A 71,216-nucleotide genomic window follows, 5' to 3' on the forward strand; every position below is an offset into this window, starting at 1 on the left:
TTGTGCAGCTCTAATGAAATTAGTAATTAATATTAGAGACAGTGCATTGCATTTGACTCTGCAAGGCACTATATCTTGCTTTCTCACGTCTGAGCTTGGGTTTATTCTGTCTTTTGCTTTGCCACAGGATGCAGAGAGCTGGTGTGGCTGCCAGTCTTCAGTCATGGCTATGTTTGGCACTGTCACTGGGTTTTGTTTTTCTCAAAAGGATAAATATATGTGATTGCTACTTCCATTGCTTCTACACCAAACCAGGGCCAGGCAGCTGAGTTTCTCCTAGCGGTGGGTGGTAATCTGGTGAAGGTGGAGCAGCATCTTCAGCAGGGGACTATGCTACATGCAGCTGCCGCTGAGAAACTACTGGCATGGTCTGGAAGTGAAATTAGGGTTGCGAGGCCAATACCAGAGTGTTGCCAAGTACACTCAGGATGTGGAGCGACCCCATGAAATAGCTCATTTCCCACACATTGTGTGTTAAGAATCTGCCCTTTCACTTCCATGGCTTTTTTATTGCACTTTTCTAAAATTCAGGAACTTTTCCCCTCACTGTGAAAAGTCCTGTCCAGTGTTCTTTAGAAATGGAAACTAAAATAATCTGAAAACCAGCTGCTTGCAAGCCATGTATGTCCTCCAGAGAAAGTTACATGTCTGATACCTCCAGAACTTTACTCCTTCCTGGCTGGGGAAGAATTAATCTCATCTCATCTTGTCTTATCTCATCTCATCTCATCTCATCTCATCTCATCTCTCCTCTCACCACTGATAAAACGTTGTTAACGCAGGCTGTCCTCACCTCCACGTCCTCGCTTTCTCCCAGTTCTACAGACTTTGGGCCTGAAGTTGATCAAATGTGTGGGTTCCCTTTTCTGTTGAAGTTGAACAAGGACTGCACATGAGTTTGTGTATTTGCTTCACAGCCTTCAGCATGAATGGAGTGGCTGATACTCACTTCAGGTAGAGCTGCAAGCATTTTGGAGTCAGCCAGTGCTAGGGCACCCATGGGGAAACTTCTGATTTTTCAGAGAGGTGGAGAAAGGCCTCCCCTGCCTGTAGACTAGGTAAAAATCCATGTTGAGCAGTGTTATGTTAGTGATGGTTGAGGAAAGCTTTGGAAAGCCAAAGTGGTGGAGCTCTCAGGTCTGTCCTAGTTGTTTTGAGCTGAAAAGGCTTGGCTCCTTAATATAGTCAAATTACTGTAAGCAATATGAGACTAAGACACTGGGAGCTGGGAGTCTAAGGACTGCCAAAGAGAGCACTTTGCCGGGATGCTGGCAATAAAAAAAAACCTGGGAGTGTGACCTGGGAGTTACACTTTGCAAATGAAATAATACCTTCAAATAAGGGGCAGTGCTTGAATCTGCATGAACTCAAGAAGGCTGTTCTGCGGATAGGACATCTCTCTGTCTCTGTCTCTCTGTTGCCCTCTCTTCCTCGCCTTCTCACTTTTTCTTTATTTTTTATTCAGCTAAAAGGCTAACGCATTACCTGTATGCAACATATAGGGACAATATTAATTGTGTGGTTAATCAGAAAACAATCCAAAGGTGCTGTGGAAGGCCTCCTGCTATGTCATAGCAGAGATCAAGGGACATCATCCTTTGTGCAGGAAGAACCCAGGGTAACCAAGGCAGTAGATATGGTCTGTCCTTCAGTGTGAAGTGTGAGAAGTATCCAGGCACGTGTGTTGTACAGGTTTTGCTGAACCAGAAATGTGCAGGTATAGGGGACATGAGGTGTTCATCCTCTGTGGAACATGTGAACTTTCACTGCTGTTCTCCCTTTATGTATTTTGGACAGGTTTTTAAGTCTCAATTATGTTTGATTTTAACTTATTTTAAGGGAGATTCCTGATATATACCCATGAGAGAGGAAAAGGAGGCATTTCATAAAAGCAGATATTTGAAGATGTTCAGGTAAGCTGTCAGAATTTTTCCATGTGATCCTCTAATGAAAGAACATTTTGTCCCCTAAGGGTGCTGCTCATTTTAGCTTCATCTTTTCCTTAAGCTGTGAGTGAGGGAGAGCGCGGGAGGCAATGCAGCGCCGAAGCCTACCTTGGCTGCTCTGCCGTCCCTTCTGAATGAACCCATTTCCTTCCCCTGGCTCACTGAGCCAAAGTTGCCCTTGTGAATACCCTGCTAATGAGGCAAAGAGCTTCTGGAGGCAGCGTTATACTGCCCGCAGCCGTGACGTAATTGCTGGCAGCATAGTCTTGGGTCAGAAGTCAAACAGGAGTGGGCTTGTAACTAGGAGATCAAAATATTTTCTCTGCCTTTTGCAATGGGATGCGTCCATATTGTTCCCTCTCATGTCTCTCTGTGTTCACTATGATATGTTTTATCATCTCAGTTCATGTTTGTGGTACTTTGGGTCTTACTTTACAATACGACAGAATTGTTTAAAACCTGTCAGACCATGGTTGCAGAGAGCGTGCAGTGCGAAGGAGGGGAGAGCATGGCTGCGCGGCCGGCTCGCTCGCTTTGCTCCGTTGGCCAAATTGCGAGCTACATAGAACTGAGATTTGTAGGGCATCAACAATCAGATCTAGTTTAGGTCATGCTAGAATTATGTTCCTTGAGCTTGCGACTTTGAATTAGCTATTTTTCTTTTAGCTTCTAAATCTGCCAGCCTGGCCATTGATTAAACTTCCAGCAACACAGAGGATTTGTGAAAACCAGGGCTGTAGCTACTTCCACAGGCTCAAGAAATCAAAGCTTTTTCGTACCAGTTTCTGTATTTTTGTGCTCCACAGGTACAACGCATGTCAGGTAGCCAACCTCGGAGCAGCTCACCTGAGAAATGTGCTTGAGCAACTGATGGACATTCCCTTTTCTAGCCACTCACATCTTTGAATCAACAGCACACTCAGCGACCTTGGCTTCATGAGAACATGTCCTCCCTTATTAATATGAAACTTTAGTAGCTTTCGGTGTAGAAAATGCTCAGAAAGCATTAAATAATGTGTTAATTACCATGAAGAAGGAAAAATGTGTGTGACAGAGACCTTGCAGTCTGCTTCTGAAAAGGACGGTGTTGTCCCACACATTATCACAGAGATGTAAGTTTTGCAGATGCATGATTTGCACTGGAGCACAATGCAGTGAAAGTATTAAAAGGTTCTGCTAGCCATCAAAACTATTGATTTTAGTTATTAATGATGGCTTTTTTATTATGCCCAGCTCCTGTATTTACTGCCTGCTTTCATAATGAAAAAAAATTATTAAAACAATGGAGAGAAAGCAAAAGACAAACAAGTGGTGGTTGTAGGAGGTCACCCAGCAGCTTGAGCACGGATATACGTGCGTGCATGTGCGTGTCCCAGCTAGAGGACTCGAGAAGAGCCTGCTGTATCTGTGCCACCCCTTTCTGGCTCCTACAGGAACGCAAGAGCCTTCAGTGCCAAGGAACTGGCTTTGCGGAGTACGGTTGAAGCTGACAGCATTGTAACTGCTGGTATTTTATTGAGTGTGTTCCCTGAAAAACATGCTGGCTGTGATCTTCCTTTTTTCAGGAGGTTGGCTGGCTGGAGCAGGATGTGTCTGTGGTGATACACAGCGCTAGCACGCACTGGCTTGCAGAAGCAGGGCAGAAAACTCCACGAGCCATCCTGCCATAGGTCAGAGGCTGTGAAGAAGCTGCAGTTCGTGCTCGGTCAGTGTGGATGGCAACAGAAGTAATTCCTCCCCAGAAGTGTCCCAGCAGCTACTGGGAAAAGACCTCTGTTGCCATCCACGCTGAACATGGCACATGTACTGGTTTCTCCAGTTTTGTAGCCAAGTTGCTCGTGCATTTATGCACCTCCTGTACTACAGTAGGGTAGTTTTATTCAGCGTTGCATATGTAATGATTACATCTTAAACCTTGTCTTACTTATTGCCCATATGAAAAGGCACTGGTAAAAAATAGCCTTTGGGCTGTTAGGGATTTCTTCATTTCATTTGACTGCCAGTCTCGGTTTCAGACAGTGCAGTTTGAGGCTAGTGCTAGTGCAGAGAGACTCATCTCCCCATCCCTCTGTTGTCAGTGGGGAGAGAGGCATCTCCATGATTCATGCAATCTGTGTTAGATGAATCACACTGGAGCTGCCTGGTTAACCCTGTCTGCTGTCCTCAGGGAACCAAGGCAAGTAGTTTAAATGAGGTGAAGTGAATCCTACCTGCAGGGCCTGGCTCTTACTTGTCCTGTCATGAACACAGTACAACAGAGATGAAGAATTAGATCTTCAAAAAGAGAGTCAACAATGTACCTTCACTTATATGTTCATTTTCACATCTTCCATTTTGGAAAAGTGGAAAGCACACGCTGAAAGACATGGGACTAAAGCCGTGTAAATAAAAAAAGTGCTGTTGTTCAATTAAATAGACATTAATTATGCCTGACCATGTAGAGCATCTCACTCAAATGCATTTCGTATGGCTCCAATCCGCTTACAGCCTGACGCTGGAAAGCGTGTGTGTTTTGCTGATAAACATGAGCCTGGGAGCCAGAAAATCCAAACAAGGTGGTGAATCACTGAGCAATCGCATGAAGCATCACTTTACTAGCTGCTGGTGTGGCGAGCGGGCAGTCGAGAGCTGAACCAGGGGCACCGGATGGACGATACTGTAAACGGGGAAAGACAAGAGCCGTTGGCTCCCTCCAAGCAGACCATATTTAGCTGTGGTTTTGTTACTGCTAGTCGTCCGTGCAGTAAAGAGAGAGCTGGGGAGGGATGAGATGCCCAGACGCTATACTCCAGCTGTGGCAAAAGTGTAGCTGCTTTAGCCACCGTCATGTGCCGTGTGTTTTAACAGCCCTGGCATGACTGCTACTGACACCGTCCCAACTGAACTCAGGTCTGCCTCAGCCGAACCTCAACCCCATGCCACCACCTTTCCTCAAGGAGTGCACCAAGTGGGTGCCGGGGCCCTGAGGACACCCACAGACCTGCCCACCCTCTCAGAGCTCCCCCACCCTGCCCAGGGCCCCATGTCAGTCCCAGCCCCAGCGATGGGATTCCTCCACCCAGACAGCAAGCCCAAAACATCCTTTAATGATGTGAAACCACAAGGAGTTTTGCAAGCCGAGGTGGGTTGGAGAGCTCAGCGGTGCCCCCTTCCCATCCCAGGCAGGCTCGTCATGTAGATAAATGCAATCAGAACCTGAAAGTCAAGCTCTGGACACCACATGGAATATTTTTGAAGTAAATTTGCTTTCGTTGGTGGGATTGTGAGGGCTTCCTCTGTGTTTTTGTGTGAGTTGAAACAGTATAACCCAGCCCCCCTGAGTATTGGTAGTTATAGTTGGTTGCACTTGGTGTAAGAGTCTTGGGCACCACGGTGAAGAAGAAATTGCATTCAGAGCAAAAGATCTTTTTCTGGATCTCCCTTCAACAGTTATGAAGATCGGAGGTCCAGATTACCCTGCTGAAGTTTCTAACCTAGGGTTTGCTGATGCAGAAGTTGCCTATTGTTAAATTACCACCATGACTTAGTGCTATAAAATCAAGTTATTGAAATCTGTGAATCCTGCAGCTGCAAAGGAGACCGTGGCTCCCAAACCTGATTGCACTGAGGACTGCAACATACTACAAAGATCCCAACTGCAAAAAATGGTCTGTGCTGGTGCCATTTGTCTGAAGGTTTTTTTAGCTCAGTATTCGAAGAACATTTATGGCTAGCTCACATCCTACTATTATTAGTATATTATAATTTTTTTTTATTTGCATTGATTCAGTTTGAAAAGCACATTTATTTACGTCATACACGACTTAATTCTGTTCCCTGGACAATTAATGTCATTCAGTGCAAGGGTGGGAAATAGGCAGTCCTTTTTCTAAGTAACTCTTACTGAAATAATCTGGTGTTGCCATTTGCTTTTTATCATTGTTCTTTTTTTTCCCACAACTGATAGTTGTTTTAGTTGTTCTTCTTTTCAGTTAACTAGGCTAAAAAGCAACTTGTATTTTATTATGAACTGAACTGCATTACTTCCTCTGGCTGCTCATTTCTCAATCTTTGCTGAGTATTCGACTGTGCCAGCTTAATGTGTTAATGTGGAAAATGTCTTTTGGACACCCATTACAGTCACCAAGGCTCTTCAGTGCGTGGATATGGAGAGCACCTTCCTTTTGGTAAATCAGAATCCATATTATCTGCAAGTAATACACTAATGAGGGGTTCTCTAATGAAGCAGCTGATTAAAGGCAATCCTATTCCCCAAGAGCTCTAATGCCAGCTTTTACTGCTGTCTTGTACGCAAGGAGTGCAGATCAGTGCTTCTTCCCTATCCTTGTGCTCCATCACCAAAGGATCATGTTCTGCTTTTAGTCCTCAGTTAAAGAATTGTAAAAATGCTGCTGTGGTGTGAGAGAAAAGAAGATGTTGGAACAAGTTCAGTACCCTCTGAAAGCAATTGCTGGAACAGTATACCAAATCTGCTCCTCTGAGGGGAGCAGTGGCCTTTTTTAGATAGGGGGCCACTTTCAGGTGCTCCTGCCTCTGTTTCCTTTAAAATAAATAAAAATTTTATTATTCCTTAATTTCTATGTGTCTTTCTCTGCCCTGTCCCCTACTTAAGACCCTCATTAGTTCTCCTCAGGCACATAATCCTTCATTTCCCTACCTCATACCTCCCAATTTCAGAGTGTTTTGTCCCTGTTACCTTTCTCACCCAGCATGAAACTTCTTACCCGGTCATTGGATGTGAAGCAGGAAAGGCAAAGGCAAAGGCAAAGCCGTGGGCATGAGTTGGTGTAAATAAGCTAATGGTCCCATTGCTATGGGCCTAATGCAGCTTCATCCCACATATATTTTTGCTTTTTGTTCCATGCTTGCTCACCGAGCTGCCTGTGCCCGCTGTGCTGCAGGAATGAATGGCGACACTGGAGCAGCTCCCCTAAGGCGTACAGTAACAGTGGGTGCGCCCGGAGTGCCCGACACTACCCGGCCCAGCATCGTGCCTAGACCCAAACCCATTTCTGTCCATAGCTGATGCTGTTGGGGGGGCTAAGACCTGCCAAAGGCCAGGGAGCACTGGCGGATGTGAGAAACAGAGCAAAATGTGAAATGCCGCAACGGTGTGGAGCAAAGGAAGGCGGTGGGCTTCACGCATTGCTGTTACAGGCAGCCAACTGTTGGGAACGCAGCCTACTGAGTGAGGTCCTCTGAGGGGAAAAATAAAGACGTACTCTTCTACTAAATGTATATAGAGAAAGTGCTCTTTCAGACACTCTGCATTCAATTTCTGTTAAAATAAATCCGAATTTTGTTTTTCCTGGTTTTTTTGAGTTTTTTCCCCCTTGCATTTCCCTCCTCCTCCAAGTTGATTAAGGGCCTCTCTATGCACAACCCCCATGCCAGAAGGTGATTTGAGGAACTACTTTTGCCTTCATATACATAAATACAAAAAGGCTACTTAAGTGTCAGCTAAAAAGTACTGCTGTTTTATATCCAATGGAAAAATTCTGCCTAATTGCTTGGGGCATCACCTGGTCTAATTGTAACTGGCTGGAGAAGGATTGCAGAGCTGTTACTCTGCGACGTTTACTTCATCCTGGCTGCAAGCAGCATTCCTTTAAGACGTGATTATTGAAGCAGAGAATGGATAAGACAGGTGAAAAGCAATCGCTCAGAGTTTTAATACTGCACCAGGCAGTAACATCTGAGCACTTCTGTGTGTTACAACAGCACCTGGTCTTATGGTTTGTCCCATCTTGTGCCTGTGTCTCAGGCAGTTTGAATTGCAGCAATGTTGACCAGTGAAGAGTGCGACAGTGCTGAGCAGTCCAGGACGGCATCAGCCTCCATCAGTCTATGGGATTATATTTGGAAATCCAAGCCGATAGTCAGCCCTATTGAGAAGGTCTCAGTTCATATGTTCCATGTTGTTTTCCCTTGTAAGTAAGTATCAGGAGGCTGAAAATGCTGCACCTCTCCCCAGCTTAAAAAAAAAAAAAAGAAAGTTTTCCCCACAGATATACCAATTGAAATTCATGAGTGCTGATGGCATTCCTGGAGAACGTGAGCTCTTCATCACGTCGAGGCAGACGGTAGTACAGAACGGGATCTGGAGAGTTAATTGTCCAGCTGGAAAACCAGAATAGGCTCAGAAAAGGCAGTACAAAGGAAAACACACGTGCAAGTTTCCCAAGTGTAAGTGCTTCATGCCACGGTTGGGACAACGCTTATGGATGGCTTTATAGAAGAGATGTATTGTGTGGTCGATAAAGAGCTGTGTTGTCTTTGGCTACCTTGAATTTTATGAAGAGGACATGGAAGATGATGTCTAGCAATTCCTGATCTAACACTAACCATAACTAAACATAAAGGTTTTCCTGACTTTGGTTTATTTCTGCTGTCTGTGCTTTCTACTATGATATAAGTTAAACATGTGGGTGAGACGTTAGAGCCTGCGGTTCTGCTGAGATCAATCTGGCCATAAATCTCTCCAGTCCTGCAGTGGACAGGTTCTGTTTTTTCACTCTTGGTGACAAATTACAGACCACTTAAAGAGAGTAAAGTGAACCCAAGGTGCAGAGCACAGCTCTCCAGCCACTCACTCACCTTCGTGATTTCTAGCACATTTCAAAAAAATGAGCAACTTCAGAAGTGGCGCTGAGTGTGCCGACAGCAAAAGTCTTCTCGCAAACCGCTGGCCATGCCATAAACCTTCCCCGCCAGAGCTGTTGTTGCATTTTGTACCGTGAGTATTAACAGCCGCTCTGTACAGCCTACGCAGAGGGACTGTACAGAGGGACTTTGTGCTCTTTGGGATTATCACGCAGCAGCAGAGGCTCGGAGCCTGCTGTGTAAGGGACAGGTGAGCTGGAGATGCAGGCCTTGGGGCCAGTTCAGCTGCTGCCAAGCAGTGAAATGCAGGTGAAGGAAAATCAGGACATATTTTTGTCCAATTCTCCCCTTGGTAGATCTGAATAATTTCCATGTAAACTGATGAGACCGTATTACTTTGGGAAATGCTCTTGGCTCTTTAAACTTGAGAATGGGCTCAGAAAGGCCCTGAAAATCTTCACGAAAGACACAGGAATGCAATAAAGCCAAAAGGGAAAAAAAAAGTAAGCAGATTTCAACTGAAGAATTTTGTAAAGTTCTGTTTTTTTTCAGGGGACAAACAGTCAATTTTACAGTGGAGGAATGTAAAATAAGTGCTAGGCTGCTATCATAGCAACAGATATTCTTTTCTGCATATCGCCACTCCCTTTACTAAAGGTTTGTTGTCAGTTAAAGGCTTGCTTGCCCGTAATTTTCTCAAAATGGGCACATGAAAAACTATATTCTTGCCCCTGCTCAGCAGCGAAGTTGTTCAGACTTCCTACATACAGGATAAGAATTAGCCACCTTCTGGTTTCAGGGGCTGATAAAGTAACTAGGAGATGATTGTAAATATAAAGAAAAGCTGTAGGAGCTTGATTTTGAGCTCATCATAGTTAATCCAGAATCTGGATAATTGAAGGCTGACTACAGAGTTTCCATATGCTTTTATATAACTTGTGGTACCCCTACTGAGTAGTTCTGTGGCAAAATTTCTTCTGCCAATGAGTTATGAGATTATAAAAATTTAAGGAGCAGGCTCTGGGTTTGTGGCAGGTACACTATATATTCATCTTTCCTAATGGGCTGCGGACGGAATCAGTACTGTGTTACTCTGACTTTGTGCAGACTTTTTGTGCTCTGATGCATCTTTGCCACGAACCAGCTGGAGTAATGCTGAATTTGTAGTTGGATGTTTTTTCAAGCCCCTGTTAGTAAAAGGTTGAAGCAGAAGTGAGAGCTGATTATGCAGTTCAGGAAACTGGGTGCAGTCATTGGAGGCTGACAGCGAAAAATAGGATTGTATATACTAGGTTTTAACTTTTTTTAAAAACAGAGTAGTATTCCTATTTTCAGGATAATTCCAAAATAACATTCAGATATTTTATTCCAAAGAAATGTTATTGCCTAGCAGGGGATTAAGTGCATTTTGCAGGCAGAGAACATAATACATTTACAGCATTTTCTGTATTAATGAAGCTCATGTCATTTTTTAAACATCATTAATTTTGATAATGTTTGAATGAAAAACTGAGTGAGGCGAAACGACGTATTATTTTGGTTTTTTCCACTTTGCTGTTTTCATCATGCAAGTACCAAATGTGTTTATTTTACTGGCAATATTAAGACAATCATATGATTTTGAGTAAGTCTTTTGAGATTGTTTGCAAGTTTTTGCTCTTCTGCCTGTCTGTTTCCTCCCAGCTGGGGGCTGGCTGTTGTATGGAAAGGCCAGCCACGTCACGGAAAAGCCCTGTCTCTGATCAGATGGGCTTAATATAAACCAGGTTTGCTGAGAAAGAATTAAAGAGGCAGCCCCAAAGCAGGAGAGGATTTACTTCGGCCGAGCAGCTCAGCGTACCGCACCCCACCGAGAGAGAAGGGCAGCGCGAGCAAAGGAGCCGGCTGCCTGGAGGAGCCGGGCAGAAGTAAGGCAGCACTGGTTCGGACGCAGTCTTTTACTGTCGATGCTAGAGACCCAGGCAGCTAAATGCAGTGTGGGCTGTCAAAATGAGTTTGAACTTGGAACGCAGTGTGCGACAGGGACTCGTTTGGCTTTGCTTAATGAAGGATGATGATTTGTTAGGGGCGAAATCGTAAAATGTTCATGTTTGCGACTGTTTAGTGTGTGACTGTTTATTGCAAGTTGTGAGTTAGGCTCTGTTGTTTGACTGAATGGTAGCTGGCTTTTCTCATCTGGTCTTTTCGGCAAGGAAAAAATGCATTTTAAAATTCAACCGCGGTAAATATTTCATTTTGTTTGTAAAGCAGTCTTTGCTTGGTGCATGATTTTGGGTTAGATGTATTTCTTGCTGACAAAAGTCACTGTGACTAAGATGAGGCAAACGATCTCATTTTGCCACTAAGTACTGTGCATCAGAGAGAAAATATTGCGTATGCGGTAATAAGTTCAGATAGAGTGTGCTTTTTCTGTATATTTGTTCTATGTCTTGCTGTGTATTTATCCTAAGAAGTTTTCAGGCAGTTTTGTGTGAAGAGGAATAGCAATTTGTATGTGTTGCTTTGATGTGATTCTGTACTTTTTTTGTTCACCACCTATTACTCAGGTTTGAAAGTGGTTGGGTGCATTTTATGGACAGTTACCCTAATTACTAATGCAGAGAAGAGGGCTGAGAAACATCAGATATATGGCAAAAAGCAAAGTGTCTAAATAACTGTCACTTTGGGAACTGGAACGCATCAAAGTAACTTTCCTAAAAATGGTAGCTGTTGGCCCGTGAGAATGACATCACTGTCCTCTGCCTCCAAGCACGGCAAAATAGAGTTTGCTGAGTAAAATGTAATTAAGAGCCATGCTTAAATAAGAAGAGCTAACCCATCTAGCTGATTGTGCAGTAAATGAAGTTGTTGATTTAGTATCTGTAAATTTAGGAGCTTTTTCTCCCAGCGCTACCTCCTGTAGCGGCTAGAACCTGTACCTCCTCAGAAAAGCTGTTGGTCTTGACTGTGTCCTCCCTTTTACCGGCCAAAAAGCCACTGTCTGAAGCAGAGTCATTCTTTGTTTACCCGGCCGTAGAGGAGACCCAAATTCACCCCATCATAGCAAGACTTGCTTGCATGCCTCTTTTCTCATATCAGGATTGTCTAAGCATGCAGCCAGTGATGCCTTATTGCTTTCCCAAAAGTTTCAGCTCTTAACTGAGACAATGTGAAAGATGCTGTACGCCCAGCTGCACTGGGAGTTGGAGGCAACTGGGACCGGTGCCTCTGTTTGCCCCCAGTTAAGCGCAAAGGATGGGCAGCAGTACCTGTAGGTGCTGCCTGTACCACAGGCTGCCTCTCAGCAGGGATGCAGCTCCCATGTAGGACAGCTGTGGTGAATGCTGCCCCTTCCTTCTCCTCCTGGGACGCAGCAATGCCTCACTCTCTCCAGGGCTGGGCTGCACCTAGCACAGCCGTGAGCTTGTGAAGGCTAAACAAAGATAGGATTTCGCATGTGAAGGTGGTATCATCCCTAAGAAAAAGGCTCTGACTCACTAACTAGAAATATTTTTTTGTGTACCAGCAACTACGAAAGAGTGCAGAAAGTCTCATTTTTATTTTGTTGTATGCTAGAACCCTATAGAAGAGCAGGACATGCTGCCTTGAAGTTAATAAGAGGTGTTAATGCGTTTCTAAATGTTTTGTGGGTAACGTTTGTGATTTCCCTATTTCTCATTAGGGGTAAAAAATGACCCTCAACAACGTTACCATGCGTCGCACCCACAACAACAGCCTGCAGCAGCAGCAGCAGCGATGGAGCATCCCTGCTGATGGAAAGAATCTTCTGGTCCAGAAAGACTCCAATGAGTACAACCCGCAGAAGCGATACACCATCAGTCCCGATGAATACTACAGAAGGAGCTGGTCCTCGGAGTCGTCTGACTCTGTCATCTCCTCTGAGTCTGGCAGCAATTGCTACCGGGTGGTCCTGATCGGGGAGCAGAGTGTAGGCAAGTCCTCGCTAGCCAACATCTTTGCGGGAGTGCACGACAGCATCGACAGCGACTGTGAGGTGCTGGGAGGTAGGTCGTTATGCCCTGGGGTGTTTGTGTTTGCTTGCAATCAGCCCTGACAGTAGTAATTGGCACAGAAAATCAGAGAGCCCATTTAATCAAAAATTGAGGTAACAAACATTTGGATTTGATCATCAAAACTGATTCAACACATGCATCTGTCTTAAGAAAACAAGAAAGCAAAATAAGATGAGTAAGATACTTACAATGATGAAAAGCCTCTGAAAAAGGACAATTCAGATTCTCATGCTATTTCATTTCAAAATACCTGCTGGAAGCTGCCTCATTCTTGCCTGTGATGATGCTACACAGGAGGCTGGTTCAGCTTTCATGCTGGTCCAACATTTCAGTCACCACTGGCTCCGTAGGGCTGACTCCAGCTTTCTGTGGGGGAGAGAAAACAACTGAAGGTCCTTGTGGTCTACAAGAATGAAATGCTAAGAAATAATAAGCTGAGTCCTTCAATCACCTCCAAAATATTTGCCATTAGAAGTCATCTCAGCCTTTCTGTATAAACACATTACCTCAGCGTAGGCTGTATGGAATTTGAGTAAAAGATATCTCCTCCTCATTTTATGTTACTTGCCCAGCATGGGTTCCCCCAGGGTTAAAAAGACAAAGGTCCTTCACCAGTGTAGGAAAATTCCCATTGCCCAAACGGGGGAAAAAAAGCACCGTAGGGCTTTCTTTGACCCTTCCCCCTCGCTAATGTCTCCTGCTTTAGTTAGGGTTGTGAAACGTCCTTTAATCCCAAAGATCAGATCATGCAGAAGGTGAAGCTGTGGCACTAAGCCCTGAGCTATGTTGTGTGTGAGATGTTGATGTGGAAGGGTTGTGCTGCAGCAGAAATCTGCTGTGGCTGTAAGGAGGCAGACGCTGTCACCTTGGGAGGACATGCAGGTTGCCGGCTGGTTTTACTCGCCAGTATGCAGGACTCTCCTCGTCTCTCACATATCCCTTCCCTCTCCTGCCTGTACTCCCTGGGTGCGATGGTGCCAGTGCTAGCACAGAGAGTTTCTGGGCTTCTCTTCCAGTCCTCACTGAAGCACAGGCAGGACAGCTTTTTGTGTCTTTACCTCTCCAGTTAGGAGAGGCTTTACCCAGGATTTCATACAGCCCAGCATCAGGAAGGTTGGACCCACGTTTTCCTTGCTTGGTCTCCCAGACTGGGGGCACAGATCTTTGTGCCTTCGGGGTCTGAAGTTCCCCGTGGTGCAGTCACTCTGAATCAGTTATTCAGGTGTGCTTTGCCTTCAGCTTGTCCCGCTGACTTTTCCTGTAATCCCACGAGCTCCTCAGCTTAGAGTAATTCTGCTAAAAGGTTTCCTAGTGCTACACCAGCAAACTAGAGTAGGACCCTGGGGCAAGCAGTCAGAAAAGGCAGCTGATTTACTTTGCACACCCTTGTCAGACGGTTTCCTTCTCCTCCATGCAAAGCTCTATGGTTTCTTCTTTTCTTCACACTCCCAGCAATATTGCTTGTAGGGTAGCCAAGGCCAGCTCTTCTGAGGTATCAGAAAACTTTCTATTGTTTCTATTTCTCTCCCCTTTTAGCGTCAGCTTCGAAATAAGCATGAGATGAACTAATTGCTCACTTTCAGTGTGTTTTATGTCCTATGGAAGTCCCTTAGGATTGACCAAGGTGCAAATCAGTGTTGAATATGACCATTTGGGCATAATATTTTCAAGGAGTGTGATTATGTATTTGTAGCCTCTCCGTGTGTAACAGAGTGGAGAAGGAGTCCTCTGGATGTTGTCTTCTGATATATATGGAGCTTGTTCCCATGCAGATGCTCAATCAGTTGAAGAAACTATTCTCCAAACTTTAGCTTGTGAACTGGAAATACTGTTACAAGAGGGGATGGTTTCAGGGTAGCCACCTCACAGAGGGAATGCAGCTACTTTTATGGACTGGCTTTGCAACTGACTGTAAGATCAATCTAACTCACGAACACAAGTGTCATCCTATTCGGCCTACAAGGGAAACTGTGCCTCTTGATCAGCTTTGTGTTTTTAATCTCTCCATTTTAAGCTGTGTCAAGCCTGGGCTCTTTTTGATTTTAGTTAAAATTTGTAATATTTTTGGCTCATTCTTTTGCATGGATGTAGATTCCTGGCTTTGAGGAAGGGCTCTGATCATGATTTAGGGGAAAGTTCAGTCCATTAATGCCCAGCAGAAGTTTTACGAGGCAAGTGTTAAGGCATAGTTCTATCTACAAGCATGGTTGGGACAGACCCCTTAAACACTGCAGTGAGAGGCGTGGTTTGCTCAGAAGCCCAAAGCCTGGCATTTTTCACTGACTATCAAAGCAAGACTAGAGATGGGTCCAAACCCCGTATTGCTCATCCAAATGTCCCCAGGTTTGGGGGAAAGAAGGAAGATCAGTATTTGAAGCAGAAGCTAGACTGAGATTTCACAGTAAGGGTTGATCGAAATTATGAGTGGGAAGATCTGCCCCCCCAGATCTAAGCAGAACTTTGTCACATGGCATTTATAATCTAGGTATGAATTTTTGTGGCCTCAGTACAAAATAACTGAACTTCTGTGGTTTGTTGATGCCTTTGCTTTTTGACATCAAAGGTAATGTGGGAAACCATGAAATGGGAGAGAACTAGGACGCAGCAGAAGTCTCAGCCTCTCTGAAACTCAACAGCTCTTGTCTCACAAAACCCTGTCCTCATTGCTTGGTAGGCTGTTGGCTGTATTGCTTTCAGCAGCAGTGACTGTTCACCCGTAAACTGTCCCTGCTAAAGCAAAAGCAAATATTTTCCATTACTCAGCCTTGCTGGACTCTGCTGCTCCCACGGGGCACATGTTCAGCCTTTGGTTATTTCTTCCACTGGTTCTATTTTCTCTCTCCCACATAAGATAAAGAGAATATCAGCCAAAATAATGAACATTTCATTTCCTGATCTTTCAGCCTCCTTCATATATCATGGAAAGTAAGACAACCAGTAATGAACAGAGGGCAGGTTCAGTGCTGATGGAAATGAGGAAGGAACTGCGAGCCAACATAAAATTTGGCTCAATAACTGGAACTGTGAACAAATTATACATGTTTAACTACTTGGGTTTTTGCAATGTACATGATGCCACAAAAAATATATTTCAAACATTTCTGCTTTTCTTTCCAGAAGACACGTATGAAAGAACCCTGATGGTGGATGGGGAAAGTGCAACTATTATACTGCTCGACATGTGGGATAATAAGGTACTTTTATTTATTCTAGTCAAATGCCAAAAGAAAAGTGCATATGAGTGAGTGCTAGTGTCAAAAGTAGGTATCTTTTGGGAAAGAAAGTAGGTGTTTTCCGTACTTCAGCATCAGGGAAAAGATAGGATTAACCCCACCCCCGCACAAAGCCAAGCATGCCTAATGGTTCTGCAGTGTGAGCCTGAGAAGTGCAAGCCTTCTTTATTTTTTTAATGATAAAACAAAACATTCAAGCCATTTTCCAGACCATGTTCATTCCAGTCTAAAGCCAGCACAATGAATTATTTGGGGCAAGTTTTGCCCTCCCTTGTGGTGAAGTATTCATACCATCACTGCATAGGAATTACTTTTAGTATAACTGTGATTCAAACCATACCTATTACAGTTACAGCAGGAATGTATTTGGATTCTCTAATGTTATACTTTCTAAGTAAAATCTGTTCCGGCCATAATGATGTCTGACTGTTTCATTTGAACAGCGTGAGGGAGAATGGATTCGAGACCACTGCATGCAAGTGGGAGATGCATACTTGATTGTCTACTCTATCACAGACCGGGCGAGCTTTGAGAAGGCCTCTGAACTCAGAATAGAGCTCCGCAGGGCACGCCAGAAAGAAGACATCCCCATTATTTTGGTTGGCAACAAAAGTGACCTTGTCAGGTGCCGTGAAGTTTCAGTGGCAGGTAAGGAAAATGATGCGGATAAAAATGACATAAACGTTAAGAGTCATCTAGTAGCCTTTGAAGGAAATGCAGAGCTCTGGCTGAGGGAGTACACTGTGATCAGGACTGGGCAATAAAAGAGCAATAAAACAGCAGAGGACTGGAACAGAGGGCAGAGGACTGGGAGGGGTCTGCCAGATCCTTAAGCCTCCGTTAGTAATGCTGTTACATGTCAGATAATCCCTTTTGTAAATTTATTAAGTACCGTCATAAAAGCAGCTTGAATTTATTCCCTTCCAGCTCCTAGTGTAAGACCACTGAAGTATGTGATTCCTCTGGTAGCTGGAAACCCTTTGGATTTCCAATACATGTTTATGCATAACGACTTTAGCCCCCTTTATTCTGCTGCCAAAGATTATCTCTTCATTTAACCAGTTCCCTGATGAATTAAAATTCCCTCTCACCCTTCGTTTTGCTAGTCTGGGCAGGGACTGTGCAGCCTTTCAGGCGAGGTCTCCTACGGCCTTGCTTTGGGATGCTAAACCAGCCCTCCCTCTGCTGCAGGCAAAAGAATAACCAACCTGTACCACTCTCCCAAAGCCCGGGGAGCCCTAAGCCCATAAATAGGAATAGAAAGACTGCTGGGAAAGCTGCTGCTGGCTCTCAAGGTTTGCAGTCAGTAAAATATCTTCTTGGAGAGTCTTCCTTAAGGCTTAGGTGACAGAACATAGCACACAGCAATGCATTAGGTGATCTCGTCTTGGCCCGTCAGAAACATAGGTTCCTCTGCTTGGCATTTTCTTCTCTCTGCAGCTGTTCTGCTCTTCTATCTCCCAATTGATCTAGACTTTTCTTTTTTTTCCCCACTGGGAATGTGCACAGTTCCTCTGGCCCCTGTCAGAGTTGCCCCAAGCGAAGAGTTTGAACTGAGTACATCAGGAGCCCAGGAATGCCTATTTGCCTTCTTATTCCTCTTTGCCCCACTTGAAAAATCTTTTGAAAGATGGCAGGTGCATTCATGTCATTTTAGTCATCCTGGTGCCGAGTTCACGGCAAGCCAGAAGACAGAATAAATTGGCTTCTGTGTGAAAGACAGCTGTCAAGTTTAGCTTAGGTTCATGTAATTACGGATAAGAACTATGATTTCAGATGTACGTCTAAAGCCATAAGCATAGTTCTGGCTTTATTTAAGGGTTTTGTGCATGTGTCTGTTCACACCAAAGTTGCTGCTGTTCCAAGGGCCTGGTTTACACCCATGACCCATGGAGGAGGCTGGGCTCTGCCTCCTATGGGGATGAAAGCTGTGCTGTGCGCATGGAGGGTGCTGTCACCACCCTTTAATGTGACTTGAGGGAGTCTGCACGTAAGATGACCAGGTGTTTTTGAGTCATGGCTGACCTCTCAGCCTTCAGTGTCTCAGCATGAGTCAGTCAGCCCCAGCTCCCTCCATAGCCAACAACGGGGACTGGGCTTTTCCCGGAAAGGATTCATCCCCCCTTGCTGGGCAGGGATTGTGACACAGAGCATGGGCTAGCAGGCAGCATCAGGTGATTAAAGACTTATCTGTGCCTATATTAGGCTTGAGGAATTCCCCCGGTGGCGTTGGCTCCCCGCACGTGGCAGTTTGTGGCTGCTTTGCCTCCCCCCTGCTCATGACGCCTCGTGACATATCAACCTTGCAATTTTGCAGAGGGACGAGCCTGTGCTGTCGTATTTGACTGCAAGTTCATCGAGACCTCAGCAGCCGTGCAGCACAACGTGAAAGAGCTGTTTGAAGGCATCGTACGGCAAGTCCGGCTCCGCAGGGACAGCAAGGAAAAGAACGAGAAGCGACTGGCGTACCAGAAACGGAGAGAGAGCATCCCCAAGAAAGCCAGGCGGTTTTGGGGCAAAATAGTTGCCAAGAACAACAAGAATATGGCCTTCAAACTCAAGTCAAAGTCTTGCCATGACCTATCGGTACTTTAAGAACGCTGGACTCTGCCAGAGCTTGTGGCATTTTGTGGACATTATCTAACTATGTCATGGGACAATCAATCAATCTATATTAGATTGGGCTATCAAAGTGACTTAGGTTCACAGTTGTGATTGTAATGATACGTGCTGGCATAAGAACAGCACAGTGCATGGAAATATCTCTCTTTCTTTTTTTGTTGGTAGTTTTAAAAGAAAAGTATAGACCAGAATGACCCAAAGTTATGCTGGGAAGTGTTCTGGAGTATACCTGTTGTTTCTCCTCTCACCTTTGGATAGTAGTGTAACCTCAAACCATCATGACTGGGGTCATCTTTACTCTTTCTCCTTGTTATTGTTATTTCTGTTTTAAAACTGTGTAAAGAATTGATGAACTGACTGGGGATTGGTCCTTTGCCAGTTGGCTGGTCAGGCTTGAGCACCCACAGCTGAAAAATCTGCATTTTTGTAGAATAGCCACCAAGACACTTTTTTTTTTTTTCCAAGGATTGGTTTTAATGAGTTTACACATCTCTCACTTTGAAAACATTTAAAAGAAAAATCCTATAATCAAACAAATTTTCCTCTCATATTTTCATATTATGGGACTGTTTAAAAATCATAGTAAAATTAAAATTAAAGTGCAAGTTGTATCAAAATGCATCAAGTGCAGGATGCCAAACCTTTATAAATCACCTAAGCTTTTTTAAGAAACCACATGGACTTATATCCAGCCTTGGTCTTTCTCTATGCCAGAGCTATGCTGTATTTATTGTTGTGCAAAATAACAAGCATTTTAATGTTGAGGGGAAATGTATTTATTACCAAGTTTCTTAAAAGAATAATGTTAATTTTATTACTGTTTTCTATCTAATATCTTTTTTCAGATATGCAAGTTTTTACTTACATGCCTTGTAATAAAATAAATAAAATATATGACTGCCTTTGAGTTTCAGTGGGAAATCCCTAAGAATTTTTTTAAGTTGAGAAAATATTTTGAATGCTGGGCAAGATTGCTACATGACAAGTACAGCAAGGATTCCTTACATCTCTGAACACAGGCTACTTGGCAACCTAGGATCACAAAGCACGAATTACCCGCAGCCCGAGGCTATGAGTGCATGGTATCCCTCAGGCGCAAATGTGGTTGTGGTGACAGAGATAAAAATAAATCATTCTTAAAAAAGCTATTTGGCCCTAAGCCTGAAAACACTTTAGAAGTGTAGATGAGTACCGTTACCCCAATTTCAGAGAGGAAAAGAAGTGAAATGGTACATTCAGGGATAGAAAGCAGGTAGCTGGCATGGTGTGCCCTAATCCTCAGTTACTGCTGGGCATAGTTGTGTTATTTTCCTCATGACTATGCTGGTTTTTGTGGGCACATTGCAGAGTTCAAGGTAGAGGTACAGTCATTACATTTTCCCTGCAGATGGCTCAGAAAAGCCAAATCTCCAGCCTGGCAACTCATCTTCCCTGATGATGAAGGCAACAAAATGCAACACTAAGAAGCTGAGAACTGGGTTCCCCATCTTGGGCTGTGCAGCTTTCATGCACCAAACACTCTGGAAAGGAGTGAGTTTGCTGAATGTTTAGCCAAAATTGCCTCTCCTGAGGGGATGACTTTTAGCACTTAGGGGTAAAATATCTCATTGCAGGATGACTCTGCGCTTGTGGGGTATTCAGATCTCCCTGGACGGGAATGCATTATCTAGAATAAACCATTGGCAAGAACAGAAAACAATGTTTTGAATAGAGTACAGACAAGATCCCTGTCACTGGATTTTGAATGAATGGTTTTGAGTCGTCAGCAGGCTGACCCAGAGCAGTCTAGAGAATGATACTCACTCCGATAGCAGTTTTCAGAACTTTTAAACTCTCAGAACCTTTTCCCCATTCAAAAACAGAAACAAAATCACACAAATTAAAAGAATTTTTAAGGTTATTTTTAAGAACTGAAAATATAGCTGAACACAACTAGCATGTTTCCTTAGTCTGTTCTATATCTGTCAAGCTATAGACCCAACAAACCTAAACCAAACAGGTTTTGAAGAAATATAAAATGTCCATGTTGATCATATACCCTTTAGGGGTAAAAGCCATCCATGTTCACAGCATCACTGGATGCATAGATGGTATCATAAAAATTTGGAGTTACCTAGTAAGTTTTCATGTCCTCACTCATCTCCTCCCACTCCTTCCCAGGATAACAAGATTTCCTTCTAAAATATATGATTTTTTAAAGGAAAAACCCAATGTGGTAAGCCCATTCCCAGGAGCTGCCACAAAGAGCCATGTGGTGGTCATGCACAGCATGCTCTATCACCATATATTTCCCATGGCCACAGGGAACAGACATCTCTGCAAGTCTGTCTTCTGGGGCTGCTGCTGGTCCCTCTGAATAGCTCAACACTGCCTTTGGATCAAAACAATTTAAAGAGCTACCTCCACCTTGCACATCCCAGTCAACCTCTCACTGGCCCTCTTGGTCCACCCTGCAGGCTCCTGCTTTGCTCTGAGTTTTCAGGGACAGCATGGAGGAAGCTATGGGGTGAAGAAGCACCAGCAACAGCATCCCCTCCGTGAAGCTGTTGCTTCGGTTTGCTCAGACACTGTCGGGGTGTGTTACTGTCCAGCCTCTGGATGTGGAGTGAGAGAGCTGGTGCTGAGGGTCCACACTCTGTATGTTTCAGGGCTTTTGTTGCTTTGGACCAGGTCTAGCCCGGTCCCGTGGACCAAATGCTCCCCTGGGACTGCAATGCCCGAGTTGCATTCCTGAAGGGCATCATGTGTTTCACCTGGAAGTGACCCTGGTCATCTGCTGTGATCTGCATGGCTTCAGCAAGTTGTGGGCACAGAGGAAAGGCCAGGGCTTTCTTCTGCATCTTATGAGATGAATCTGAATCACGGTTTTAGCTGATCATCACCAGATTATCAAATGCAGAAATGCTTGCTATACATAACAGCTAGTGTACTTGGAATGACTAATTAATACTAATTTAATCTGGAATGCTGACATTTCAAACCCTTAATAGCCACAATCCCTCTGTTCATCTCAGATGTGAGCGTCCAAAACCGTGGAACAGATCAATCAGTGATTCTAATCACTGCTCTGGCTAGTTATTAAGTCAGGGCTACAATGACAGATCCTAATGCGATAATTACAACATCGGCCCCAGAGATCTGGCAGTAGCTGTGGAATACATGAGTCACCGCAGTGAGCGCACCAAGGCCAAAATGGCAAAACTCATGGAGTCCAAATAAAATAAAACAAATAAAGAAAAAAAAAGTCAAAGAACACACAAAATGCCAGTTATAGTGTAATAACTGTTACAAAAAACTCTTTTTAGGAAGATAGATCAGATCAGTAAGAGGAATTAGGGGGCATGTCCAGCTTTAATTAATTTAATCATGACAGATTAACTGCAAGAAGAAAGGTTTACTTATGCTTTGGGACAAAACTACACTAAGGAATTATTAATCATTATGGCACTATGTAGATTTTCAGGGTGCTACGTGCTTTTGGATTTGAGAGAATTATTGATAAAATTTAGTCAAGTAAAAGAAAGACATTTTCAATAAAATCAATGCATGCACAGTGGATTTAACCCTCTGTGTGGCTAAACTTTCAACACCACAAATACAAACCTTTCAACGTCAAGCCCCTGGAAAGCTTTAAAGACCATGGACCAGAGCTCTGCCTCTTGGGCTGTTTGGAGTGCAGATATAAACAGGAGGAAGGGCTCCTGACAAGAGGAGATCGATAACGTGATCTACAGAGGGCTGCAGCAGAGGAAGGAAGCAGCTGATTTCTGTGCAGTATTGCCTCTACGATCAGCTACAGCTCTTCTTTCTCTCTGGGAGTGTTTTTTAGGGAAAGTTGTGGCACCCAGAGAAGAGACAAGATGTTAAGGAGTATTAATGGTGTTTTACTGGCGAGATCCCTGGACTAATAAATACTTGAATCTCTGAAAGTGAACCCTGCGACTCATTCCTTGCAACACCTCTGAAGGCTGTGGAGCTGAACGTATTGCATAAATCATTCCCATGTCTGACCCACAAGCGCAGGAGGTAAAAGCTGGTGAGAGCTGTGGGGCTGGTTGTCCTCTGACTCTCTTTTCTGGACTCACTAGAGACGGTTGCGCAGTTAGGAGGGCAAATGCTGTGGGCTGTGGTGGTGTTCAGCACGCTGCTGGTGTTCAGCAGATGTGCCTTCCAGGTGCACAAAATGATATTTAATGAGAACTGTCCACTTTGCCTGCAGTCCCTGTCAGTTCTGGTTCAGTGGGGTAGCACAGGACTGACAGGGCAGGACAAAATGTGGTTTCTTTGATGCTTGTCCACTTGTAGGACCCATGAAATGCTATGTGTGGTAGCACCCAAGGCATATGTGGCATCCTGTGTTAAAATTATGCTAAATGTCACACTGCTGGTCATACTCCACCAGCACTTTTAAATGTGACAGACTCTGTGGGAGATTTATACAGTGACCTCTAGGTCCCTAAATGTAGCCCACTCCAGTTAAAAAGGGAACACCATGTTATGCTCTTCACTATGCTCCAGAAGGGCTGTGGAGAAGTCTTGCTCCTGCCGTTGCTTCCAGAAGGGACCACGGGCCAGTGACCTGCAGGTATAGGGACCTAACATTGGGTAGGGACAGCTGCAGGAAATAGGGTGAATCCCAGCATCTGCCACAACCAGAGAACGCGTGATGTTAGTGTGCAGCCTGAAAACCCCTCCACCTGCCCCCTCCTCGTGGTGCTCTCACCCCAGAAATCTCCTACAGACGTTGTGGTGAGCAGGACCTCCTCTCTCAGTGACCACCTCACACAGGGGCCTGCAATATTTCTGCATTTATCCTCTGCGATCACATAGGTAAGATCATCAAAGTAGCGGCTTTTTGCCTAGAGACACTGAAATTGAGTGTACAAATTACTTGTGATTTTAGTAATTTTGCTGCAACTGGTTCCCTGCTGTCAGACAGCAAGGACAACGTGCCCACGTCAGAGCACACTAATCCTGTGTGGCTCGCTTTGCAGTGCCAGTGCTGTCTCATCACCTGGTTAATAATTTACTAAGAAAATGATTAGTGTAACATATTTCCTCCAAGTTTTGAAACTTATGCCCAAGTAATTTTAAAATCAAATTATTTTCTAAGGAGCAGTCATTTCTAAGCAGAGACTCTGCGTGTGTGTACTCAAAAGCCTCCAGTTAGACACGGGTTGCCCAGAGCCAAACTCTAAGTGCTCTTTGGCCAACAGGAGAAAGGGAGGTGGGAATTTTCAATGAGAAAATTCAGACTATCATCACATGGATTCACTGAATGTTATCTGACTTCAACTGCTGCATCTGTACATACCGCATACAGGGACTAGCATTTCTTCCCCACTTGCCCTGCTCTCTTGGCGGGTATGGCCAGCCCCAGGGTGCCACATCCCCCACCGGACCTGACACTGCCCACCCGAGGGAAGGGGAGCTGGGGGGGAGCTGGGGGAGGGCAGGGGGCAGGCACTGGGCAGGCAGTGCTCCAGGCAGGGGCGAGGAGGAGCACAGCCACTGCCCCTCTGGAGGAAGGACCTCCAGCTCCCCTGAGTTTTGCACCCATTCTCCACTGAGTTTTGCTCCCATTCTCCGCTGACTGCGTGCGTTTCACTGGATTGCTTAACGGTTTAACTCACACTGAACTCAGACTGGACCTCAATAATTTTTATGTGGCCAGGATGCTATTTTCTGTGTCTGCCTGTGGCTTTCACAAGTGTGTGTGTATTTCTTCAATTCACAGCTTTGCTCTGAAGTTGCTCAGGATGTATTTCTTCTCTAGACACTGTTGAATCACTGAGTGATGCCTAGCAGGATGTTCTCAAGCTTTGTCACCATAATATCGTTTTAGTTGCTTTTAAGCTATATTTTCAGTCTTCTGTGCTTTAAGATTTTCCCCTTCCCCTTCATGAAATCTTGTGGCATGAATGCTGTGTTTGGTCCTCCTTGACTTGCTCCATTTGGAAGTAAGCAACTGGGGCTGGGATGCTCCCTTGGCACCCATGGTAGGATTTTGCCAGCAGTTGTACTTGGGAGCCACCCAGCCCCACCAGGACATGCCTAAAATCCTTTGGTATGTGGGCTTCCGCTGGACAAGTTCCCCTGGCATCTGTGCTGTGGCTGGGATGTTGTGCCCAGCTGATGAAGCCCTGGGAACAGAGCTGCCCAGTGCAGCTGTATTGACACAATCCATCAATAAATGCAAAAGCACCTTGGCAGGAGCATGCTGGGCTCCTGTCCATGTTCCAGGTACCCCTTAGACTGTTGAGAGTGTGGAAAGAGCTTGCAGTAAATAAGCCTGCGGGTTAGAGAGGTGATGGAATAAATACACCCCCGTCACGTCCCACATAAGTAAGTGCTCTACCCATACAGAAATCCTTACTCTGGTATTTTTGGCAAAGCAAATTCATATTCCTTGGTTTATGTACTTCAGACTACCCCTGAAGAATTATCAAAAAGGAATCTAAGGACCCAGTGAGAAGAAATGTCCTACTGCTTTGGACCAGTGGTGCTTCCAGCCCCGTGCTGTTTCTGGGAGGGGGAGGCAAAGTGGCAAGAGCAGATGCTGTTTAGGGATATCACCTATGGGACCTTAAGAACAGCAGTTTTTCACTCACTTTCTCCACCAGCTTTGTGAAACTGAAATTATCACTCATTTCCCCCTCAGCCTTCTCCTGTCCACACCGAAAAGTCCCAAATGTTTCAGTGTTTCCCCTAAGGTGCCTGGTCCAACCACTTAACTGTGTTTGTTGACCTTCTCTGTTCCTTCTCTAACGCTCTCCTACCTGAGAGACAGAGGCTGCAGCACATACTATTCAAGATGTTATGTTTTAGAGAGTGATAATTTCCTGCTTTCAGTACCCTTCAACATTTGTTGGCATGTTTGGCTGCCATTACACACTGATTTCAGACCACAGCCAACAGTGACAGGACACCTGCCATCTTCTTACCCACTTATTTGGTTTTACAAGATCCTTCATCTCTAAAAATAGTTTTTGTGTAAACTATGCTCCATTTAAATGCACTGAACATCTCTTTCATGCATTACCTTGAAAACAACCAGACAATTTGTATTGCAGAGCTCTTGTCCTAATCAGGGATTTAAATACATATGTTTGGTTGCAGAATACAACTCCTATATTCTGAATGCAACAAAGCTTTTCTTCATAAGGATTATCGGATCAAGGCCTTCTTGCAGATAAAAATCATATATGGGAGCCCGAAAAGAGGTGACTAGTTGGTAAATGGCAGCTCTGTCAACCCTGCCAGTGTTTGGGGTTGCATCATGCAATGAGCATGAATAGGGACATCTGTAGTTAGTGCTTGCAGATGTTTGCTCAAGCAAGAAGTCCAGATGATGTTACTCACCCTAGTGGTGTTTTGAAGACTAGACAGTGGCCTATGTGCCAAAAAAGGATCTGTTGGTTTGTTTGTGAGTAAGAAGTTATGTCATTCTCCTGCATGAAAAGGAAATACATCATGGTTTCATCTGGTCCATCTTTCTTTAAGGTGTGTTCTTATCTCCGATGGGTGGGGCCTGGAAATGTTCTGCACTTTGGCACACACTGAAACAAGATATTGTGTTGAGACTAAATACAGACTTTTCTCTAAATGGCTCAGAGCTAGAGGCATGTTGGATGGAGAAATATTAAATTTCTGTGTAAGTATAATTTTCCATTTGGGTTGTACAGGCAACCTCTTCCATAACTTGCTGTCCACATTACCAAAAGCCATTAAGAATGGCTACTAGCCATGAAATAGCATGTAGATCCACTAGTTGACTCACATTTGCTCTGAAAAAGTAATTTTGTGCACAGAATTTGGTTGGAAAGAGGCCTCTCTGAGCTTACAGCCACCTCAGGGTTAAGGATGACATGTAAATTTTATTCCTGATCCCTTTCTTGACTTCAGATCTGTTTATAGCCAGGCTACTTAACAAACACGTATCTCAGTTTGCCCTCAGCATGCTAAGAGCAGTACTGCCTCCTTTTCCACCATATGTGGTTGGAAGATATAATTTTGAATACCTTCACAGGACTCAATGCTGCCTGCTGCATTTTTGGGAAGCACATTCCTCAGGAAGCAGTAGCTGACCTCCAGCCCTGCCAGTCCCCATGTGCAGCACAGTGCATATGCTCCCCAGGGACCCGAGGATGATAAGAAACATGGGCTCTGAGGACTTCTGGGCCTACCAGCTGGGAGATGTCCAGGCAAACCTTGCCCATGGTCCAGCTCTGAAGACCACTACTTTAATAGTTCCTACCTGCAGTATTTCATCAGCATGCTGACTGAGTGCTTCTATTTAAATAAAAGGGAGAAATGACCAGACTGCTTTAGATCCACAAAAGAACTCTTTTTGGGTTTAAATACTTGGCTCTGGAAGGCAGGATTTGGTGTGAGTACCATAGGGACTGTGCAGAACACCTGCATCCCTGGCAGGCAGCACCTGCTGCAAGACTGCTGAAGTACAAGCTGCCAATGACAGAATCACAGAACGGTTGGGGTTGGAAGGGACCTCTGGAGATCATCCAGTCCAGCCCCCCTGCTAAAGCAGATTCACCTAGAGCAGGTTGCACAGGATCGTGTCCAGGTGGGTTTTGAGTATCTCCAGAGAAGGAGACTCTACAGCCTCTCTGGGCAGCCTGTTCCAGTGCTCTGCCACCCTCAAAGGAAAGAAGTTTTTCCTCATATTCTGTTGAAACTTCCTGTGTTTCAGTTTGTGCCTGTTGCCCAATGACAGTTTTGGTTTCCAGAGTGGTAACTTGGAGGGGAAAAATGCTAGTTCCCCATCCTGCTGTGAGAGTCAGAAGATCTCGATTACAACAGTCTAGACTGACGTATGCTACGCGATAGAGGAAACCCTTCCACAGAATTGTAGCCTCAGATACTGTGCAGGCTCTGTCACTGTGCATTTACCGCAGTGCTTCTGGCTATACTTGGCAAAGTTGTTGCCAAAGTTTACTGACATACAAGTAAACTAACAAACTCTTCCCTCTCTAATTAAAAAATGAGTTTAGCATGATGGCAGGCCAGTGTACGTAAGATATATAGACATAGCATGTTGGGATTTTGACCTTGAGCCACAAGATTAAAAGTTGCATATCTTCAGAAGCCACATTATTTTCTGCATGCAATACGTATGCAAAGCAGTTAATGGAAATATTAACCACATTTACAGAAACAGAAGACCATAGTCAGCTATTGACACATATGCTAAAGTCTATCATAAATAACTATCTAGCTAAAGAAAATGAAACTACTTTAAATCTAAATAAGAAAAAACATCAGCGTTTCTAGTGTGAATCTCCATCTCTGCAAGGATTTTAGCATAGCAGAAGCCTCCCTGCGCAGCACTTCTGAAAATCCTCTGGAAGACCCCATACTGCTATACCCCCTGCCCTGCCCACTGAGGTCCTGCCATCCCGGACTGTGTAAGTAACACTAATGCTGCTCATTTCATATGGCTTCTCTCTCCCTTGTGATCTTTGCCGTTTTGCAACAGGACTTTTTGCATCAAAAGTGCTCAGCAAAAAACACGTAGCCAGAGGTGCTGCCCAGCTGCCTGGCTACCACCTAGCTGGTCTGACGACAGCCCCTTGGCTCTAACGGCTCAGCTGGAGCTGACCCCTGCCAGTCCGTGGCTGCTCAGCGAACAGGGCATATACAAATAACGACTACAGACTCCTTGTCAAACTGGCAAGGAAGCAAGGACCTTGAGAGGCATGTGAGAAGTACTGCTCTGTGTGGAAAGAAAAATAAAGGAGTGAGCCAGCGACCTGTTGGCTTTGAATTCTCCCAAGCCAATATAATTAAGGCCCTTAGGAAGGTTGCATTTTCTTTTCTGTCTTTTGTTTTTGCCTTTTCTTGCCTTCCTCTTGTGAGTCTTCCCTTTCAATGTGAATGTAAATGAGAGCTAGATGTGGCTTGGAACCATAACAGAGCCAGCCAGAAAGCTTCCTTTCTGCTTATAAAGACAGTAAGGCAATGGCAGGAGATAAATTATTATTTGAATTGGTAGCAACACACAGGGCGAGCATCTGACTTGGAAGTGGTGAGACAGGAACAGCAGAAGAAGGGGAGATCAGGCTTGCTCTGTGCCAGATGCCTGCTTAGCTCCTCTGTGATGGCTCCTGTGGGCAACAGCTGTGCCCGGGTGGCCACCAGTACGGCTGGTCCCACACGTTCCTCCTGGGAGCCCTCCTGGGGGCACACAGGATAATCACAGCTCTTGTCCTCAGAACTAAATTCTCTTTCTCATAAAATAATACATCCATCATGCATCCAGAAACTTTGTTCCTTGTCCTAAATAGCTTTACTCTTCCAGCAAAAAGCCAGCTGCGTGCTTTGTGGCAGTGGCCAACAGAACTTCCCCAGTGGTCGACTGAACTCCAGCTTTCAACAATCAGTAGAAACCACCGTAAATGCAAGTCTTTATTGCAGTCATAATCTGCATCTTGTGTAGATCCTCTCACAATAGTCACTGTTGTCTAAGTACAGAAGCAAAAGTCACCTACAGAAATCCCCAATGGTGTGAAAATATATTTCTGGAAGACCAGAAATTAGTTGGCGGCCAGTCACGAGTGGTGTTCCCAAGAGGTCAGTGTTGGGACCAGTCCTGTTCAATATCTTCATTGATGATCTGCGTGAGGGGATCGAGTGCACCCTCAGTAAGTTTGCAGATGACACCAAGTTGGGTGGCAGTGTCGATCTGCTGGAAGATAGGAAGGCCCTACAGAGGGACCTGGACAGGCTGGATCATTGGGCCGGGGCCAACTGTATGAGATTCAACAAGGCTCAGTGCCGGGTCCTGCACTTGGGTCACAACAACCCCATGCAACGCTACAGGCTTGGGGACGAGTGGCTGGAGAGCTGCCTGGCAGAAAAGGACCTGGGGGTGTTTGTTGGTTGACAGCCGCCTGAACATGAGCCAGCAGTGTGCTCAGAAGGCCAATGGCATCCTGGCTTGTATCAGGAATAGTGCAGCCAGCAGGACCAGGGAGGTGATCGTGCCCCTGTACTCGGCACTGGTGAGGCCGCACCTCGAGTACTGTGTTCAGTTTTGGGCCCCTCATTACAAGAAGGACATCGAGGTGCTGGATTGTGCCCAAAGAAGGGCAACGAGGTTGGGGAAGGGTCTAGAGGACAAGTCTTACGAGGAGCGGCTGAGGGAGCTGGGGTTGTTTAGTCTGGAGAAGAGGAGGCTGAGGGGAGACCTGATTGCTCTCTACAACTACCTGAAAGGAGGTTGTAGCGAGGTGGGCGTTGGTCTCTTCTCCCTAGTAACAAGCGATAGGATGAGAGGAAATGGCCTCAAGCTGTGCCAGGGGAAGTTTAGGTTGGATATTAGGAGAAACTTCTTCACCGAAAGGGTAGTCAGGCACTGGAACAGGCTGCCCAGGGAAGTGGTTGAGTCTCCATCTCTGGAGGTATTTAAAAGATGGGTAGATGTGGTGCTTAGGGACATGGTTTAGTGGTGGACTTGGCAGTGTTAGGTTAACGGTTGGACTCGATGATCTTAAGGGTCTTTTCCAACCTTAATGATTCTATGATTCTATGACCTCTAATAAAATCTTTACTAAGTGGGTTTTTTTTAGATTGGGTAAAAATTAGTAACAAAAATTTAGAACTGTGCTACAGATACATGGAATGTTGTTAAAGATACAAAGTAAAGTGTTTATATTAGCCATATAAGAGAGAAAGAACTAGTGTTTACAAATAAATTAAGAACACGTGTATTTATATGTTATATGAATAAAATCTTTATTATTTATAATAGACAATAATGGCATGCTATTTAAATAGAACTTACTTAACATTTACGTGACATTCCCTTCTGTGTGTCCTTCGCAGCATTTCTACTATGTCAAATGTTTGTGCTTACTCAACAAACTGCATTCCTTTCTGCAAGTAACCTAGAAAATATCTACATAAAAATATACATACATAACTTTCATAGTAGCTAGATATTAAAAGCGAAGAAAAACAAACCTAAAAACATCAAAACTGACATTCACTCTTAAAATGTAGCAGAAAGTCTGCAAACGTGGCATATTTAAAACTGGATTCTATAAGCAGCCAAAAAATAAACAAAAACAAAATAAGGAAAATAAATTTGCTTCTGTCATACTCACGAAGTTTAATTTAGTAAAAACTTGCAGTGACATGAAGTTACCAACTTTAAGAGTAAGTAGTACTTTGTAGGAATTAGCCGTAAAAATCCAGTTGTAGCCAAACTATATACACACAAGTCCAGCTTTTATTTTTACCTGAAAAGCTATACCATTGTCAAAAACTGCTACTTCTCTTATGCCTGCTTTTAAGAATAACTAGAATAACAAATGCAATAATTGCCTTGTGTTTCCTTATTTCTTTTGGAGTTAAGGTGTTACTGGAAGCAAAAGGACTCTTACTTAATGGGGATTAATAAAATAGCGCAATTTGCATTTAAGTAAACATAATTCAATTCTTAGTAAAAAAAGACCTTTAAAATAAAACTGTCATTTAAGAGAGAATTAATAAAAGTGTCAATGTCTGATAAAGGTGGTCTTTCCCCCAAAAGATGAAATGATTCCTCCTTTGCTGCCCACTCCACTGGAAACCTCTGATTTTGCAGCAGAGTAGAGGGAAGATGTCCAGCCTCCTGGCTGGAGCAGAGGGAAGATGTCCAACTCCTACCTGGGAGTGCCCGTGTGGTGTGCAGGCTGGTGAACAGCTGCCCCCCTAAACCACTGCCACAAGAGTAAAAATGATGGACACACCTCCTGACCAGCTTTTCTCTGTTTCTAAATATGAGAAGTAAAAAAAAACAGTATTAGACACTTTTGCACAAGTAATGCAGCACTGTAAACAAAAGATGCAAGTAGATTAAGGTTAAGAGAAATTCAGCAAAAACTTATCAAAGGCAGAAATCTGAAGAGTGAATTAAAAATTAAAATGTTTCCAGAATAAATAAGAATGTAGTTAAACATGTTTTGGGCAACAAAGGACAAAAAAAACCCTCCAGCTTTATAAAAAAACCCCAACCAGCTACCACAAAGAGCAACACCCTGTCCTCATCCCATCTCTCCTCTCTGTGATCTTGTCACAGTAGATTGCATGAACATCAAAGGTGTTGGACGTGTATCGCTTCTCTTTCTACATTAGCTGCTCATGGCGCTGTTTAACTTCCCGGCAGAAGTAATTAATAAAAATTTACTACCAGGACTACTGTTTCACAAATATAACTCAAAGTCCTTAGACTGATAACAACCTCTTTATCCTTTATATCAGTTAAAGATAGGCCCTAAATATCTCTGTAGTTCCAAACAGCATACTAATTCATTTGAAGAATGCATAAAAAGTTCAGACAGTTATATTTTTGTTTTCTCAGCACACTGTGTTGAAACAATCTCATTTTTTGTTTGACAGCTTCTACAGTTATATGAATGTGAGAAGTTTCCTTTTGTTCAAAAAAAGTCTAATCTTCATAACTATAGAGAAACATTGAGTCAATGAATCACACATCAAAAGGTGAATAAAAAGACGTTCATTCATCTTAGTGTTCTTATTAAGACCTTTTTAAGCCTATCATGGTATTTTGGGGCTTAAATTATTGGTTTTGAATTCCTGGAATTGGCAGCAGTGCTACTTTTGTGGAAAGGAGATAATTTTTCTTACAGAGAACTTGCAGAATAGGATTAATCCAAGTCTGCAAAATAGTTGGAACTCCTATAATGCATTATCTAAATGTAAATGTATCATTAACCAGTAATTGTTGCAATTTATTCAGTATCCCATGAACTGCTGGGTCCACTCAGCACTTGCAGAAGACCCATTAAAACCAAGAATTTCAGGCAAACTGTTCTTCAACAAGCTGCTTTTTGTTTTATAGATGTGCTACTAAAGTGTGGGTCTCCCTTTGGACTGGGAGGAGAATCCAGCCCGCGGCAGTGAACTTGCTGGGCGCCGGGCGCTTGTTTGCTCAGCCCTGCCCTGCTGTACCTGCGCTGGGGATATGGTCTGGGAAGTAGCTACGGAAAGGAAACACAAACGTGAAAGCAGACTAGGGGTGCTGCTCTGACCCGAGCCCAGCTGATTGCAACGGCTCGCTGGAGTCTTGGGGTAAAAGGAAGCGGCTTCGCGCTTCTATTTCTTAGTGAAACCCTTAACCTTGTGTTTGGGCTCCTCAGGAAGAAGTCTGTCCTCTGTTCCTGTTGTCTTCGACCATGAAATGAATGCCTGAATGCACAGCATTTAATTTCAGCTTTGCTGGTCCTGGATCCCTGTGGTCTAAGATGGACGTTGGGACCAGCAGCCCAGGCCAGCACTGCTGCACCTCTGCTCACGGGCACTGCGATGTTAAAAGCACTGGTTCATGCTCTGGCTGCACTGACCTTCAGATGCAAAAAGGCAGAGGTAGCTCTGAATTGATGAATTTATCCTACTGACTGTCCTTTTAATTTGAAATGCAAGTTTCAGACTTTAAGGTGGCAGATGAGGGAGGGCATTAAGTCATGCAGTTTCCATTAATGTCAAGCAAACAGAGGTGTACGTTTAGGGAGGCATTTCCATATAAGTCACAAACGAGGCAGGGAAAGAGCTAAAATGGTTGCTCTGCAATCTTTGGAAGTAGAGAAGAAGCGAACATGAAGTGCATACCCTGATAGCCCAATACCACAGCTATTTAGTCACAGAAGTAGTCCCTTGAGGTCCCAGCTTGTGTATGGTGTGCCAATGAAAGCTGGTTATCCACTGCTGGCAGAAGTTAAAATTATGCGGTATTTCTGGCATTTTCTATTCTAAGCACAGGAATTAGTACTTTAAATAATGTTCATTGTAGGTGGCTGCAACACAAAATGTGCACAATCCTCTCTTGCAGACCATAGGCCTTATCTTCTGATGGCTCATCAATGTGACTAGATCTTGATTGCCAAAGTAGGTAATTGAAATAAATGAGATTATTTATGTTTGGCTTGGCCTCTAATGCATGTAAAAATTCCTTCCAATAGGTAAAGGTCAGTCTCAGCATTGATTCAGGTTTATGATGTGAGCCATATATCTTGACTCTAAAATGAAATAGCCAGGTCCCTAGAAGGCACAAGTCCACTTCTAGCACTTCTCTGGGAGTTCATAATACTTCCAGTGGAAGGCACGGCTGCAACCAGACCTCATGGTCCTGCTGAGATGAGAGGTAATAGAACTGATTTGTGACAATTTTTCCAGCCGGAATTACATTTATGGCCATCTGGCAGTTCTTCTGAAAAGAACATGCACTAATAGGAACCCTGGAATATGATATTTAGACATAAGATACCTTCATTGTTAGTAAAAATCAATGCAAATATTCAGTCCCCTGCTACCAGTTCCTACCCTTGTCAAAGGCTTTAAAGAAGCCAATTCAGTGTTGGAAATGCAGACATTGTTTAGGGAAACGTACTCTGGGAATGCAGGTATCAGTAAGGACTCCTGATGAGCTGAAGTTTGCTGCTCTTCTTGCTGCTCTTCTTGCTGTTACAGTTCCTGGGACAAATATTTATGAGAGGTACTGTGCTCAAGGGAGCCACTTGGTATCTCATCAGACTGTAAAAGTTCCACCCTGTGATGTAAAGCAGTGGCAGTCTGAACATTGGCTATGTGGGGAAGAGAAGGGCTAAAACCAGGGGAAAATGAGCCAGGATTGTCTGATCCCTGCTTAGGGAAAGAACGTGATTTCTTTTAATCCATCCCAGCAGAACAAGCTGGTTATAAACTATAAAGCTGAAGTGGTTTTGTCTTCACTGGTCAAGCTCTCCATTTCTTAGGTTTATATTAACACAGCAACATTAAATCCTGCCATTTAGAGGACTCATCAAAATTGAGACGAGGGTCTTGGACTGATGCCCTGTTGTTGGTTTTACACAGCCAGGGCAAAGTGAGAGTCAGGAAAGTCTGAGCAGCAGAAACTCATTTTGTATTCAAAGCTGGGCAGGTGGGAGGGAAAAAGGCATCAGCTTCCAGTCACTTGTGCTGGTTTTTGGAAGATGTTTTCATTCAAAGGCAAGTTTTCTAGGTTCCCAGCTGAGCTGTGGGACATGGAGCTGCCCAGGCACTGCAGATTTGCGTGTATGGTGCAGTGATTTTCGGTTTGGCTTTACTTTGTAAGTCAGTCACCACATACATACTGCATATATGCATATGCACCATATGCATATTATAGAATAGAATCATAGAATCGTTAAGGTTGGAAAGGACCTCTGAGATCATCGAGTCCAACCTGTAATTGTAACAGTTTTGTAAGAGTAGTTTTGATAAAATGAGCACCTGCCCCTGCTCTGGGTCTTGGAGGCCTGCAGGAAAGTGTTTGTCCCTACACGTGGGACCCAGAGCCCCAGATCTCCCGCCAGGGTCCGTGGGGATTGCCTGGCCCTGATTTCTGATGAGTGGAGAAGGGAAATGAAGAGCACCTGAGTCCTGCTTCAGTCTGAAGGGGGAATCTTGGCATCTGCGCTTTTCTCCCAGGCTTATTTCTGATTTTTATCCAGTGACTGCTATACAAAACAGTCTAGGCAGCAGAATCTGTGCTCACAGTGATAAACAAAGCCCTAGAGACTAGTTTGTTTTATCATGCCTGTTTCAGTGTCCTACAGGTGGGCATGTACATACAGATGAGGGAGTGCTCCAAGACTATCTGCTTCATGGGTCCTAAGGCCATCTGTATTTACATACGTGTGTGAATAAACAAAAAATAGTGTCGGCCTGCCAGTTTGATGGTTATTTCATGTCATAATACTATGATGCTTTCTAAACAGGCTATAGCTGAGAAAAGACTTGGGTTTCCTCTTTTGTTTTGACACAGTGTTACATATTTTGAGTTGTACAAATTATGGACATATCTTTATATGTATTGAGTAATGAACGAAAGAGGTAAAAAAAATTACTTCTTCTGCATTTATAAGGAAAAAAATGTGATTTTGAAACATGCAGTTCATACTTCTAATGCATATGCCACCCTAAGACATCACGAGAATTAACTAGAAGACACCAGCATGCCGAAAGAAAGTGAATTTCTCCGTGCTTCAGTACGGAGCTCAAGTTTTAATCTCCTTTGGCGGTCTTGCAATAAGTAGTGTAAAAACAAGTAATCTCTAGAATATGCATCGTTTATTCCAGAAGAGCCATTTGGTTCCATTATGTCATTGCTTGCAAGAAGAAAAAGGGAAACTAAAATCTATCATCTTGACCTGGGCAAGTTTAACAGCCCAGGAGTTGAACAGCATTAGCTCAGCACCTAACAGGGGTCAGGACCTGACAGCAGCAAATGGGGGAACTTCTCAAAGGGCTTCTTCTGCCAGCGATGAAGAAGGCAAGCCAGTATCGTCTGTTTGTGTGCGGTGGAAGAGGTCAGATGTCTGTGTCTGGGGGAGATCGATGCCATGGCTGCGAGCACGACATGTGTGGGGCAACTTCTGCGGGGCTGGGGCTGATCGAGGCCTTCAAGGAGACCCTCTGGGAACAAAGGTGGGGATATGCTGCCTCATCAGAGCCAGGCATGCTGCTGATTCAGCTTCCTCCTGCTTTGAGGAACCTGCAAATGAAACCAGCTTTGGATATCTCTGCCCACGTCCCGGTGGGGATTTATTGAACTGCGAGGTAGCATCTGTGTCAATGTGAGCCGAGAACAAGGTACCACACGGGTGAAATGCGGTCGGAGAAGATGGCTAGGCTGAGATGCATCAGTGACTGGGAGAATTTCATCAATATAATGCACATGGAGTCCTCCAAGGATAGCGAAACAAAGATGCTCAAGACAGAGCAGCAACAGCAGGGAAGGAGCAGGCCCCTCAGTGGGGTGGAAATGGCCTGGAAATGGTGGAAATGAGCTTCCCTGAGGAAGGACAGAGCCCATGTCTTACTGCAGATGAGCAATTCACAATGACAGCTCCAAGGAAGAAAGAAAGCAGAGTGTCTCTGCTTCTGCAGTGTCCATTTCAGGGAGCTCACCTGAGCTCCTGGTGCTGTTACCTGCTCCCCCAGACAGGCACTAAGAATCTGGCGAAGAATTAAGATTAACATGTCAAAACTGAGTATCAAGTTCTGGGAACAGGGATGATTCAGGTAAAATTTTCCTCATCCAAGGCAAAGGCATTCAAGGGCCATATCTCCTGGGGAGGGAACAGGGTTGCACAGGTGGTGTAGCTTCATTGACCCTGGCCATCAAGCATTAGTACTGTGCACGACTGGATACATCTGCTTACCCTTTTTGTGCTCCTGTTGGCTATGCTAGCAAGAAGGGTTTAAATGAGGATCAAAGGGTGTTGATGGTGAAGCCCCACAGTACAAAAATTATTCAAGGAACTTGCTGAACAGTCAGTGTCATGCTTTGTTCCTATCCCAACACTTGCCTACATAGTTTGCCCCCTTTATCCCCTTTACCACGGTGCCTCTTGTTTGGATGATTGCTCACAAAGCTGTGTCCGTCTGATCTTCTTGGTTTGTGCTTTTTGTCCAAGTTCCCTCTCCCTAATGCCACATCTTGCACGGTTGTATAAACATAAATTATCTCAATGTGAACAGGGGTATAAACAGTAGAAAGGGCAAGGCTATCAAAATAGAGGGAGACATGTAAAAGGAAGGTCTGAAGAACATCTTAAATGCAAGTAATATGGGGCCCTGTTACACTTGTTATGTTCTCAAGATTATGAGGACCACAGAGATTTGGCTGAATAATTTGAGACTGGACTGTTTGTATAGAAGGGTAAAGTGCTTCAGAAAGAACTGTCAGGAAAAAAGTGAAATGTTGATGGGGACGAATATATTTATTTTGAAGTGCAGAGTACAGGAGATAGGGGTGATGTAAGTGCCTGGTAATTATACCATGATGAGAACCCACAGTCCTTGCAAAGGGAAAGAGGGAAAAGGAAAAAAATTACAATGGACATGAAAAAAACAGATTTCTATAAAATAAGTTTATCAGTAAGAAGAATTTCATAAGAAACAAACTGAAGAAAAGCATTAGTAGGAACGACTAGGTATCTGTATAAATGAAATGAAGGGCATAATATGTCCCAATGCAGAAGTAGTATTAGGAAGGGTAGTAAGAATAACTTTGTTAAATCAGAGCTCTTCAGTGTCTTCAAACTCACAAAGGAAGCACAAAGACAGTCATAAGTAGGTTACAACACTAAAGGTGAGTATATAGCATAGGCAAATACAGACAAAATCAGAATTATGGAAGTGCAACTACCACTGCGATGAGGATAACATGAAAATACTTTATAAGTGCATTGGTAAGAGTTGCAGTGCTCAGGAAATATTGTTTGTAAGAGCCTGTCCTCAGCAGCACAGGGAAGTCTCACCTGGAAGCATCTGGGGCACAGCTCATCAGCAAAGGTGGAGAGCAACTGAGCGGCATCCAGAAGACAGCAATGTGAATAAGCAGATGTCTGGAAGTACCACAATGGATTACCTATGGAGACTGGGAGTGGCCATTATTTGCATTTTTTACAATCAGGGAGGTTGCAGGTGTAGCTGATTCTGCCTCAGGAGAAGAAAAGGAACTAGATAACCAGAAACTTGAGTTTCTTTTAAGCATTATTTTTCTATGCTTCTTTTTCCTCCACTGGTGCTAGCTCATTTTGACACATATTGATGATGTTGTGAAATTATCATGCCCTAGGAGACCCATAAAAGAAATATTTTCTAAACAAGTAGAAAGGGAAAGAAGCTGAGGTCAGGCAGGTCCGGTTAGTTTTGGAAATGGAAGAGGTACATGGAGAGACATCCGGTGAATTGAAAAAAGGAGTAAAAGTAAAAAGACAAAGAGAAAAAAAGAAAAAGGAGCGAGGGAGGAATGACAAAGTTGATAAATGGGAAGAGTGAAAAGGATGTGACTAATGATATAAGAAGAGTTGTTTCTGGAAAAACTGACTCGTTGAATGATGATTCACACAATAAACACCTGGACATTTGCCTTTTTTTCATCAGATTTACTCAAAGAAACAGCTGGCTCAAGGCACCAGTCTCACTGCTGAGTTTCTTCTTGTGATTTTATCTGTGGCACCATGTTATGGCTGTTGTAAAGCCTTAAGTGCTTCTGGACTTTGTAATGTATTTGACACGGGAGATTTTTTTTTCCTGTGTGGTTACAACCTGTAAGCAGCTGCTCTGTGGCTGGGAAATTATTTCAGTCAGAGAAAGACATTAGGGATGAGCAGGCTCACCTCTTCCAGTGACTTTAAAAAATATAGGCATTCAATTAAGCATATTAGGTACCTTAAATTTGTATTTCAAGTACCCCACTGCACTTCCTAATAACTGGACTTCCAAGCAGAAACTCTAGCGTTTGAAAGACGAACGCCTAACTTGTTTATGAGGCTCTGACTTCTGACATTATGACTCGAGTTATTCTGCACTTGTCATGTACAGGTGGGCTAAAAATGGCATTAGGAATTTGTTTATGTGAATTTGTTATTGCAGCATGAATTCTGGCTGTTTTGAAATTTATACTTCATGCTGGAAGTACTTCTCATTCATATCCAACTAGTACACAATTAATCTGCATGCAAGTCACTTAAAGTCAACATATTTCTAAGAAAGTTCAATTCTCTCCCCTTTATTGTATTTACTTTGAAATAATGAACAATGAGTTCTAATGCTTTAATGGAAACTGTTGGTTTTGAGCTGTGCTCTAAAGATAACTCGCTGCTAGCAGGCAGCTTTGAGAAAGCCTGAATCATTCAGAGTGCATAGGCAAATGGAGAACAGTTGTGTTTGAAAGCATGTTGAAAGCACAGTCTAGAGAGGTTTTTTCTTGGAGAAACAAATGCTGATTTCGAGGGAAAAGTGTGATCTGAAGCACAAACCAGAAAGCTCACCTTTGCCAGAAGTGTATGCCTTCCAGCTGTAATAAATTCTAAACGCATCTTTCTTTGGATGCAAAATACTTAATGCGCTGCACAAATAATTTAGCAATGTTAATGAGCAATCTAACATACTGAGGAAACCGAAAGCAGAAGTTAAAACCTGGATGAAAAGTAACATTTCATGAGAGAATAAAATAAGCCTGTTCAAAACTTCTGAAATAAGCATGATATTAAAAAGTGAGTTAGCAGAAAGCATAACATTTTAAGGATTATGATTTTTTAAAAACTCCTGTTTTTTCCAAATATGTTTTGTTTATTATTTATTTTACCATAGCCCTTCACAGTTCAGTTGACTTCAGTTCCCCTTACTACGGGTGCTATAATGCAGAGACTAGCAGGGACTGGTTCCCTTGAAGGGCTGAAAATGTAAACAGACATGAAAGATGACACAGGAGGGAAAGGAATGATTACATCCATTATGAGATGAGTATCTGGAAACGGGCAAATAGAGTGATTTGCTCAAAGTTACCCGAAGTAGATTGGTTGACCTCAGACAGAATTTGAACTTTCTGAGTTGATGACTGATGAATTATTCTGATAACTAGGCTTGGTCCTTCCCATGCACAGATCTGCTGTGAAAACAAGTCACCTTTATGTCCAAATTCTTGCCTTCTGGATGGGAATTATCCCCGCGACTAGGCAAGTAGTAAGTGTTATCTCCGCCCAAGGCCCATGCCTTCTTCTTTCCACCTCCTCTCCTACAGAAAGAACAACTTTCCCCCTGCAGCTCCAACCCACGCCTCATGTGTTCATTTCTCGCAGCCCCACCAAAAAAACTGAATTCAGAAAGAGAATGCCAAAGAAGATAAAAATATAGAAGGCTGTAAATTATCTCAGAGCTACATTGCTTCCTTACATGGCTGCTGTTTCATACCACACCTAGTCATTAAGAATCAATAATTCTCCATGCTGTTAATGTTTGAGCCACTGAACCTCTAGGGCGAGTCTGAGGAACTATAAACTGTGTGGAGAAGCACAAACAGACACTACCAACCTGCACAAAGGTGATTCCTGCAGCTGAAAGAGGCATTTTAGAGCAAAATAAGCTTTTCATGTTACAGGTAAGGGATGGTCTAACAGTCATTTCATTGAAAGATTTAAAAGCTGAAGCAAGGGTTTTGCCGAAGGTTTTTCTGGCAGCGTTAGGAACTCATCCGTCCTTGTAAAATGGATGACTGCTGTGCTAAGGCTTAGTCTGGTTTGTATTTGATTTGGATCAATTTCCTCTGTTTTCTCTTTACTGAATTCGAACATCTGAAATCAATCATTTAAAGAAAATCAATGTTTTTTTGTTCACGGAACCAAATACTTGTGATTGTTACTGATCTTTAACCTCTGGGAATATTCTTTGTTCTCTGAATGTTTATTATTGAAAGTCGCTGGGATATTTGTATGTTGGTTATCCTAGAGATTTCTGTTCAGGCAGGGGAACCATAAGGGATTATTAAGCACTGAGATGAAACTAAGAAATAAGGGGAAAATATGGCTCCAGTGCTCAGCGAGATCTCAGGCTGCTTTTAGTTAAGCTGATCCTATCCTAATCCTGAAACTGTCTATTATTGAAAACTTTTGCATGAGTTTATATATACTGAAACTCTATTCTGAGTGACAGAGGAGTATGTATTTTGGGGCTTTGGTCCTTGGCAGTGCGATGCTTCATGAGACTTGGTAGCAGCTTCCAGGCAAAAATGAATGTTCGAGCGCTGATCAAACCACTCATCCTGGCCTTGCAACAGGCACCGCAAATGGCACGACATTAGGGAATAGATATTTATATTCAGAGAGAAGGGAACAGCAAAGGCACTTATCATGCAAATCTGTAACCTACGAAATGGCTGTATTTCTACTGCTGTGTTTCGTAGTTGGATCTGAACAGAGACACCTGGCCAAGACAGAGAGCAGTTGGACAGCACATAAAGGAGTGCATTTTCTGTCCCTTTGCACTAAGGCTGGACGTGTCCCTACCTTAAATTTTCTCCTCACCACAGCAGGTCTGCTCCCTCTCTTTTCCCTGAATCCAGACCGTGGTATCCCCAGACCACCCCACACCCTTTTTCCTCACCTCTTGCTGGCCTCCTCCCAGGACTTTTAGCTCCCTGTTGTCCCTCCACCACTGGCTGGCCAAGGGGCACGTACGGCCGTGCCTCCCCCAGCGGGGCAGATGAAACCAGGCCGGCAGCTGCTGGGCACACACTGCAGCCTTACCCTTGGGGGGGGCATACCTTTGGGTCCTCTGTCCCACCTGCCACCCCAAATTAATAAGGTTAATAGTTTTTTGAAGTTCCCATCCTGCTATTAAGTGCGGCTGAGACTGGCTGATATATTCAGAAGAGACCGGGAGGAGGGGAGCGGAGAGGCTGTCAGACAGATAGAGGAACTGAATGAATTTCCATCAACTATCTAACTGAAATATCAGCAACGGTCTTGGTTCAAAGTGTCTTCTCAGGAGGTTCAAAGTGTCTTCTCTACCCCTCTTTCTTGTCTGTTCCAGGCCTCAGCTCCTCTGGCTGCAGGCAGCTACAGAGCTGTAGTGGCTGAAGGATACCCGTAGGTGTGAGCCAAGTAACATGGAGCACCACTGAAGATGGCAGCACTGTACGCCAGCTTCACCTCTCTCCAGAATGGGCCTCATCTTTTTTGTTAAAATCTAGAAGTCGTGAGAAAGCAAGATTTCATTTTTGAGGAACCCATCTAGTTTCCAGGATAGAATCATAGAATCGGTTAGGTTAGAAAAGACCTTTAAGATCATCAAGTCCAGCTGTTAACCTAACACACACTGCCAAGTCCAACACTAAACCATGTCCCTAAAATGATGTAACATTCGATGTAACACAAGTCACTGCAGCATGTTCTCAATATTTTTTTGAAATTCGAGGCAGGCAGTGCTCCTTGGACTTGGAAATTTCATTTCCAGTAGCCATGTTGTTTTAAGGGGTGCAGACACCTCTGGCTTCCTGTGCCTCTGCAAGCTGCACTGAACAGTTGTGTTTTGTAACCGGAAGACGGAGGCCTCAGGATGGTACCTGCAAGACCTTCATCTTCTTGTGGTACAGTGTTTCCTGTGAACGTGTTGTTGCCTTCAGTAAAGCAGAAATGAGAACTGGGGAAGGAGAATCATTGCAAGAGTGAGGTTGCATGGCTTCAAGTTTTGTGCCAGTTTCAACCTCTGACAGCTGTTTGACGCGCTCTCAGCATGTGGGACCTCCTGCATCACTGGGGATAGACCTGATGGGTACGACCTTCCCAGCCAGCCCGGCGACACCTCCCACGGGCAGAGCTGCTCCTGGTCCTTCAGAGATCACTCCTTGTCTGCTCTCTCCCTACAGCTTCGGGAAAGCTTAGCTGTAGCCTTTATTCACAGATAGATTTTGCCAACTCTATAGGGTTAATGTGACTATCACTTCTTCTTTGCAGGAGCTGAAGCAAAGCATATTCCAGTATGTTTAAGCTGTGTGGACTTCAATTTCTCCTCATCATTCACTTGGTGAGTTACAGCTTTTCCTTTGTTTATCTGGGAGCAAATGGCAAAGGTTGCCTGAGCTCTAACCCACGGGGCGTCCCAGTCTGCAGGTCAGGCTGGCAGCGTGTGCTGGCAGAGTGGCTGTAACTCTGGGTGTGGGAGTGTGGCCCCGACACGTATGTGACCCCATGGTCAAAAGTTAAGAAGACGTGTCAATCATTAGGAAAAAAAAACTTAAAAAAACCTAGAAGAAACCAATTTGCCTATTTTGCCTCTTGTAGTTTCTCCTTAGATGTTACTTTTTCCAGCAAGTGGATTTCATGCTAGAAAAGATTTAAAAATACTGCAACAAATCACCAAACAGTGAAGACATCTGTATCATGTGTTCGTGTATATTATAATCCATACATGTGCTGACATATTAAATGTATTCTAAGACATATAATGGCACATAGTTTAAACCATGCATATTAATTATTTATCTTCATTATTCCATCTATGTGAATCCCTTTTCAGAGGATTTTCTGGAACTGGAATGTATTAATTATGCTATTTATGGACCTAATCTATTAAATTCAATAGATTTACTGATGTCTATAAAGGCTATGGTGGTGGCTTCTACTTTACAATTGAAATTAACAGAAAAGATAAAAAATGAGTCAAATTCAAATCTACCAAATAACCTCCTTAGAATACGGAGAACCTGGGGGTGGGGTTGATGTGCAGTAGTGAGTACCTCCTTTTTCCTTCCCATTTCAAGAGTTGCTGCCCATGGCAGTGCCCACCCCAGTGAAGCCACTCCGCAGCCATTACAGCCGCCTTCAAAAGGGATGCCAGCCGTATACGGACCAAGGAGCAAGCCCCATTTCCCCTTCAGGCCCATGAGCAGTGATTCATGCTGTAGACACAGGTTTAGATATATTTATGGTCCACATAAAGTAGTTTTAATCGACAGGAAGAGATATCTTTTCCTTGCTTCACAGCCTGCACTTTGAACCTGTTGGGTTTTATAGCATCAGCCTTTGTTCCTCCACGGCGAGGAACATGACCAAGCAAAACCGCTCCACAAAATGGCCCTGGGAAAAACCTCCAGGAGACACGTTGTGCCCACCAGTGCAACACAGGAACAGTTGTAGCAGGTCAGATTCAGGGTCCTGCTATCTTGTCCCTCACAGAGGCCAGCAGTCAGCATTTAGCAAAAATAGTAAAGGGTAGCTATAAAGTACTCTTTCCTGGTATGCATACCTATTATATGGCTTTTTTGGATATTTTTCCACTGTCACTATTGTTCACTAGCATCCCTTCCCCAGTTCTCAAAATATTCTAGTTTTCCTCCTTGCAAAAAGAGTCACAAACCCTTGTAGGCGAGGAGGGCAGCATCTCTGGCTGTTATTAAGCAGAATCTGGTGTTATTCAAACACCAGTTGTGACACACACACAGAGCAGCGCTTTAGGGTAAATTGCGCTGAACTTAGCTATGTTTTTGTCATAGCCAGAATTAAGTTTTCCCTTGGTAATATGTGAGCTGTGCTTTTCTGTGAGAGGCTAAATAGCTGTTCCAGCAGCAACAGGACCAAATCCAGGGGAAAAGTCATGCAGCAGAGAACATGCACTCCTGGAGCCTGACTCCATAGGCTGAGGGACAGAGTGGCAATGGCGCTCTGAATCTATAAAGCAGAATAAAGTCATTTTAACACCAGAAGACAGGGAGTTTTACCTGTGCAGCCAAATGACGGAGCCCTAATTCTGGCAGGCAGCTCCTCAGCATTGGCAAGACCTTGGTGACAGGGAGAGAAGAGTAGACATATTCAGGGGAGTTTGGTCTTGGCTTTGGAGAAACAGGTAGATTATCTGAACCATAGCCTGAATTGTCTTGTGTGCAAGAACTGCTCTGGGAGGCTGTTTTTTGCTTCGCTTTTTTTGTTTGAAAGCAAGAACAGCCCTGAAACATTAGGACAGGAGTGTGTCTGGAGGTCTTTGGCCACTAGGGAGGGGGTGGTTATAAACCTCATATAAAACTCATTAAAAAATTGTGAGAAAAAACACCATATGAAGGCATTGCCAACCATTAGGAAGAAAACAGAGGCTGAGACAGATTTGCATGGCATTTTTGCCATGAGGTAGAAGCCAAAGATCAGCAGGACATGTTTGCTCTCACATGCAACTGATGTGAAGGCACAGGGCCTGAGCGGCTTGCCCAGATGGCCAGGGCACTGAGGGTGGTGGGGTAGGGGAGCGGGGGAGGTCCACCTTTTTTCCTTACAAAAAATGTTTGGATTTACTGGGGGAATTACAAGGGGTGCAGACCCAATTCCTCCCCATCACCAGGTGTGGCGTTGGGTCTCCTGACACACTTGTGGCCACAGGACTGTGTGGCTCCTGGGTGGGACATGGCTGGTCCTGCTGGGGACACAGGGGTGATCCAGAAATGCTTTTATGAATTTCCTCTTGCTCTCAGTTTGCCCTCAGCTCTTCAGTGCTTCTGTTTGCTCTTGAAGGTAGATCAAATCTCATTTAATTATGTAGTGGTTAGAAAAGGGCAGGGCCCAAATGTTTGTTTTCAAATTAATTAATAAATAACACTGCTTTTAAAAATGGACGTGCACTAAAGAACGTGGAGTTGTTCCATACAAACCAGCAAGAGTCTCCTCCATTACACTACAGCAAAATAACTTGTGAAAGGCCCAGTGATGGAGAGCTGCTGTTCGTGCGTGGTGACAGCAGACATCCCTCAGCTGCTTTCCTCCATCCCTTTCTCCCTCTGTCACAGGCTATGTGCCAGAATTTGGGGGACCTGCACGTAACTGGGCCTCTGAAGGACATGGAGTTCACCATTCCAGAAGGAGGAGGACTGCGCTTCGTTTACCAGGTAATCAAGTGACTCTTGATATCCACTCTGATCAAAACCCCCATAGTTTGCACACACTGACCTCACAGGCAGTGTTGTCATCTGTGCTGGTGGGAAGAACAGTCCCCTGAGAGGATCTGAAATTAACTTTGACTTCCTCCATCTGAGAATTCAACAGTCTGCATGCAAAAAGCAGAAGAAAACCCCTTCTCTCACATTTTAAGAGGATATCCTAAGACAGGGATTAATAAAATCAGCATTCCTGGAGAATGGGTTTCCATGTAACTTGTGTCATCATTTTCCTTCAGCTCTGAGGTTTTCTTCCCAAGGCCATAACCACAGAAGGACAGATCCAGCTCCCAGGCAAATGGAGGATGTGTGTAATTTTTTTCCATTCCCGTGCTCAGACAAAGCCCTGTCCTAAGCAGACATTTGCTTTGGAAAGAAACCACAGTTGGAATTTCCTGCAGCATTCAGGAAATAATGTGAAAACTCCTCTGTTGAGGATCAGAGAAGACCAGATTTGTTTGAGCAGACTCTTGGAATATCATTCCCCCAGCCAAGAACGCTGTTGGCAATAGATTTTAAAAGACAAAAAAGCATGAAATTGTTTTGATTATGGTGAAAATGCTGAAAAAAGGATGATTTTTCTCTCTGATTTTTCCCCATTCTAGTTCACATCTGAGCCACCTGCTGCAAGTTTCAGACTGACTGGTGAAAAAGATGGAATAATAGACATTGTGCCAAAGACAGGCATCCTGTATCTCAATGGGTCTCTGGACTGGGAGACCAGAGCAGTGCACAAGCTGCAGGTAAAAACTCAACGAAAAATAGGAAGGGAGGGTTATTCATATTCACCCTTTTTTGGCAAACTTGAAATTAATGGAAAACTGTTGAAATTTCAATTTTTTTCTTTTGTCTACTTTTACAGACAGCTTTTCATCTTTAATATTGAGTTTTGTTGAAAGATGCATGGTTTTATAGTTCTGAAAGACTTTGCACAGGAAAATGCTCTTTAACACAGGAAGGTTATGTTGAGAAAACAAAAATTACCCTGATGCCAACACCAATCCTTTAATTCTCTTAATATGAGGAGGACACTTGACTGGAAGTGAAATCTGGCCTCATGAATGAGATTCTCTTGTTATCCCTGAAGACTGACAGGGTGAATTCCATGGCTGGAATGGGAAAATAAACTATTGTAATCTACTTAGGAAGATTATAATCTATTTAGTGACAAATGGTGTGAGTAAATGACATGTAGACACAGAAGCACAGATCTAACCTCTGTTAGGTAACAGCAGAAAGCTGTTTGGCAGATGTCAGCAGCTATTAGAGGAAGGAGCATTGTGTGCTTGTCCTGCTATTATATTATTTTCATAAGGATCTCATCGTAAACACTGTTGGGAGTGGGACAGTGGGTAGGTGACCTTTTGGTCTCAATATAGCCTTGTGCTTTTATTCTGTGTCAAAAATGGTATTGTCTTTTTCTGAGGCACTAGCAACTGAGGAGGAGATGATCGTGAGAGGATCAATATCTAAACAGACAAAGTACATGATGATGTTTTAGCTAGCCTTAGCTATTTTTCTGATGTCTAGCACTTCAGGTTTTATGGTTTCATGTTCCCAGCTCTAAAGCACCCTTGGACTGGTATTAGAGAGTACAGTTTTCTAGCCCTAAAAGTTATTAACCTTAAACATGGGAATCCTTTACAGACAAGAAGTGATGACAGAACTGAAAAGTAATATTTGGTTAGGTGTAAATAATCATGATTTGATCTATTACGTGCAAACAAAATAAAGTCTGACAAACATAATACATACTTGGTGCTTTAAAGTCAAAAAAGGTTGAAAAATAAGAAGCCAAATTGTTTGGAACGAAGAACTGTTCAGAACTAAGAATTAAGTTTTCTTTATAAACCCTTAGATCAGACTGTTTTTCTACTTGATGTTTACAATAGCACACTTCAGTCTGCTGTATCATATTGGGTTTTCTCCTTGTTCTTTAGAAACGATCTATTTCTATTTAAAAAAAAGGATGAGGTCTAAACCGTGCAAGAATACAAGTAGTCTCTGCTGAGACTGGAAGTGGGAAGTTGCACTCTGAAAAGTGTCATCGGAAGCAGGAGTAGGTTATTTTGTTTTGTTGGCATTATATACTGTGGCGAATTGTTGTCAGTGAGTTACCGCAGTAAATTTCTCCTTGTAGATGGAGCCACCCAGTGATGGGTCTCACCAGATTTGCATCACAGTAAGAATGACTTGGCATTTGACATCCTGATGTTCATTTATGTCTTGTAATTTATCTACAAGAAAATATTTCTTTGCTGTTCCTTCTTTTTCCAAATTAAGGTGGAAAGTCTGGATGAAAAGGGAAACATAGTGAAAGGTCCATATGCTGTTACAATCCATGTGGAGGATATCAATGACAACCCACCAGAATTTGACCAGATAAAGTACACTGGAGTAGTAAGGCAGAATTCCCGTCCAGGTAATTGTCATAATAATTAAATATTATAGTTAACAGGAAGCTAGATTAGTTAAACAGAAAGATAAAGTGGGTGCTATACTTCAACAAGCTGAAAAAAGATCGGTTTTCCTTCCCACAGGATTGTACAAAATGATACAAGCATGTATAATATAATGAAAGGGCAAAGAAGTGACCACTATGTGGTGTAAAGGGATGAGTGTAATCAGAAATATTTCATAGTACGTGTTGCTTTGCAAGTATCACTTAAGAGTCAAATATTGCTGCCCTCACCATTGCACTGAAAAAAACCCCTATGCTAGAAGGAGTTTGAAGTTGACAGGTTGCCAAAGACTATACAGAAAGAGAATGCTAAGAATATGTAAGTCTTTGCACATCAGTGAAATAAAATGCCAATGTAGATATGGGGTATGTGTTTACGGTGACTGATGCTTCTCAGAACGTGGGCTGAACCTTAGTATTTAGGAGGGACTCTTAGATTATGGATTGCAGTGATCCAGTCCAGAAACAGGGAAAATATAGAAGAGCAGTTTGAGACCCACATCTTGGAAATAAAACAAAGGACTCAGCCAGCTGTTATCACTGTGACTATGGACTCAAGAACAAACTTTCGCTAAAGAATATGCATATAAAACTCCATGGGGTCAGAAAACCATTCTGCAATATTTTACTGCATTCTTCGACTGCATCCAAATCAAAAAGATTTTGAATGTTGCATTGGTGATCAAAAGGCAAAAATTCACTTATGTTATCATGCATTTCCATACTTTTTATTCCCTATATAATTGTTCCTTTAATTATAACTGTGTCACAGCTGTAGGGCATTTTTCTCAAGCTGCTTTGGGTTGAACTGATTTGTATAAGGACTGCAAAGGGGCCTTAAAGAGAGATACCAGTGAGCTACATTCCGGGTGCAGGCACTCTCGGGTGGTAGATAGCTCTCTGAGTTAGCCCTGTCACCTTCTTCATCAACTGGTCTTCACACCTATTGTGATCCTACTAAGCAGAGATGGTGGAGGCGGCACCTGTGGGATGGTACACAGGCAACGTAACCTCCACACACAAGCATGGCTTACCATGATTACCATTCATGTATTATGAAACAACATAAGCTCCCCATAAGTTGCCTTCCTGGCTTGAGAGGTCTGCTCAAATGGACTATGTGTTGAGGTTTCAGTTTCCTCTTACCACTGTTTCTTCTCTAATCTGAACAGGCAAGCCCTTCATGTACGTCCGCGCCACTGATCGCGACGATCCTACAACTCCCCATGCACAGCTGATGTACAGCATTCTCCATCATTTTCCCAACCCTTATAAAGAAATGCTTTTCCAGATTGATAGTGTAACTGGAGCAATCTCACCGAGTAAGATGGGTATGTAAAAAGAAAGATGCTTGTTTGTCAAAAAGCAAGCACGAGTTCTTGGGTGCACCTAGGAACAAAACAACAACACAGCTCTGATGTTAAATTCTGAATAAACGTAGTCAGTGGGACACACTCCATTGAGGCCCTGGTTTTGGGGAACTTTCTCTGTGTCCCACCAAATTCAAGGGAAGTTAGCAGAAATAGAGATTGGGATCTAAAAGTACATTGAGAAGAGACGTAGATCCTTTGGCCCTCAGGACTACGCTAAGTCATATCTTGGGATTAATTATCTTCCTTGAAATCTAGAAAACCAAAATTAGTAACATGAAAAATGCAGAGAAAATTCAGCCAGCCACGTGATCCCAACTAAACTGCAATGATTTAAAAACCCTCTCTCTTCTGCTGGGCTGAACAAGTGCCTAACTGGAGTGAGGACTGTCCAGTGATGCATCTGCACAACATGAGACCACAGCAGAGAGGTCTCATACGATTACATCCACATGATGTTGTGCTGCATCATTCAGAGAAGCCAGAGGAAATGGCTTGCTGAGATTTGGCGCAGAAGCCCATCTAAGGAGTAAGCATGGAGCAGATGAAGTAGTATGGTGCATGTAGGAGGCAAAGGGGATATGAACCATCTCCACAGCCTCTGCTTCATTTCACTTGGCTCTTTGCTCTGTCCCTAGGCTCTTATTACTTAGATCCGCAAAAGCAGGACACCTTCACGCTTGTCGTCACTGTGAAGGACATGGCAGGGATGACAATGAATGCTTTCACCAGCAGCACAGATGTGATCATCACTGTGAAGGAGAGCCTGTGGAAAGCTCCCTCCACCATCCGCATCCAAGAAAACTCAACGCAGGTCCACCCTGTCAACATCAGCCAGGTGGGGCCCTTGGCTGCACTCCCTGCACCTCTCCTTGGTGCCAGAGTCATTTTCTCCCAGCTAACTGTGAAGATGTCCCCACTGCATTCAACACCAGGCTCTTCAGAAGGACTTTGGCACCTCCCAGTTATTTTTTATATGGTATCCTTTGGAAATGATCTTTAGTGCGGGTTTCATTAACTTATTGTTAGTATGAAAGTTAATGGTTTGAAGGTGACTGAGATACAGTCAATACAAACATTAGAGTGACTGGACTTTGCCCTTCAGTTTGGAGAGGCTGTTAGCACCGTCTGTGTGTGAGAATATCCCATAAACAGAGGAAACATTTGGAGAACTTTGTTATAGTGAAATGACTGGAAGAAAAACGGTGCTTTACAAGGCTATTTGGCACAATATGAAAGATAAAGCTCTTGAGACACCCCAAGGGAGCTCCCAGACAGACATGTGGCAGTTGGGTGTCTCTGCGGAGGTGCTGCTCATGTCTCCTGATGAGTTTCTTTGAGCACTTCCAGCCTTACTCTAACACCACGGGCCCTCCAGGCTTTGGGCAAACCAAGAGCTAACCTGTTGAAGGTTATTTTGAGGCTAGCTTCTTCCATCTGCAGAAGATCCTGGCAGGGGACCAGCTCCACTGCAACTCTGCTGTGAGCAGCCTCCAGCACTCAGGGACATCTGCTGTGACCACTCTTGTGTGATGCAGTACACCTGCTATATCCAAAGTACTTAGGATGGACTGAAATGCCCTCTTTCAGCATCCTGCATTCCCGCAGTGTTCCTCTTTTCACAGTGCAAATGCAAAATATTTTGCCGATAACTGCAGACTGATAGCGATGTATACACCAGTAAATATTAACTAACAGGCCAGCAGCCTTTCAGAAATGTTTGACTTCTTTGAAAAATGCCTTGGCACTGACACCCCCAATGCCGTCATCCCTTGGACATGGCAGGATTCCTCAGATCCTGTTTGCAAGAGTAACGGACTCGGTGCTATTCCCACTGGCTTCAGTGACAGCCCAAGGAAGCCCAGAGTGAGAACAGGTGGAAGAAAAACTAATATGCAACAGTGCTCCCATTCTGGGGTCACTTGTATATAAATTTCACGTGGCAGCCAATGACATGTTGATTCTGTCTAGGGGAAAATGAAATGCAGTTGCTGCTATATAATATAAACCATAAACAGTAATACTGACTCTTTCATTAATTTGGCAGTCTGTTTACTGCGTTTCATTTTAAACCTGAAGCACTCCACTAAACATCCTTCATCACAGACTGATGCATGTAAAGAGCATGCACATACATACATGCAGATAGGTACTGGATATTTGTTTTGTTGTTCCACATCTCTGAATTAGATAAACCAAAACAACAGGCAGGAATAGACAGTGTAAGGAGATGGAATAAATTAGTGCCAAGACATTCAAATACATATAATGCTTTCTTCTCACCTATCACCATTTAGCTCCACATCCCAAAACCCTTCCATAAAAAGATAAGTGTCGTAGCCCATCTGGACAGCTGGGGAAACTGAGGTAAAATGGTTTCACCACAATAATTCAGAGAGCAGAGGTGGATTATCAGTCTGGTTTTCTGCAGCTTGTCCCAAGAGCCTGCCAAACTGTTAATTTTCTGGTTTATGAAGCTAACAGGAATGCAATCTTTTCTGTTTGTGGTCCAGAAAAGATCCCTGTTAAATCTCAGTCTACACTTCTGACTTCCTATCCTGACTTATTTTTGTGTTTTTAGGTGCACTCAAATGAGCCAGATGTGATTTATGAGCTTTTTGAAAAAGAAAAGCTGCCCAGGCTCCCCTTTTCCATTGATCAGAACGGGGTTATTTATGTGACCAAACCATTGGACAGGGAAGAAAAGGATACTGTAAGTAAACACATAAAACCTCACCGATGGGAGAGACCATAGCAGGAAGCTGATTATTGGTGTGGGAGTAAATACAAGAAAGCTCACTAGAAAGAACAGAGGGGGAAAAAAGAAATAAAAGCTTTTTCTCTTGTCATTTCTGTTTGGGAATGACTTGGTAGATATGAAAGCACATCATCTATAACACTGTAAACAGCCGTCAGTTTGGTACCCTACAACATTTCTCCGTGGGTCTGGCAGTACCAATCACTGCTCACAGCGTTTGTATAATGTACAACACGGACCAACCATGGCAGGATTGTAGGTGCATGAGCAAGAAGTAGGCAGTGGCATTTGTGGAGTGCAGGAGATTTGGATGTTTCAGATCTACTGCAGATTCCAGGGGCCTCAGGGATCTCTCCACAGCAGAAGCAGAGTTTAACTTGCAGTTGCAACTGTAAAGTTACCCTGAAGTTCCCCATCTGGGGGTCTTTTAGACAGAAAACCCTCTGCCCCCTTTTGTTCTTGGAGGAAATTTGGGTACAGAATAGGGCGGAGATCAGATATGCTGGAGGAATCCTATCTCTGTATGTGACAGATGAATTTGCAAAGTGACAAAAATGAGATATTCCTGCTTTTCGTGAATTTTTGCGAGAGCAAGTTCACAGTGCAGTGAAGTATTCAGGACTTTTAAATTTGTTTGAGAACTCAGACCTCAGGCACTTAGGGGTGATGGAACGGTTCTGAATTAAACAGAGTGAAAATACTGAACAAACATATGAGAGGATATTTCATTTGCATGGAACGCTCCCATAGTTACACATTTAAATGCAAAATATTGTCACAGTGGACATTCAACACATCTAGTCTCAATTTTCTTATTGCAGTATACTTTCTTTGTGGTCACAAAAGATAGTGAGGGAGAACTGGTGGACAAGCCTCTGCAGATTCATGTTATTGTGGAAGACATTAATGACAATCCCCCTGTGTGCCAGCAGGCCCTCACTGTAATTGAAGTTCAAGAAAATGAAAGTGGAGGTAAGAAAACAGCTTCTACTCATTTATACACGGCATTCTGGTCCTGTTATTTTTTCCAGCTGGGTGCAAATAAAGCTAGAACTTCTGATCCCAAAGAGTAAAATGTAGCTCTCCTAGAGAAATGTTTTCCTGTGTAAATAGCCCTGTTGTTATTACTTCAGTAAAGGATTTCAATAACCTGAGAAGGACAGACCCAAGACCCCTACTTAAAAAATGCTGTTCGATTTAAAATATAGAATTGCATTTTCCCACAACCACAGTTTTGGACAACTGCTTAGAATGTAAAAAGAACACCACCCCTTTTATTACTAATACAAGAAATACTGCTCTAAAAGTGGCATGAACCCATTTTCCCTCATCCAGATGCTCCTCCTGCATAATGCCTTTCACTTCAATGGACCATTACTGAAATCTGTCCCTAAGTCTTCACATCAGTTATTTGGTTTCAAGGTTGAAGTGTTTGTTGTTACAGTCACTTCTTCTGATCAAAACATGTAGCCCAGTCCTTTTGGACAGCCCCAAGCCCAAAACAGCTGGTTGCAATGCTAAAGGAAAAACTCCCAGAAGTCAAATGATTGTGTCCATTGCAGTGTTTTCCACGCAGTCAAATTTTTATTGCCCCTCTACTCTTTGCATTGGTATCACTGTTGTCAGTGTGTACCTCTGTGGAGGAACAGGACCTCTGCATTATCTGACTGACGCTGGTCTCTCCTCTGCCACAGGAAGTAACATTGGCACCCTGGTTGCTACGGACATGGATGAGGCGGGCACCCTTAACTCTCGTGTGCAGTTCAAAATCCAAAGTCAGGTTCCTACTGCTCCTACAAGTAATCTGTTCTTTATTCAGCAAGACACTGGAATTTTGCAGTTAACTAGCCGTTCTTTAAACAAGCACATTGCATCCAACTATTCCTTGAAGGTGCTGGTGACAGATGCAGGTATGTAACTCCTGCTGTTATATATCCGAATAATTTTGTTCACACTGGCATCCCCTGCGCTCAGTCTCTAAGGGATGAGAGGAGACCTGGAGGATTCACTGGACAGGCAGCAGCACTGAGAGCTGGCTTGCTCTGGTGTGCTACTGCCTTGTTCTCGAGATGCAGGGAGGTTAATCATAATTCATGGAATCATAGAATCATAGAATCACTAAGATTGGAAAAGACCCTTAAGTGCCGGGTCCTGCACTTGGGTCACAACAACCCCATGCAACGCTACAGGCTGGGGGAGGAGTGGCTGGAGAGCTGCCTGGCAGAAAAGGACCTGGGGGTGTTGGTGGACAGCCACCTGAACATGAGCCAGCAGTGTGCTCAGGTGGCCAAGAAGGCCAATTGCATCCTGGCTTGTATCAGGAATAGTGTGGCCAGCAGGACCAGGGAGGTGATCGTGCCCCTGTACTCGGCACTGGTGAGGCCGCACCTTGAGTACTGTGTTCAGTTTTGGGCCCCTCACTACAAGAAGGACATCGAGGTGCTGGAGCGTGTCCAGAGAAGGGCAACGAGGTTGGTGAGAGGAGCGGCTGAGGGAGCTGGGGCTGTTTAGCCTGGAGAAGAGGAGGCTGAGGGGAGACCTGATTGCTCTCTACAACTGCCTGAATGGAGGTTGTAGCGAGATGGGGGTCAGTCTCTTCTCCCTAGTAACAAGTGATAGGACGAGAGGGAATGGCCTCAAGCTGCACCAGGGGAAGTTTAGGTTGGATATTAGGAAAAACTTCGTCACTGAAAGGGTAGTCAGGCACTAGAACAGGCTGCCTGGGGAAGTGGTTGAGTCTCCATCCCTGGAGGTATTTAAAAGAAGGGTAGACATGGTGCTTAGGGACATGGTTTAGTGGTGGACTTGGCAGTGCTAGGTTAATGGTTGGACTCGGTGATAATGCAAGTATGGAAGGAAACCAGCTCTAGGGCAGAGGATGGATAAACTGAGAAGCTTGTTAACAAGTTCTGCAGTAAGAGATTTCCTTCCACAGAGGAAAAAAAAAATGTAGGGATCATGATTGTGGTTTCCCCCCAAAATCTTTCAAAGAGACTCATTGAAAAAAAATCAAGAAATGAAACACAGCTGCTCAGAGAGTCCAGATAACGTATTTTAAAAGATTAAGAGCTGAAATTAGTCTTCAAAAAGAATCTTGTCCATTATGTAAGTTCCCAGGAGTCCTTTGTGGTACACTGAATGGAAAGGAAATCAAACTCTATACTAAAGCTTTGTCCTGGAGTCCTTACAGTCAGGCAAAACTTGTGGATGGAGGAACTGGCACGTAAAGAAAGCAGTGTGACATGTCTGTAAATGAAATAGCATCGCTTAGGCAGATGATATGAAAAACTTACAGAGGGAGAAGCTGGTGATTTTTTTGGCATGCTTATTTGAACTCCATCCGAACAATTTTGTTTAGAATATTCCTTAACTTTCAGCTCATGAAGCACATCCATAAAACACTGAAATCCAGCTACATATGAATAGCACATGATCAGGCAGAGTATGACTTTAAAATCAGAAGCCCCCATCACTATGGGTGCCCCTGCTCAGGTAGTGCTTGGATTTATGTAGATCTGAAGTTTAAGTCTGGCTGTAATGAAAATGAGGGTGCTGCCTGATGGCCCACCAAGAGGGCAAGGTAGCATAACAACCTGGGGCTTACTTTTTGACATGCAAAAGTGATATTGAGAAAGCTAGTACAATTCATAGCTATCATCTTCCTGGTAAAGGGATACGGTTAAAAAAAGTGAGGGAAATTAAATGAAACAAGATGAGACAATGCTGAAGAAATTGGGAAGGTGAATAGTAAGATAGAGAGTGAGGTTGTCACTGACTAAGAGGTATTGGAGATCAAGTGCTTCTTACAACAGCAGGACTTTGCTTGGATTGGGCAATTTGGCAGCGCTCACTTTTGCTCACGGTGATCCCTTTTGGAGGAAAGTTATTTTTGGCAGAAGAGTTGCCGTAACAGTTTGTTCTCTTTCCATGCAGTATTCCAAACAATCTGCGATGTGCAAATACATGTCATCGACATCAATGATCGGATTCCCATCTTTGAAAAATCAGATGTGAGTATTTTTAACACCATTTTTGATGTCCCAATAACTTTTGACAAATGTTTGAGCATAAGTTCAGTGCCTATAGAATGTCAATAGGAAACTAACCATTTACAGCACAAGTAACAGAGCAATCCACTAGTGAAAATAAAGGCAAGGTATTGCTGCAAAGCCTGCATATAGGCTCTGTCTAGACAGTGAACAGTGGGACTGACTCATAGTTAATTCTGAAATATAAGGTAATTTGCTAGTGGAAAACTAGGTGTACAGAAAGAAATTATTCTATTAAAGCAGTTTATTCAGAAATGTAAGTTCTGGAGGGAAAGGGGGAAGAAAAGGCTTTAAAATTAATTAAAATAGCTAAATGGAAAAAAGCTAACATCTCCCAAGTTCCTCTCCATGCACAATATTAATGTATCCAGAAAAGCCAGAAGGTGAATGGAAATCAAAGGCTCTATTTGCTTTAACCAGAAACAGTGGTCCAGTGACCCATGCCCAAATGCATGCTTGCTGGCCCTTCATTCCAGAACAGGTGTCAGGCTCTTGTCCCTTCCTCTGGTGGAGGTGCTGGCATCTGGCAGAGAAACCTGCAGATCTTCCGTGACTTCTGCCTGCTGGCCCAAGCCTCCCTGCAGACACTGCAGTGGCTGGAGTGTCTACATCTAGGTGTCTAAGCTCCCACCATACTTGTAGGCAATGTAGGCAGTGGGCTCAGGAGAGCTGTCTGGCCCATCAAGTGTAGGTGTCCTCTTGGGGAAGCTGTGTTGGTTTTTGGGCTTTGCTAACTGCATTGTCCAGCTCTCTGTTGATGATAATGGGAACTTAGATACGTGAAGACTAGGTTCCTACCTACCAGGCTGTTGACTTTCTCACCTCAAGGTCTCAGCCCAGGATCTGGTCTCAAGATATGACTGCTGGGTCAGGGCACACATCAAACAGAGTAAATGGAGCTGGGCTGCTAATGTGGCAACAGCTTATGGTGCGTGGAGCAACTAAATATTTAAGTCAGTGGCTAGGGTGCTTACTGGGTACAGAGGAGCTGTACAGTCCCTACTGTTGTGAGCATTGCGTGAACATGGAGTGGTTTCAACAGAGGAGGCAGAGGTTTGGGACTGTTGCTATACTAGTAGCTTACCCACTGACAGAGATCCCGTCACCTTTGATAAATGTATGGCTAAAAATGGGGGATATAGCAACTTTGCAGAGACTCTAGTGGCGTCTTGCAGCTCTAGGTTACCCTGGGCAGCGAGGTAGCTCACCTGTACTGCTGCAAGGCACCTCACTAATGCTTTTGTACATCTCTAACCTCGTTATGCCGCTGCCGTAAAGTGCACTCACCACTTCCCTCCCTCAGATGGCTGCTGTGGGTTAAAATACATTCATGCTTGCGGGACGAAAGCTTGTTGTAGCGCTCAAGTTTTTATCTGCAGATGGTGCTCAGCGTGTCGTGTTTCAACGATCTCTCTCTCCTCAGTATCACAATGTGACTGTTGCAGAAAGTCTCCCACTAGGAACAGTGATATTAGAAATTCAAGCAACTGATGGAGATGAGCCTGCCACAGGGAGCTCCTACATCATTTACCAAGTGAAGGAAGGGGATCCAAACAACACATTCATCATAGACACAGATCCTGAAACAAACCGAGGGTTTGTCAAGATTAACAAGGTGAATAGATGGGTTTATTCTTCTCCTTTATATATATATATATATATATATATCTATATATATATGTATATATATTTGTCATAAACAGTAACTGCCTTGGTGATGATTTGCAGAGCGGGAGGGTTGGCTGGTGGTGGGGTGAGGACATGGACTAGGCATGGCGCAGACTGCAGCAGGCCCTACTCTTGGGCTCAGGTGCTGTGCTTGTGCAGCGCTCAGGCACACCTATCCTCCTGCCTTTGCTGTCCCCTACCCACCCACTGGCACCAGCAGCTCCCTCCGCTGGCTCTGCTGCTGGCCCCTTCTCCAGCAGAGCAGGCTCTGGCTGATGAAGTAGGTCTTTATACACCATAAAGAAAAATATGGCATTTTTTGAATGACTTTGCAGCAGTGTTTCTGGAAAAGAGAAAGCCAGCTAAATGCTTCCATGGGCGGTGGTCATCATGGTGGGCTGTCACGGGGCAGATCCTCCTCCCTGCTGGTGCTCTGGACCATTGGTGGCTTTTGCAACGGAAGGTGCAAAAAGTGAGACCAGCATGTCTCAATGTCAGATTGGAGAGGCAACTTGTTCCTGCTGAGGCAAACATTAACCGCAACAAAGCCAAGGTCAGCACATGCCACAGTGGGTGACACATCCTATATGTTGAATGCTGGAGACAGGAATGTAAGGAACACTTTCTGCTGCATCCATGAATTTCAATAGCAAAAGTGCTCTCCCTCTGAAATTAGCCTTCTCGAAAGGACTTGAACTACAGGTCCAGAAAACGTATTACTCATTTTCCAAGGGGTGACATGTTGTTTGCATCCAGTACAACTGCCACCGGCCAGGCCAAGGGCAGGCAGATGCAGCATTTGCTGGATCATCTTCAGGCTCAACCTGAGCGTCATTTTTTCCCGAGGAGGCAATTGTGAGAAAATCTGCGGTGTAACAGCCCTCGTAAGGCTTTTGTCACCCGAAGGTCACTCAAGGCCTTCTCGTACAGAGCTATAAATACTATTGCTGTAAACAGGATATAGTTGTTAAACTTAGTCGGGCAGGTGGCAACATTATTAGGAAATGCAGTTGCTGAGGGGGCCTCCAAACAGGCATACGGTTTCATTTAAATGGACTGTTCCCAGTGTAGTTTTGCTCCTGACAGCTCTCCCTTATTTTGCTGGTATCTGGGATGCAAACTCCTCCTTGAGAAGCGGGGCACTTTGTGGTTTCCCATGGGAGCTCCCTGCAGCAGTGGGGCTGTTGCTTAAAGCACCTTTTTCTTCTAATTTATCCAGGCTCTTGATTTTGAAGCAGCTCCAGTGTACAACCTGGTAATCAGTGCCACAAACCCCGAACCATTGGTGCAAGGCGTGCAGTACAACTCAAGCTCCCTGACCTTGTTTAAAGTTTTTGTAACAAATGTGGATGAGCCACCTGTTTTCCACAAGACAGTTTACAAAGAAGTGGTGTCTGAAGACATTGCTGTCAATACCCTGGTCGTGACAGTGAAGGCCTATGATCCTGAGGGGGATACTGTACGGTAAAAAAGAGTGACCATGATTTATTTATTGAATTTAGGATTTAGAAAATTGTTCTAAAAGAGGTACAAAGAAAACATGTCCCATATTTCGCATGCAGGAAAAGACATTTTTACAAAAGTCTCATCTAGTAGAAGGTGGAGGTGTGGTGGGGTGGTGGCCGGTGACCCACCTGCAACAGACTGCTGGGCAGTGCTTTTCTAACCAGCTTTCCCTCTGTGCTGTGACAAGCAGCAGGCAGTGGGGCCTTTGAACCAGGAAACTAAAAAGGAAGAAGGCCAATATATGTCTCCAGGAAAAAGGCAGAGATGGTCTGAGAATGACAGGGTTTCCATATCCATAATGCCTTTAACAAATGAATGAAGCATATACTGCGTACCCCTAGGAAACCAGTAGGACAATAGCTGCTTTTCGTGTCGCACAGGAAACTGCAAAGAGCTTTTTCTCCACCAAAACACACAACCTGTAGTGAAGCTCAAGTCTATAACTGACAACTAATTCATTTTATTTTCCAACTGCCAAAGACAATATGCCTGCTTCCACTGCGGATGCAAACGTCTGTGCATGACAGCTCCTATGCTTGTGAGTGGGATGCAAAACCTCAAAACTGGCTCATTCGGTAGCCCAATGCCATGTTGTATGGTCATATGCTCAAGTCACCTTGAGTCTCTGCCAGCTCATAGACCTATGCACAGTGCTGTGTTGCATGGTGTAAATGTACCTTACACAGTAGAGTTGGATAGAAGAATTATTTGTGGCTCTTGCTGTACAATTCCCAGCTGGGATGCTGAACAGATCAATCCAAAACAAACAAACCTTGAAATTTAACTAAAATTCAGCAAAACACCAAGTAGTTAATGGAGCTGCAGAATATGACTGTTAGGCCTCCTGTGGATTTTTATTCCCTGAGGTGTCTCATCTGGCTTTCTACTTTCCCCTAACTTTTGGGAACTTAGCATGTTTGGCCTTCTGTCAAACTGGTTTGAAAGTGAGCCACATAGTCCAGAAGCTCTGGGGGATGATGACAGAGACAGATGACCGGAATTCATATTTACATAAACCACATTTCTGCTAAAAAATAGGTTAAAGGATAGAAAATAAAAAGTATAAAAAGTAAAAGATGTACAAGCATGTCAGCATGCTGTTTTTAACGCAATGGGTACTGAAAGAACAAAAGCATTGAATGAGAAGGTCAGGTCACATCTACTCAAGCAAATGCCTGTGCTTTAACTGGGTCATATGTTCATGGTTAAATTTATATAAGTAAATACCCAGAGACCTTGGGTTTATTTAAAACAATAATATAAAGGCAATTATGTGGTGATGTTTAAAGCACTCTCTGTTCCAAGACTGCCCTGATGGTAATTACAGGTTGCCCCAGACTGGCAGCAGATGACCACTGTAGTCTACCTCGGGGTCCTGGCCCCTTGCTGATCCAAAAAGGGTGCCTGGCTGCACTGCTCCCTCTGCCCCCCAGCCTTTGGCTTGTGCCCCCATCAAAACCATGGCGTGGGAGATGTGATGGGGAGAGAGGGACATGGGGTTGGGACAGAGCACACTTCTGGACAAAAGCTCAGGAACACCCCAGGTTTCCCAGTTAGGAGGAAGGTGGAGTTGCAGTACACAGGCTGGAGGAGCAGTGGCGTTCCCACGGTTCTGCTCTCTTTATTCTCAATGATTTTGGCCTGCCTTCCTCTATCTGCCTCTCCTGGTTGGCTGTAGTACTGGGACTCCTCCAAGAACCCTCTCTTCGAGTACAATTGTAATCAAGCTGCTAGCCTAAAATCAATAAAGAAGTATTTGCTTTGTCAGCAATTTTTCCTGATTTGGAATAGCATATGTGACTTTTTCTTATTTCTTTCCAAAGATACTCCTTAGAAGGTGACACAAGGAAATGGCTGAGGATTGACTCAACCACTGGGCAGATATACACTACTTCCACTTTGGATCGAGAACAGCAAGAGATATACACAGTTGATGTTGTTGCATCAGAGCTACGTAAGCAATGAAACAACTACATATACACACAGCGGAATCCCCTGCCCTTACTGCTTTATGAGGAATTATCATAATTCCCATGACTAAACCCATGAAAAGTACAGGGGCATGTGATGTATCCTTAGAAGTATATATTTCTTAAGAATTTAACTTTCTTAAAAGAAATCTTGATATTGTAGATAATGAGGATTAAAATAGCTTTCATGAAGTTAGCTATCATATCCTGTTATATTTGTGTGAGCCACATGGCATATAGAGAAGGTTAGAATTTCATCAGTATTTGCAGCATCAACATTTTCTGCCACTTTTTTCCTCTAAAGCTATAAAGATTTTATTCTTTCTTGTAGGTATGTTTAGGCTTCCTGAAAACATACCCGGAGAGTAACTTGCAACCTTGTACAGGATTTCATTTTATTATGAATAAAACCATTATACTAGTTAGTCTGAAATATATTAGGGCCACTAGTTCCAGCCATGAGAATCTTTCAGAGAGTCCATCTGGGGAGATTTCATTACGTGATTTACATTGAATAGAGGTTAGAAACTCTGGTCTATATCTGATTGAATGAGGTATAAATCTAGATTTCCCTTATTAAACACAGATAAACAATAATGCTGGCCACTGTTTTGGGGCATGTGGGTAAAGATGCAGCTCCTGTATGTCGGGAAAAGGGAGTGCTTCCTCAAGCACCAAGATGGAGTGGGGCTGTTCCTGCAGGAACAGGCTGGAGAAAGGACAGGGCTCTGAAAGCTCTTCTTGGGTCCCTTGTCTTGGCCCCAAGGCAGGATACTGACTTGTATTTCCTGTATATAGAAGAGAGACGGGAAACTTAAGGAGTTTCATGCTTAAAAGAGTGCTCCAAAGAGCACTGGTCACCTTGAATGTGACCACTTATCAGATATGATGGATGTGACTGCTTCCTAGATACAACGGTCTATCTGCCTCCTGTCACTTGCTAGTGCTCTGTAGTTAGCAAGGGCTGGGGGTAAATAAACCATAATTTTTAAAAAGTGGTGGCAGCTACCACAAGTCCTCAGGACCTCCTGAGACCTTGCCTCTGCAACCTGCAGACAGCATACCACCTCCCACTGCCTGCCTGATGGTGTACCTATACAATAGCTGCAAATGCAACAACCCGGCATGTGAGTCCAAGATGTGCATGTAACTTTGCATTCTGTTAAACTCTGCAGACAATGCAGCTCAGAAATCCAAAGCAACCTTGACACTACATTTACGTGATGTGAATGACAACCCTCCACAGTTAGCTATGGATTATCCTCCTTTCTTCTGCCACCCACTCAATGGAGGAGAAAGAGCTTTAATTCAAGCTACTGATGCTGATGAACAGCGGTATTTTTCAGCATTTACTTTTTCTCTCGCGAATGATATGAATACAAGAAATAATTGGGAAATCTCAAAAGTTAATGGTAAGTTAATAAAGCTATTCTTATAATGATATGGGACTAAGTACTCTGGAAAATATAAAGAAATATTGAATTCCTTTTCAGTCCTACTATTGCATATCCAGTATTCCATGTAGAAAAAAACTAGGTTGTTGAGAAATTACATGCATTTTGGCATGTATTTATTTGAACACCTAAGTCATTAATAATTTTTTTCAAGAGATTACATCTAGTATGTTGCAAGCTAAAATTTCACTAGGCTTATGAGAGAAGAAACATGTAAGAATAAAATGAACTATGTGCTTAAATGAATACAAATAACTTCTGCTAAAGAAATAGAGCAGTTCACAAACTGTCTATTTCTGACATTTCATGTGCAAAGGGAAGTCATGCCTCACAAACCAACTGGAGTTCTTTGAAGGGGATCAGTAAGCACATGGATAAGTGCTTGGCTGATAGAGCCTGTCTGAATTCCTAGAAGATGTTTGATGAAATGTCCCGGTAGAGAAAGTTGGGTTGCCATGATGTGAAAGGGACAAGTTTTGAAAGGATAAATAAGAATTTAAAATTCAGGAGCTGGAGTAAATGGTCAGCTCTTGCACTGAAGGGAGTTCATGTGTGGTTTTCCAATGGGGTTTTTGCTAGGACCTGTGTAGGTCAATAAATATTGGTGTGCAATGTGGAGGCAAAGTTTATTCATTATACGAAGTTATTTGAGTAGGAACCAAGTGTGAAGAATTGCAGAACAACCTTGCAAGACCAAGTTGGTTGAACAATAAAACGGCAGATTCAAATGAACCCCAGACTCCCAAATTCACATTTGAAATCGCGGGTGCTGAGCTGGCTATTACAGGTCAGGAGTGAGACCCGTAAGCAGTTCCATGAAAATGTGAGATCAAATTATCAGTAGTGTTCAGAAAAGCAGATCAAATATTGGGAATTACTAGGAAAGGACCAGAAAAGAAATCAGAGAACATCATTATGCCCCTGTATAAATCCATGATATGTTCAGATCTTGAACTCCAGTCTCTCCATCTCCAAAAAGATGCAGTAGAACTGGAAACAGGTTCAGATAGGGCGACAAGGATAACCAGAGTTACGGAGTAGCCCGATACAAGGAAGTGTATGGAAGCAGCAAAGTGAGCTACTACTTTTTAGCTTGGAAGAGAGTAGGGAAAAAAATACAATAGAGTTCTATAAAATCATGAATGCTATGGTCAGGGTGGCCAGAGGTTCATCATTTGTCCTCTCTTCCAGTACACAGACCTGGGAGCCTCAAATGAAGCTTATGGGAGTTATTTCCAGTGCAGAGAGAAGGAGGAGGTAGTTGGCTGTGGAACTTGCTGCCACAGGGTATTGTGTATGTAGAAAGTTTCTACAAGTTCAAAACAAGAAATTACATCTCACTCAAGAAGCCCCTGAGCCGAAAAAGGTTGAAGTCTGGGGGAGCATTACGAGAAAATAAAATACATGCTTGCTTTTTTATTGAAATCTCCACTTATGCTAGAGACAAGATACTGACATCGATAGACCTTTGATCTGATCCCAATGGCTGTTATAGTCTTACTTTTCCAAGTTTTAAAGAGTCTTAGATGTGACAGTGTAGGTGCGCTAGAAGTATGGTCTGTTGTACTAAGTTAGCTTGGGAACAATTTAAGTTGGTTATGCATTCTCTCAGTATGGAGGGATATTCTTGCTTTAGATGTGATGTTATCAGTGTAGCACTACCTCAGATCAGATATGGCCTGCTGTAGAAATTAGGAAGGAAAATCTCTGACCATATTATGCTGAAAGCCAGACTAGGCATTCAGATAGTCCCTTTTGACTTTATGTCTGCAAACCAGTGAAACCTGGGAAGACATGGGGGAAAACAGGAACTACCATCATGTGCAAAGCAGCCTTAAGAAAGAACATTTGCAGCTGGTATGAATATTGAGCTAAATTTCTTTCTCGTGCTGACATGAATGTCCCATTTCTTACTTACAGCTACTCATGCTTACCTCTCTCCGAAACATGCTAACTTTGAAGAGAAGGTGTATAATGTTCCAGTAATAATTAATGACAATGGAGAACCACCTTTGGAAAGAAGAGTGAATCTTGAAGGTATGCTATGCACAGAACTATTAATTTCAAGACAACAGTTACATTTATGAGTAATCAAACTGGACTACTAAACTTCTCATTAACCTCATGGCATTTCTTTTTGTAGTAAACATCTGCCAGTGTTCAAGTGAAAAGTCGTGTTTTATCGAAGTACAGCGTGAGCACTCCTGGCCAAGCGCCGGCCAGGCAATTGGGATTCTTATTGGGGTCCTGCTCATCATTGGTAGGTCACTTTTTCTTAGTTGATATGAAGCCAGGTCTCCAAGATATGATAGTGCTGCTGCATTTCTGACACTGATTCATTTGTTGGGTGAAGAGATGTCATGAATGTTGCAGAATGAGCAAAAGAGGAAAGATCTCATGATTGTGTATCATGATTGCTGCAAACTTGTAAGTTTTTGGTCATAGGAATAGCTTCCTTTGGCCTGTGCTTCTGCATGCACGTACAATGGCACAGCAAGCAGCTATGACAGAAGAAAATGCTGTGCTTGCAGCATGTTGTCACTTCATTGCTACCTACTGCCCTTTTCCTGTCAGGGAAGGGATTGGAGCCTCATCTTTGGTTTCCAGATTATAGTGAAAATTGTGAAGCATCCAGGGATGTCATGCTTACAATGTTTGTACCCGTAGCTTACAATTATGATTTTATTCACGTATTTCAGCTTCATAGGTTTCCATTTTTCACATGGAGAATTGCTTTGAGCTGTGGGAAACTGGCTTTTACATGAACAAAGTACAGTTATATTGTTAAGCAGTAGTGAACAGTAGTATGTTCTTATAAGCATAAGCTGATGCAACTTCAACAAGTAGCTTAAAACTTTTTCCAAAACAAGACAAAATCATTTTTCATATTACAATAGGATAGGATAGGATAGGATAGGATAGGATAGGATAGGATAGGATAGGGTAGGATAGGGTAGGATAGGGTAGGATAGGATAGGATAGGATAGGATAGGATAGGATAGAATAGAATAGAATAGAATAGAATAGAATAGAATAGAATAGAATAGAATAGAATAGAATAGAATAGAATATTTCAGTTGGAAGGGACCTATAACAATCATCTAGTCCGACTGCCTGAGCACTTCAGGGCTGACCAAAAGTTAAAGCATGTTATTAAGAGCATTGTCCAAATGCCTCTCAAACACTGACAGGTTTGGGGCATCAATCACCTCTCTAGGAAGCCTGTTCCAGTGTTCGACCACCCTCTTAGTAAAGAAATGCTTCCTACTGTCCAGTCTAAACCTCCCCTGGTGCAGCTTTGAACTGTTCCTACGCATCCTGTTGCTGGATACCAGGGAGAAGAGATCAGCACCTCTCTCTCTGCTTCCCCTCCTCAGGAAGCTGCAGAGAGCAATGAGGTCGACCCTCAGCCTCCTTTTCTCCAAACTAGACAAACCCAAAGTCCTTAGGCACTCCTCACAGGACATGCCTTCCAGCCCTTTCACCAGCTTTGTTGCCCTCCTCTGGACACATTCAAGGACCTTCACATCCTTCTTATATTGTGAGGCCCAGAACTGCACACAGTGCTCAAGGTGAGACCACAGAAATGCTGAATACAGCGGGACAATCACCTCTTCTGACCGGCTGGTTATGCTGTGTTTGATGCACCCCAAGATGCAGTTTGCCCTCTTGGCTGCCAGGGCACACTGCTGTCTCATACTGAGCCTGCTGTCGACCAGCACCCCCAGATCCCTCTCTGCAGGGCTGCTCTCCAGCCACTCCTCTCCCAATTTATACTTGTGGCCAGTGTTACTCCACCCTAGGTGCAGAATCTGGCATTTGGACTTGTTAAATTTCATCCTATTAATAATTGCCCAGTGCTCCAATCTATCTAGATCCCTCTGCAAGGCCCCTTGTCCCTCAAGAGAGTCAACAGCACCTCTCAGTTTGGTATCATCAGCAAACTTGCTAATGGTGCATTCAGTTCCTGCATCCAGATCATTGATAAGTATCTTGAACAGAACTGGCCCTAGAATTGAACCTTGAGGAACACCACTGGTGACCAGTCACCAGCCAGATGTAGCCCCATTCACTACAACCCTTTGACCTCTGCCATTCAGCCAGTTCTTCACCCAGTGCACCCGCTCATCCCATGGTTGGACAACTTGTCCAGAAGGGTGCTGTGAGGGACAGTATCAAAAGCCTTACTAAAATCCAGAAAAACTACATCCACTGTCTTCCCTTCATCCACTAGGTGGGTGACCTTATCATAGAAGGATATCAAATGAGTTAAACAGGACTTTCCCTTTGTGAACCCATGTTGATTGTGCCTGATGATTGCATTATTCTTTAAATGTCTTTCAGTATTACCCAGTATGATCTTCTCCATAATTTTTCCAGGAACTGAGGTTAGACTATCAGGTCTGTTGTTCCCTGGGTCTTCCCTCACGCCCTTTTTGTAGACTGGAATAACATTGGCTAGCTTCCAGTCAGCAGTGACCTCCCCAGACTCCCAAGACCTTTGGTAGATGATCGAGAGGGGTCCTACCATAACATCCTTGAGGTCCTTCAGTATTCTTTTTATCAATGTAAGTGCAAAAGTAATGAGGATGACTGTTGATGGGATCCAGTCCCCTAGGAAGTGAAGAGCAAGAAGAATTCAGTTCTCAGTCCTGTGTGATTTTTGAATGTGATGGTCACAAGACCCAGACTGGGAAACTGTGACTCAGCTGTAGAGAGGGGAGGGAGTGTGAAAGACCCATGGAGAAAATCAAAGAACAGGAATTAAATATGTTACAGACCTCATATTCAAAAGAGTTGGATTAAATTAGAGGATAAAAGTGAAAAAACCCAAGAACTTATGTAAGTTACCATTACTTGAATTCCAAAAGAAAAGAAAATGAGCCCCCAAGAACAAGTTCAGTACCTGAAAAGACAGAACTAAAGCTCTGTATTTTCTTTTGTAATACACAAACCCCAAAAGCAAGAGAAAGTGTCGATGCATATGTGATGCATATGTGTTTGTCTTTTGAATTTAAAAAGAGCAAAAAAAAATTCGAAGAACTTAAAATGGAAGAAACCATACTCAGACCATGTGATTGATAGAGAAACCCCTCAAACTGCGTCTTTATTGTCTCTGATCAAGCTTTTCACATCACTTATTTCTGCACAGTGCCTTAGTCTGATCCCTCACTTAGAATAGTGCCACATTTAAGTGAAAATTATGTTGGATATTCAGAGCAACGAATGGAGCAAGGGAAGTAGCTGAGCACTGCTATATACTTCAGTAAAGCAACAGAGAGATGTTGAATGTGACAGATAATCTAAAACTGATAAAGAGGAAATAAATTTACATACAGTGTAACAAGCTCATCATGGTTTAAAAAGATGAAACATATATATACACACACATATAATATGCATATTTGATGTGTATATATACATATATATGTATGTATGTATGTATATGAAGACATCTAGACACCTTAGACTGGATATGACAAGTGATAATAAAGGGTATAAGCACTTCTAATCCAGGCCAGAAGAAAATCTCAGTCATTCTCGGCCATTGGTGCACAAATCTCTGGGGTCCATCATTCCTAACAGATACCAAGGAGCTCCTGAAGAACAATTTTGCTCTCAGTAGTCTCAGCTTTGCCGTGACAGCATTGCCATTCCATTGGGGGAAAAAAAAACCCAGGGACTACAAATCAAGACAAACATGACAAATCACTGCTCAAAGGGAGAGGGGCTAAAAAACCCACTTTGCCATCTGGTCAGATCCTAGAAGAGAAGTTCTTCTTTGGGGGAAGTCTCCTGAGCCCTGAGGCATCTGATCCTGCCCACCAGTGCCTCAGGTCTCTGAACACGCTGTTGGTCCAACACTGCATGGTCATTCCCCAAAGCCATTTGTTCTGTTCAAGAGGTAAAGCAGTATGGGTATTACAGTGCAGGTGTCAGATCCTTTGCTGAAATAATTTTTCAGAAAGTTTTCTCTTCCCTTTACTGATAAATGCTCTCTGTTTTTCAGGTGTCATTATAGGGGGTGTGTTTTTTCACATGAAATACAAACAGAAAAATGAAAAGAAGAGCCATCAGAAAGATGTAAAGGATAAGTCTGAACTCAATCCACTGGCTTAATGACTGTTTCATCAAGAGACAAAAATGCCTTCTGGGTTTGGAAGGAGTGAGCTTTGTAGCTCTCAAAGCCTAGAAGTGTACTATCACAAACTGAGGATACAAACATGCAAAAACAGGCTCTCAGGGTTTTGTCCTCCCTTTTGTAGGTAATACAATTCAATCATGAAACCAAAAATGTACGTACACTTCAGCAGCAGCCATTAATAAGAATATCAGCTTTGACTGGAGTATTAACTCATGACAACACCAAATGCTGAGCTCCTGCAAGGATCAATACATGGGATCAGTCTTCTTTGTTTTGCAGCTGAAGTAAATATGGACTTTGCAGAAGACTACATTTTATCTAACTGCACATTTTTGGCTCTTTCCATCTCAATAAGTTACTGAACAGCAGAATAGGGAATATAGTCCTGTGCTACGTTTGAAGATGTCCTGTGAAGTCGCAGGAATCTCTCCAACTCTCAGCAAAGGACCTCTCAAACTTATTGCAATGTGTAACCTGCCCTGGGTCATGCCTGCTTACATTATGCTGCTGAATTTGTGCTAGCAATACTCACTAGCAATGTGACATTTTGGTTTTTCATTTTTGATATCCACAGAGTATAACCAGCTTGTGAAGCAGCAGGGCCTTTCATTACAGTTTTTAAATTAAAAAATAAATGCTGAGTCATGTGGAATTGGGTAATGTGCTGTTTTATCATACTGCTCCAAATATTGTTCTTGCCCCCGACATGTTAGATAAGAATAAAAATGTTCTTTAAAGGTTTTAGTGTCTGTTTATTTAAAAAACAAAACAAAACAAAACAAAACAACAAAAAGAGAGTACATGAGAGCAAACCATTACTGCTTGGTTATTTATTGTATTTAACCCTCACTTTTGCATAATACAGATTAAAAATGGCTCCCAGGCCAGAGCAATACAGGGCCGGCTGATTCAAGATGCAATGATTGGTGAAGGCATTTGTATCTTGGTTTCAGTAAAATGTATTTGAGCCCAGGATGACACTCAGAGAAGGAAAGCCTTTCTCCTGACAGCATGCCTATAGAAGGGCATTTTTGGTGACAGTTTGAGGGAGGCTTTTCTTTTAAGCTATAAATAAAAGCTGACAAATATTGTGTTAAACTGAAAAGACAATATACTTTTGAAAACACTGAAGAAAAGGTCATATGGAAAAGAGTACGTGGGATTTTTTTAATAGCTTTTGCATGCAGCACAAAACTAGAAAGAAAAGAGCACTTTTTTGGTAGCGTTGCATTATAATAGGTTTTCCTAGAATGCTGCCAGCAAAAATTTTGCTTTTGGGCTTCAGCGACACAACCCAATTGTTGGATCTCTTACCCCAGCTTCCCCAGCTGTTGGAGCAATGTTATTTGCTGTGGGGCTCACTGCTGGAATGTATTTATTTTATGATGGGAATGCAATCCATTATATTTGGAAAATATGACATTCAGTTACGTCAGTGTATCCAGGGATTGGGATTAGTATATTGTTTTATAAATAAAGGAGCCAAAGTTCAGGAGTCATACTTGTGTGTACCAATACAGCCTTATCTGAAGATGGGGAAAATGTGCAGAAGTTCCACTTTGCTTTATCTCCCTGACCTGTCTTTCTGTTTGCTGATTTTACCCAAATGCATCTCCTATTTTCATCAATTTCTTTTCTGGAGATGGGTCAAAAATGTATTGTCTTATTAACGTACATTCATGGCTTGTTTGATAGCAGGACCTTATCCCTTTCCTCAGCCTACAGAGGCATTGCTGCAATTTCTTGTTTCTCATGGGGTGATTCACTGCCCAGCTGCCCTTAGACTGGTGGATAGCAGAGCTTCCAGGACAAACAAAAAAGTTCCCCCTCCTCGGGGTCTTGACCATGTCTTCAGTCTTGAAGAATTTCATTCTTGGTGCATCGAGGGTCATGCCTCCTGCAGGCATTAATCTACAAAAAGTGGTTCGTGTGTGGTAGGAGAGGTCTGAATGAAACCGCTTCAGGGTGTTCCCTCTGCGGTGGCTGCCCTGGGAGAGCATCTCTAGAGGCTGAGCACTTTTTCCCTTGCTGCTGCAATGAACCCCTGACAGCCCGCGCTCCCAGCACAGCCAGGGCCTGCAGCACCCTGACCACCTCACCCCACCGCCGACCTGCATCCCTTTCCCCGCCCCACTTGCCCAAAGTCCCCTGCACTCAAGAGATGTGTC

The 71,216-nt window shown here is 43.4% G+C and overlaps 2 protein-coding genes across 3 annotated transcripts; both read left to right on the top strand.

The window, feature by feature from the left end:
• The first annotated feature begins 10,329 nt into the window (after positions 1–10,329).
• GEM (GTP binding protein overexpressed in skeletal muscle) lies at positions 10,330–19,311 on the top strand. Of its 2 annotated transcripts, none has more exons than XM_009469295.2 (5): positions 10,330–10,456; positions 12,211–12,553; positions 15,680–15,756; positions 16,239–16,443; positions 18,113–19,311. In XM_009469295.2, the coding sequence occupies exons 2-5, from the start codon at positions 12,220–12,222 to the stop codon at positions 18,388–18,390; spliced, it is 894 nt and encodes a 297-aa protein (XP_009467570.1). In that variant the 5' UTR covers positions 10,330–10,456; positions 12,211–12,219; the 3' UTR covers positions 18,391–19,311. The 2 variants fall into 2 exon arrangements, with proteins under 2 accessions (XP_009467570.1, XP_087606085.1); XM_087749959.1 differs by having other exon boundaries at positions 15,683–15,756.
• A 23,088-nt stretch (positions 19,312–42,399) lies between these two features.
• On the top strand, positions 42,400–69,720 carry CDH17 (cadherin 17). The gene is made up of 18 exons (XM_009469396.2): positions 42,400–42,522; positions 42,705–42,774; positions 45,521–45,619; positions 46,273–46,410; positions 47,951–48,089; positions 49,301–49,459; positions 50,137–50,336; positions 52,080–52,211; positions 53,078–53,228; positions 53,951–54,166; positions 56,190–56,266; positions 57,729–57,920; positions 59,193–59,437; positions 61,303–61,433; positions 62,625–62,861; positions 64,824–64,940; positions 65,047–65,163; positions 68,914–69,720. Exons 2-18 carry the CDS (start codon positions 42,730–42,732, stop codon positions 69,021–69,023), a joined length of 2,505 nt encoding a protein of 834 aa, XP_009467671.1. The 5' UTR covers positions 42,400–42,522; positions 42,705–42,729; the 3' UTR covers positions 69,024–69,720.
• The last annotated feature ends 1,496 nt before the right edge of the window (positions 69,721–71,216 follow it).

This window comes from Nipponia nippon, unplaced genomic scaffold, assembly GCF_047370975.1.
Source record: "Nipponia nippon isolate SJK-2023a ecotype South Korea unplaced genomic scaffold, ASM4737097v1 scaffold_1, whole genome shotgun sequence".
In the NCBI taxonomy this organism is placed as follows: Eukaryota; Metazoa; Chordata; class Aves; order Pelecaniformes; family Threskiornithidae; genus Nipponia; species Nipponia nippon.

Coding starts and splice junctions, on each gene's coding strand:
- GEM (XM_009469295.2), top strand. CDS start 12,220: ATGACCCTCAACAACGTTACCATGCGTCGCACCCACAACAACAGCCTG. Junction 12,554..15,679: donor CGACTGTGAGGTGCTGGGAG/GTAGGTCGTTAT, acceptor TTTTCTTTCCAG/AAGACACGTATGAAAGAACC. Junction 16,444..18,112: donor CCGTGAAGTTTCAGTGGCAG/GTAAGGAAAATG, acceptor GCAATTTTGCAG/AGGGACGAGCCTGTGCTGTC.
- CDH17 (XM_009469396.2), top strand. CDS start 42,730: ATGTTTAAGCTGTGTGGACTTCAATTTCTCCTCATCATTCACTTG. Junction 48,090..49,300: donor AAGGCAGAATTCCCGTCCAG/GTAATTGTCATA, acceptor TAATCTGAACAG/GCAAGCCCTTCATGTACGTC. Junction 50,337..52,079: donor ACCCTGTCAACATCAGCCAG/GTGGGGCCCTTG, acceptor TTGTGTTTTTAG/GTGCACTCAAATGAGCCAGA.